The 66,470-nt window shown below is 45.5% G+C and overlaps 1 protein-coding gene across 1 annotated transcript; it reads left to right on the forward strand.

Annotated features, from left to right (window-relative positions):
* The first annotated feature begins 49,706 nt into the window (after nt 1-49,706).
* AUG3 (HAUS augmin-like complex subunit) lies at nt 49,707-59,135 on the forward strand. The gene is made up of 19 exons (XM_048685967.2): nt 49,707-50,065; nt 50,815-50,851; nt 51,308-51,411; nt 52,251-52,446; nt 53,066-53,132; nt 53,231-53,334; nt 53,986-54,070; nt 54,221-54,281; nt 55,106-55,237; nt 55,486-55,555; nt 56,185-56,242; nt 56,326-56,381; nt 56,954-57,106; nt 57,287-57,398; nt 57,479-57,620; nt 57,967-58,042; nt 58,119-58,214; nt 58,490-58,637; nt 58,733-59,135. Exons 1-18 carry the CDS (start codon nt 49,890-49,892, stop codon nt 58,616-58,618), a joined length of 1,854 nt encoding a protein of 617 aa, XP_048541924.1. The 5' UTR covers nt 49,707-49,889; the 3' UTR covers nt 58,619-58,637; nt 58,733-59,135.
* The last annotated feature ends 7,335 nt before the right edge of the window (nt 59,136-66,470 follow it).

Genomic DNA, 66,470 nt, shown 5'->3' on the forward strand with positions numbered 1-66,470 from the left:
ACTCAATCATCTTGAAAGCTTCGATCTTAGTTGGGGTAAGAAGGTTATGATCAAGTTGAAGGATGTCTTTTGTTGCCGGAGCTTGATCCTCCGTGGCCTTCTTGATCCTTTCATCCTTGTTGACCCTCGTGGGTTCTTCCCTCTTCAGATCTATCTTCATTAGCCAAGCATCATTGTCACCATTGTTGGAGGAGGGAGACGACATGATGCCTAGCCTGGAAAACCCTGACAGAAAACAGCTCGAAACAAGAACAGAGGAGATTTGCGTGATACGGGAGTCAAAACCTTCGGGAGGTTATATAATGAATTTTTACCGACCAAAATATGTATCGTGCAAGAAAACGGAGTCCGGAAGGCACACGACGTGCTCACGAGGTAGGGTGCGCGCCCAGAGGGGTAGGGCGCGCCCACCACCCTCGTGGGGCCCTCGTGTCCTTCCCGGACTGCTACTTATTTTTCAATTTTTCTAAATATTCTAAGACGGAGAAATATTGCCTTAAAATTGTTTTGGAGTCGGTTTACTTACCGTACCACATACCTATTCCTTTTCGGAGTCTGAAATGTTCCGGAAAGTGTCCCTTATGTATTCCTCCGGGGTTACGGTTTCAATAATATTGGTTTCAACATTTATGGGATTACCTGAGATATAATGTTTGATTCTTTGACCGTTTACCACCTTCGGATTTGTGCCTTCGAAGTTGTTGATCTTTATGGCACCGGAACGATAGACCTCTTCGATAACATAGGGGCCTTCCCATTTAGAGAGAAGTTTTCCTGCAAAAAATCTTAAACGAGAGTTGTATAGCAATACATAATCACCTACATTAAACTCACGCTTTTATATCCTTTTGTCATGCCATCTTTTAACTTTTTCTTTAAACAACTTGGCATTTTCATAAGCTTGGGTTCTCCATTCATCAAGTGAGCTAATATCAAATAACCTCTTCTCACCGGCAAGTTTAAAATCATAGTTGAGCTCTTTAATGGCCCAATATGCCTTATGTTCTAGTTCGACAGGTAAGTGACATGCTTTTCCATAAACCATTTTATACGGAGACATACCCAGAGGATTTTTGTATGCAGTTCTATAAGCCCATAATGCATCATCAAGTTTCTTGGACCAATTCTTTCTAGACCTATTAACAGTCTTTTGCAAAATTAATTTGAGCTCTCTATTGCTCAACTCTACTTGACCACTAGACTGTGGGTGATAAGGAGATGCAATTCTATGATTAACATCATACTTAGCAAGCATTTTATGGAAAGCACCATGAATAAAGTGTGAACCACCATCAGTCATTAAATATCTAGGGACTCCAAACCTCGGAAAAATAACTTCCTTAAGCATTTTAATAGAAGTGTTATGATCAGCACTACTAGTTGGAATAGCTTCTACCCACTTAGTAACGTAATCAACAGCAACTAAAATATGTGTGTATCCATTAGAGGCAGGAAAAGGTCCCATATAATCAAAGCCCCAAACATCAAACGGTTCAATAACAAGAGAATAATTCATAGGCATTTCTTGACGTCTACTAATATTACCAATTCTTTGACATTCATCACAAGATAAGACAAACTTACGGGCATCCTTGAAGAGAGTAGGCCAATAAAAACCAGATTGCAATACCTTATGTGCAGTTCTATCTCCAGCGTGGTGTCCTCCATAAGCCTCGGAATGACACTTGCGTAGGATCTGTTCATGTTCATGCTCAGGTACACAACGTCTAATAACACCATCTACTCCTTTATAAAGATGTGGGTCATCCCAAAAGTAATGTCTCAAGTCATAGAAAAACTTTTTCTTTTGCTGGTATGTGAAGCTAGGTGGTATAAACTTAGCAACAATATAATTAGCATAATCAGCATACCATGGAGTACTACGAGAAGTACTTATAACATTTAATTGTTCATCAGCAAAGCTATCATTAATAGGTAGTGGGTCATCAAGAACATTCTCTAACCTAGACAAGTTGTCTGCAACGGGGTTCTCAGCTCCCTTTCTATCAGCAATATGCAAATCAAATTCTTGTAGCAAGATAACCCATCTAATAAGTCTAGGTTTAGCATCTTTCTTTTCCATAAGGTATTTAATAGCAGCATGATCAATGTGAATAGTTACTTTAGAATCAACAATATAAGCTCTGAACTTATCACAAGCCAATACAACTGCTAAAAGCTCTTTTTCAGTAGTAGCATAATTTCTTTGAGCATTGTCTAGAGTCTTACTAGCATAATGAATAACATTTAATTTCTTATCAACTCTATAACGCCCTCGATGCGCTATATCTCCCACGTGTCGAAGCACGACTTAGAGGCATAACCGCATTGAACAGGAACATTTTTCTAGACTCAATAACGCCAACAATTCGATCAAGCAGGGGGCTCCTAAGGTCGGGGAAGGCTCTGATACCAACTTGTAACGCCCTTGATGCGGCTATATCTCCCACGTGTCGAAGCACGACTTAGAGGCATAACCGCATTGAAAGCAATGTCGGAAGTGAGGTAATCTTCACACAACCCGTGTAATACATAAGGGAAAGAGATACGTAGATGGCTTACAATCGCCACTTCACACAATACATGAATAAAGCAATACAACATCCAAATACAATCAAGGTCCGACTATGGAACCAAAATAAAGAAGACTACCCCAAATGCTACACAGATCCCCGATCGACCCAACCGGGCTCCACTACTGATCAACTAGAATGAAACAACACAAAGGACAAGATCTTCAACGAGCTCCTCCTTGAGCATTGTTTGCGTCACCTGCTCGGTAACATCGGCACCTGTAAACTGGTTTTTGAAGTATCTGTGAGTCACGGGGACTCAGCAATCTCACACCCTCGCGATCAAGACTATTTAAGCTTATAGGAAGGGTAAAAGGTATGAGGTGGAGCTGCAGCAAGCGACTAGCATATATGGTGGCTAACATACGCAAATGAGAGCGAGAAGAGAAGGCAAAAGCACGGTCGAACAACTATGATCAAGAAGTGATCCTAGAACAACCTACGTCAAACATAACTCCAACACCGTGTTCACTTCCCGGACTCCGCCGGAAAGAGACCATCACGGTTACACACGCGGTTGATGTATTTTAATTAAGGTCAACTTCAGGTCTTCTACAACCGGACATTAACAAATTCCCATCAGCCCATAACCGCGGGCACGGCTTCGAAAGTTCAAATCCCTGCAGGGGTGTCCCAACTTAGCCCATCACAAGCTCTCACGGTCAACGAAGGATATTCCTTCTAGCGGGAAGACCCGATCAGACTCGGAATCCCGGTTACAAGACATTTCGACAATGTAAAACACATCCAGCAACACCGCCCGAATGTGCCGACAAATCCCGATAGGAGCTGCACATATCTCGTTCTCAGGGCACACTCAGATGAGCTCTCCATACAACTAAAACCAAACCTCGAGTTTCCCCGAGGGGGCGCTGCACAGGGCTCTAGTTTGGACCAACACTCAGAGGAGCACTGGCCCCGGGGGTAAAATAATGATGACCCTCAGGAGCACGACTCCCAAGGGAAAAGAAAAGGCTAGGTGGTGAATGGTAAAACCAATGTTGGGCATTGCTGGAGGATTTTTATTCAAGGCGAACTGTCAAGGGGTTCCCATTATAACCCAACCGCGTAAGGAACACAAAATCCGGGAACATAACACCGATATGATGGAAACTAGGGCGGCAAGAGTGGAACAAAACACCAGGCATAAGGCCGAGCCTTCCACCCTTTACCAAGTATATAGATGCATTAATTAAATAAGAGATATTGTGATATCCCAACAAAATATCCATGTTCCAACATGGAACAAACTCCAATCTTCACCTGCAACTAACAACGCTATAAGAGGGGCTGAGCAAAGCGGTAACATAGCCAAACAACGGTTTGCTAGGACAAGGTGGGTTAGAGGCTTGGCTCAACAATATAGGAGGCATGATAAGCAAGTGGTAGGCATCATAGCATAGGCATAGCAAAAGAGCGAGCAACTAGCAAGCAAAGATAGAAGTGATTTCGAGGGTATGGTAAACAAACCACACAACATAGTAAACAAACCACACACGAACATTGTGTGATATGCGGGATGCGGTATGTGATGCATATGCATGATTTGGAAAGGAATGATTGAACCTGGCCTCAACTTGGAAATCCAAGAGTTCCACTAGAAAGGTGAGGTGATTTCAGTTGAAATCGATATAAAGATCACCGGAATCGGATGCACGGTTTGGAAATGGCAAGCAAAACAAATATGGCACCGGTCAACGATAAGCAAGTAGCCATCTAAATGCATCAAGTTAAATATGCTACAGCACTCAAACATGGTAACAAAATACATAGCAGGAGTCCACTAAAGATGATTGACAAAAGATGAACACTGAGCTACGGCTAATTCATTCATTAACAGGGTCAAACAAGCATGGCAAAAGTGCAAATGATAACAGGTTTCAGACTTAGTGAAATTAACACAAGTCTGGAATTTATCATCAGGAAGCACACTTTAGAGAATGAAAACTACATGCTACAGGAAAATATCATGGCAAAGAAAGGCATGGAATGAAGCTACTCAAAGCACTTAACAAAAATCCCTTAGTGACCTTGAGCCAAAAGGGATGAGAAAATACAATTGCAAGCATGTGAACATGGCAAAAATATAAACAGATTCAGACTTAGTGAAAAAACTGGAGCATGCAAAACAGTTAACGAGTAGGCATGTTTATTAGCTCGATGCACTCACTACAGAGCATGGCATGACAAACTAAGCATACACCCATCAAGAATACATGGCATAGAAGCTAGACATGGCAAGAACAACATCATAGCATGCACGGATCAATAGCAACATCCTCGGCAAAATCGCTAAACATGTCAACAATCTGCCAGGATCACTTTATAGCAAAAGTAGAGCTCGATTAACTCAAGCTAGGGTGCTCCCTAAATGCAAACAAAGACATGGATGTATAGAGCACCACAATGTTAACAAAACATCCTTACTAATCATCCTCAAAAGAGGCACAGATCACTAGGAAACAACATGAACATATGGCATAAAGACAAAAACAGGACAAGGACTTAGTGAAATTCTAAGTCCCTAAAATCAGCATTACCGAGTACGCTACTTTGCAAGCTTGTGCTAGTCACCAAAAATATCACAAAAATACATGGCAAGCACCTCTGTAAAGATGGCATGGCATATAACAAAACTAGGGGTGGAAACGGATCGGATGCGGATCGGATAGTGCTCTTACCACTTCCATTTTCATATTTTCAAAACGAATACGAATCCGAATACGGATGTTATCGAATACGGATGCGACTCGAATATTATTCGAATACGGATACGTATCGGATATTTTCTTGATTCGAAACAGATACGAATAATATCAACATATTGCTTAAGTAGATTAGTCGATTTCTATGTGACCTAAAATAATCAACTTGTGACATACAATAAGTCAATGATAAATAGGTTTATGAATAAATACTATTGTAATGCATAATAATTTATAAGTTTAATCATATAAAGAGTAAAATTTGACCACTTATTTGGCTTTTATGTTGGATAATTGGAATATTGAGCTTAGGATTTTAAAAATTACCTCCCATAATCTTATTCGGATACGGATATATCCACTTCCATATCCATATTTGTGTCAAAATCTCCAACCATATTTTATTTTTTATTTGTTTAATAAATTCGAATATGGATAATTTCCATTTCCATTTTGATTCGGATGCGGATGTTTCGGATACGAATAGGCATTTTCTCGAATACGAATATCGGATATTTCGGATTATCCGCTACCACTTTCCACCCCTAAACAAAACACATGTAGAGCTCAGGATCATATCATGCACACATTAAACATGGCAAAAATGACAAAATGCCATTTGCTGAAACAGATCTGACAAATTCATCACATAGCCCTCTTCCAATAGCATTTCGGGCATCAAGATGAGCTCAAAAGAAAATGATGCAATGAGATGAAATGATGTACTCGTCGAGACGAACATTTTGACATGCTACACGCTCAAAATGGAGCCATGGATGATGAGTTACGACATGATGAAGATGGCATGAAAAGTATGCAGATCTGGGACTTAGAGATATTTTGACATCACGGAAGTTGGACGGGGAGATCCCGGGACGAAGTGGATCGGGACGAGGGGAGCCGTTTGGTTGGCGGGCCGGGTGGATCTGATGCCACCTGGATGGATCTGGGACATGGCGGCGACCGGCGGCGCCGAGGTCGCCGGAGGGCGCCGGCGCGGCGCACGGGAGCCGGGGCGGCGATGGGCGGCGATGGAGCTCGGCCGGGGCGGCGGGAATCGCCGGAGGCGGCGGGCGAGGTCGGAGGAGGCGGCGATGGGACGAAGGACGAGGGGACGGCGCGAGTCCGGGCGGCGGGCGCGCTCGTCGGCCGCGATCGTCGGCGGGGAGATGGCGCGGCGAGGCGACGAAGAAGCAGCGGGGAAGGAGGCGAGCGCGGGCGGCGGCGATGGGCAGCTGCGCGCGGGGGCGGCGATGGGCGGCTGCGCGGGCCTCGGCGGTCTGCGGCGGCGGGGAGGAGGCCAGGTGGCCAGGTGGCACGCCGCGAGTGGAGAGGAGCGGCGGCGTAGCTGATGTGGCACACTCCGATTCGACAGAGTGAGGTGGCGGCGGGGAGCGGACATGTCCGGCGCGGGAAGAAATGTCCGGCGGCGTGGAGGGAGTGGATCTAGGGTTTCATCTGCGCGAGAATTTTGGAGGAGAGCACATATTTATAGGTAGAGGGAGCTAGGAAGCTCCAAATGAGGTGCGGTTTTTGGCCACGCGATCGTGATCGAACGACCGAGATGATGGAGGAGGTTTAGGTGGGTTTTGGGCCACTTTAGAAGGGTGTTGGGCTGCAACACACACGAGGCCTTTTCGGTCCCTCGGTTAACCGTTGGAGTATCAAACGAAGTCCAAATGGCACGAAACTTGACACGCGGTCTACCGGTAGTAAACCAAGGCCGCATGGCAAGTCTCGATCCAATCCGGAAATGTTTAACACCCGCACACGAAAAGAGGTAGAAAGGGACACCGGGTGACATAGGAGCGCCGGATTGCAAAACGGACAACGGGGAAAAGCTCGGATGCATTAGACGAACATGTATGCAAATGAAATGCACATGATGACATGATATGCAATGCATGACACGCAAGCAATGACAAGGCAACAACAGCGAATAGCTGGAGGACACCTGGCACATTGGTCTTGGGGCGTTACAACACTCCACCACTACGAGAGGATCTCGTCCCGAGATCTAGAATGGCACCGGAGGGGAAAACGGAAGAGAAGAGAATAGGTAAAACTAAGTTGCTCCTTTGACAAATGAGTGAAACCAAAGAACCTTGAAAAAGGTTAAACCATTTCGAGAAAAGAATACAACGGAGATAAATGAAGTTGAAAACACTCTGTTAGCAAAGAGGAACAAGGAAGAACAACTTTGGGCGGCACTCCGGTTGAGAAGAGATGCAAGGCTTGATAAGGCGAAAAGAACTTGAGCAAAAAGGACAGAACACTCCGGTTAAATGGATAAGCACGAAAAGAACACGATCCAAGATGATGAGAGAAAAGAGCAACATCACAATGGCTACGGAACAAAATAATAGAAGATAGATAATTGAAATAAAAGAATGGAGAAGAAAATGCCATCTTATGCCACAAAAGAGCTTGAGAAGGCATCCTTAGGAGACGGGTCGAGCGGAGTTGTTGGAACACCAACAACGAAAAGAATATGCTTGATATGGTCTTATGGAATACATCTCAAATTATGAGGTGACAACTTGCCACTCACGGGAAAAATAATTGGATTGGTATGAACAAGGAGACGAGAAAATATTTCACCGGGAGGATAAAGAAGAACTTGGGTCCTTTATAAGCACCATAGATAGCAACAACCCTTAGGAGAAGCTTTTAGGTGAAAATATAACCCAAGATAACTCCAACGGAGAGGTTGATGGATTTAATATATCTCATTCTTAACAACAAGTGAATCATGAAGCATGACTCAAAATATCAAGAATGACATAATACCACCTCCAATGATACGGAAGGAAGAATTGCACTCCGGATTGCAAGATGAAGAATGCTTGAGCTCCTTAGAAAAGAATCTCGATGAACACTTCGAGAAGGAAATATAAATCCTTGATGAACCATCATGTAGAACCTTCATGAAGAACTCCGGTAAACAAAAAGAATAACAAAAATAAAGAGAAGTTGGAAACACAAGGTGAAACCTTGTAATGATTTAGATGGATCCCCGTGATAATTAGAGCTTGGAACTCCGGGAAAGAAAGACGAGCACTTGAAACCAAGAATTTAATCATCGTAAACAAACTCCAGAAGAAAAGATTAACATATGGATGAAACAAGAATAAGAATTACATTATGCTTATCCTTCACCAATTAAATTGATGACAATCAACGGATTTGGCACACTACTTATTCTCGTAGAAAGGATTAAGATAGATATCGCGCTAACTAGAGAAGGTCTTCAACGATACACCGGTAGGATTGGAACATCGAATAAATTGATAAGATAAGAAGGAAGAGAAATCTTGAACGAACCACTGTAAGAATTAAAAATGAACGAAGGGAAGATAAGGAAACACCGGGTAAAATTTTCAAATGGACGAAGATGCTTGAGAGAATTTAGATACAAAAGAATGAAGAGATCATGAACTGATTGGAGGATATTTGAATGATGCACCGGTAAGTTTTAGACAGAGCTGAAAGCTGAGAATGAATAAATCTGAGATGATGGCCTTTGGATGAAACAAACTGAAGAGACTCCTGAATTACTTCCGGATGGGTGAAAAGAATACTGACAAATGAATACAATGGTGAGAGAATGGCAATAAGCTAGAACCATGAGTCTTGAAGAGAATGGAGCAAGATTAAAGAGAAACTCTTCTTCGGTCTTCAAAATCCGAGAATGACGACGAGAACACCACCATGAATTATTTAGACACTCCGGAAGAATCAAAACAAAGAGGTTGAGCCAACGATGAAAAGATTTTTACAGATCTTGGAAAATACATTTGACTGATGATAAATCACTTACGTCAAACTTCGAAAAGAATTTGAGAATACCTCCGGGAAAATAAGAAGAGTCGGGTAAGATCCTGGGTAAAGACCTGTGGGTTAGGGCCCACTGAAAAGAAACACCGTTGAACGATTGCTTTAAGAGGGTATTGCACCGGTTGAGTTAAATAGCTTGTAAGATATAGCATCCTCGAAAGAGCTTGAATGGAAGGAGAGTGGAAACACGAATCTTCGAGATATCTTGAGCACTCCAGAACAATTAAATAGCGAGAAGTGAAAGAATATGAGGTGCACCGGCATGAGAAGGTATTTGAAACGAGGAAAAAGGATATGATCAACATCAAAGCTTGAATTGAATCCATCGGAGAAGGAAAAGAATGAAAAATGATGAACTTGAGGTTCCGTTAGGATCTTCATGAGAATCACCGGATAAGAATATTGATGGAAAAGAATGGAGAGACTTCATAACCAATAAGATGGATACTTGATTAAGAAATCTGGTTCCTTGAAGAAAAGGGTGGGAGGGAGGGAAAACAAAGGCAATTTGGGACGAATGAAATGAACACCGTTGAAAAGAACTGATACTTGATCTTGCGGATGTTGAAATGATCGGATCCACTGGAAGAGAAGCACGCCGGTTGAAAAAGGATTGACATGACAATCTTGATGATCAAGAAGGATTGGTATTCACATCGGAGTATGCATGAGAACACCATTTAGGAAAGGTATGGAATCAACATTTGACTTCGAAGCAACTAAAATACCACAACTCAAAACAAAACAAAGGATTGGCTTGCAACATAAGCCAGAACAAACATATGATAGAGATTTTGTCCGAAGTTTTCGTGGTGGGGCCTACACGGGCTCGATCATACAGCACCATCATGTACAAGGCAGTGCACATGACATACGAAGCGTCCCCGAGTCAGCATAGCCAAGGACTCTTTAAGACACAACGAGACCACTGTAAAACCAACCGTGAATAGGTAGACCACTAGACGTCGAACCCCAATTTCATATCATACATCTGTCGGAAAGATATCCTAAGAGCTACTTGAATTCCCACTTATAAACTCCCGAAATTTTCCAATTATGCAATCAGGTGTTGGGGATACAGGGGAAGCATAATATCTCACCCAAAACTAGCAAATCCTACATCCAACTATATACATCCTTCAACACATAACCAAGAAACCTTCGGAAATCATTTACCTCAACCTTCGAAAAGCATCTATTATACAAGTTATGGCAATACTCCCGAACTCCCACCCTAGTACTGGGTGGTGTCGAGGTTATCTCACCAACAACTGCATAAAAGAGATTTTCAATGTCGGCGAAACTAAACTGAGGTATTCCAGAACTGCAACGATAAAATTGTGACGACAACACCTCGGAGCTCAACTCCCCGGGACACTGCCACAACCCCTAAATGACAGGAGGCACCAAGAACAATGTTCTCGTCACAAAACCATCGGAACGATTCCAAGATACCCGCGTGATCCTAAAAAAAATTTAGTGAAATTTGAGAAGAGAAGAGTCAAAACTCTACGTCAGGATGCCTCACCAGAGCGACAAAGGGACTGGGGAGTAAAAACAATTCCTAAACTCTCCGATATATAATTCCTAAATGACTCAAAACATTTTTCTAGACTCAATAACGCCAACAATTCGATCAAGCAGGGGGCTCCTAAGGTCGGGGAAGGCTCTGATACCAACTTGTAACGCCCTTGATGCGGCTATATCTCCCACGTGTCGAAGCACGACTTAGAGGCATAACCGCATTGAAAGCAATGTCGGAAGTGAGGTAATCTTCACACAACCCGTGTAATACATAAGGGAAAGAGATACATAGATGGCTTACAATCGCCACTTCACACAATACATGAATAAAGCAATACAACATCCAAATACAATCAAGGTCTGACTACGGAACCAAAATAAAGAAGACTACCCCAAATGCTACACAGATCCCCGATCGACCCAACCGGGCTCCACTACTGATCGACTAGAATGAAACAACACAAAGGACAAGATCTTCAACGAGCTCCTCCTTGAGCATTGGTTGCGTCACCTGCTCGGTAACATCGGCACCTGTAAACTGGTTTTTGAAGTATCTGTGAGTCACGGGGACTCAGCAATCTCACACCCTCGCGATCAAGACTGTTTAAGCTTATAGGAAGGGTAAAAGGTATGAGGTGGAGCTGCAGCAAGCGACTAGCATATATGGTGGCTAACATACGCAAATGAGAGCGAGAAGAGAAGGCAAAAGCACGGTCGAACAACTATGATCAAGAAGTGATCCTAGAACAACCTACGTCAAACATAACTCCAACACTGTGTTCACTTCCCGGACTCCGCCAGAAAGAGACCATCACGGTTACACATGCGGTTGATGTATTTTAATTAAGGTCAACTTCAGGTCTTCTACAACCGGACATTAACAAATTCCCATCTGCCCATAACCGCGAGCACGGCTTCGAAAGTTCAAATCCCTGCAGGGGTGTCCCAACTTAGCCCATCACAAGCTCTCACGGTCAACGAAGGATATTCCTTCTAGCGGGAAGACCCGATCAGACTCGGAATCCCGGTTACAAGACATTTCGACAATGTAAAACACATCCAGCAACACCGCCCGAATGTGCCGACAAATCCCGATAGGAGCTGCACATATCTCGTTCTCAGGGCACACTCAGATGAGCTCTCCATACAACTAAAACCAAACCTCGAGTTTCCCCGAGGGGGCGCTGCACAGGGCTCTAGTTTGGACCAACACTCAGAGGAGCACTGGCCCCGGTGGTAAAATAATGATGACCCTCAGGAGCACGACTCCCAAGGGAAAAGAAAAGGCTAGGTGGTGAATGGTAAAACCAATGTTGGGCATTGCTGGAGGATTTTTATTCAAGGCGAACTATCAAGGGGTTCCCATTATAACCCAACCGCGTAAGGAACGCAAAATCCGGGAACATAACACTGATATGACGGAAACTAGGGCGGCAAGAGTGGAACAAAACACCAGGCATAAGGCCGAGCCTTCCACCCTTTATCAAGTATATAGATGCATTAATTAAATAAGATATATTGTGATATCCCAACAAAATATCCATGTTCCAACATGGAACAAACTCCAATCTTCACCTGCAACTAACAACGCTATAAGAGGGGCTGAGCAAAGCGGTAACATAGCCAAACAACGGTTTGCTAGGACAAGGTGGGTTAGAGGCTTGGCTCAACAATATAGGAGGCATGATAAGCAAGTGGTAGGCATCATAGCATAGGCATAGCAAAAGAGCGAGCAACTAGCAAGCAAAGATAGAAGTGATTTCGAGGGTATGGTTATCTTGCCTGAAATCCGCATGGAAGAAGAGCGAGTCCATGAAGAAGACAAACGGACGTAGACGAACGGGTCCTCACAAACATGAAGTTATCGGAACCAACCCGGAGAAGCAACACCGGAAAGAAGCACACAACATAGTAAACAAACCACACACGAACATGGCATGATATGCGGGATGCGGTATGTGATGCATATGCATGATTTGGAAAGGAATGATTGAACCTGGCCTAAACTTGGAAATCCACGAGTGACACTGGAAAGGTGAGGTGATTTCGGTTGAAATCGATATAAAGATCACCAGAATCGGATGCACGGTTTGGAAATGGCAAGCAAAACAAATATGGCATCGGTTTGCGATAAACAACAAGTAGCCATCTAAATGCATCAAGTTAAATATTCTACAGCACTCAAACATGGTAACAAAATACATGGCAGGAGTCCACTAAAGATGATTGACAAAAGATGAACACTGAGCTACGGCTAATTCATTCATTAACAGGGTCAAACAAGCATGGCAAAAGTGCAAATGATAACAGGTTTCAGACTTAGTGAAATTAACACAAGTCTGGAATTTATCATCAGGAAGAACAATTTAGAGCATGAAAACTACATGCTACAGGAACATATCATGGCAAAGAAAGGCATGGCATGAAGCTACTCAAAGCACTTAACAAAAATCCCTTAGTGACCTTGAGCCAAAAGGGATCAGAAAATACAATTGCAAGCATGTGAACATGGCAAAAACATAAACAGATTTAGACTTAGTGAAAAAACTGGAGCATGCAAAACAGTTAACGAGTAGGCATGTTTACAAGCTCGATGCACTCACTACAGAGCATGGCATGACAAACTAAGCATGCACCCATCAAGAATACATGGCATAGAAGCTAGACATGGCAAGAACAACATCATAGCATGCACGGATCAATAGCAACATCCTCGGCAAAATCGCTAAACATGTCAACAATCTGCCAGGATCACTTTATAGCAAAAGTAGAGCTCGATTGACTCAAGCTAGGGTTCTCCCTAAATGCAAACAAAGACATGGATGTATAGAGCACCACAATGTTAACAAAACATCCTTACTGATCATCCTCGAAAGAGGCACGGATCACTAGGAAACAACATAAACATATGGCATAAAGACAAAAACAGGACAAGGACTTAGTGAAATTCTAAGTCCCTGAAATCAGCATTACCGAGTACGCTACTTTGCAAGCTTGTGCTAGTCACCAAAAATATCACAAAAATACATGGCAAGCACCTCTGTAAAGATGGCATGGCATATAACAAAAGTACAAAACACATGTAGAGCTCAGGATCATATCATGCACACATTAAACATGGCAAAAATGACAAAATGGCATTTGCTGAAACAGATCTAACAAATTCATCACATAGCCCTCTTCCAACAGCATTTCAGGCATCAAGATGAGCTCAAAAGAAAATGATACAATGAGATGAAATGATGTACTCGTCGAGACGAACATTTTGACATGCTACACGCTCAAAACGGAGCCATGGATGATGAGTTACGACATGATGAAGATGGCATGAAAAGTATGCAGATCTGGGACTTAGAGATATTTTGACCTCACGGAAGTTGGACGGGGAGATCCCGGGATGGAGCGGATCAGGACGAGGGGAGCCGTTTGGTTGGCGGGCCGGGTGGATCTAATCCCACCTGGCCGGATCTGGGACATGGCGGCGACCGGCGGTGGCGAGGTCGCCGGAGGGCGCCGGCGCAGCGCACGGGAGCCGGGGTGGCGATGGAGCTCGGCCTGGGCGGCGGGAATCGCCGGAGGCGGCGGGCGAGGTCGGAGGAGGCGGCGATGGGACGAAGGATGAGGGGACGGCGCGAGTCCGGGCGGCGGGCGTGCTCGCTGGCGGCGATCGTCGGCGGGGAGACGGCGCGGCGGGGCGACGAAGAAGCGGCGGGGAAGGAGGCGAGCGCGGGCGGCGGCGATGGGCAGCTGCGCTCGGGGGCGGCGATGGGCGGCCGCGCGGGCCTCGGCGGGCCGTGCCTGGGCCCGGCGGGCCGCGGCGGCGGGGAGGAGGCCAGGTGGCCAGGTGGCGCGCCACGAGTGGAGAGGAGCAGCGGCGTAGCTGATGTGGCACACTCCGATTGGATGGAGTGAGGTGGCGGCGGGGAGCGGACATGTCCGGCGCGGGAAGAAATGTCCGGCGGCGCGGAGGGAGTGGATCTAGGGTTTCATCTGCGCGAGAATTTCGGAGGAGAACACATATTTATACGTGGAGGGAGCTAGGAAGCTCCAAATGAGGTGCGGTTTTCGGCCACGCGATCGTGATCGAACGACCGAGATGATGGAGGAGGTTTAGGTGGGTTTTGGGCCACTTTGGAAGGGTGTTGGGCTGCAACACACACGAGGCCTTTTCGGTCCCTCGGTTAACCGTTGGAGTATCAAACGAAGTCCAAATGGCACGAAACTTGACAGGCTGTCTACCGGTAGTAAACCAAGGCCGCATGGCAAGTCTCGGTCCAATCCGGAAACGTTTAACACCCGCACACTAAAAGAGGTAGAAAGGGACACCGGGTGACATAGGAGCGTCGGATTGCAAAACGGACAACGGGGAAAAGCTCGGATGCATGAGATCCAACATGTATGCGAATGAAATGCACATGATGACATGATATGCAATGCATGACACGCAAGCAATGACAAGGCAACAACAGCGAATAACTGGAGGACACCTGGCACATCGGTCTCGGGGCGTTACAAACTCTTTGCCCTAGAACAGCACCTACAGCATAATCACTAGCATCACACATAATTTCAAAGGGTAAATTCCAATCAGGTGGCTGAACAACAGGTGCAGAGACTAATGCTTTCTTAAATATTTCAAATGCTTCTACACAATCATCATCAAAGACAAATGGTATATCTTTTTGCAATAAATTAGTCAGAGGCCGAGAAATTTTTGAGAAGTCCTTAATGAACCTCCTGTAAAATCCGGTGTGACCAAGGAAACTTATTATACCTTTGATGTCCTCGGGACATGGCATCTTTTCAATCGCATCAACCTTGGCTTTATCAACTTCAATACCTCTTTCAGAAACTTTATGCTCGAAGACAATACCTTCATTAACCATAAAGTGGCATTTTTCCCAATTCAAGACAATATTAGTTTCTTCACATCTCTGCAAAACTCGATCAAGATTGCTCAAGCAATCATCAAAAGAGGAACCACAGACGAAAAAATCGTCCATGAAAACCTCACAAATCTTTTCACAAAAGTCATAGAATATAGCCATCATGCATCTTTGAAAGGTAGCAGGTGCATTACATAAACCAAAAGGCATACGTCTATAAGCAAAAGTACCAAAAGGGCATGTAAAAGTAGTCTTTGATTGATCTCTAGCCGACACAGGTATTTGAGAGAAACCATAATAACCATCTAGAAAGCAATAGTGTGTATGTTTGCATAATCTTTCTAGCATTTGATCAATAAAAGGTAAAGGGGTAATGATCTTTCTTAGTAGCTTTATTTAATTTACGAAAATCAATTACCATCCTATAACCTGTAATAATTCTTTGTGGAATCAATTCATCTTTATCATTAGGAACAACAGTAATACCTCCCTTCTTAGGGACACAATGGACAGGACTTACCCACTGACTATCAGCAACGGGATAAATTATACCTGCCTCCAGAAGCTTGAGTATTTCTTTTCTTACCACTTCTTTCATTTTAGGATTCAGACGTCGTTGAGGATCATGAACTGGTTTGGCATCCGCTTCCAAATTTATTTTATGTTGACATAGAGTGGGACTAATGCCCTTAAGATCATCAAGAGTATAACCAATAGCAGCACGATGCTTCTTCAGAGTTTTCAATAATCTTTCTTAGATTAGCACTAATAATAATAGGATATATGTTCTTTTCATCAAGATAAGCATATTTAAGATTATCAGGCAACGGTTTAAGCTCAAACACGGGATCACCCTTGGGTGGAGGAGGATCCCCTAAAATTTCAACAGGCAAGTTGTGTTGCAGAATAGGTTCCTGTTTAAAGAATACTTCATCTATTTCCCTTCTTTCATTCATGAACATATCATTTTCATGGTCTAGCAAATAGTGTTCTAAAGGATCACTAGGAGGTACGGCAATAGAAGCAAGACCAATAATTTCATACTTACTAGGCAATTCTTCCTCATGATGTTGTTTACTAAATTTAGAGAAATTAAACTCATGAATCATATCATCCAAGCCAATAGTAACAACATTCTTTTCGCAATCTATCCTAGCATTAACAGTGTTCAAGAAGGGTCTACCAAATATAATGGGACAAAAACTATCTTGCGGAGAAGTAAGAACAAGAAAATCAGCAGGATATTTAGTTTTCCCACACAAGACTTCAGCATCTCTAACAATTCCCATCGCTGAAATAGTATCTCTATTGGCAACTTTAATTGTGACATCAATATCTTCTAATTCAGCAGGTGCAATTTCATGCTTGCTTTCTTTATACAAGTCATAAGTTATAACACTAGCACTAGCACCCATATCACATAAGCCATGATAACAATGATCTCCTATTTTAACAGAAATAACAGGCACGCCTACCACAGGTCTATGTTTATCTTTAGCACAAGGTTTAGCAATTCTAGCAGTTTCACCTTCGAACTGAATAACATGCCCATCAATATTATCAGACAAGAGATCTTTAACAATAGCAATATTAGGTTCTACTTTAACTTGCTCAGGAGGTGTATAAGTTCTAATATTGCTTTTACGAACAACAGTTGAAGCTTTAGCATGATCCTTTACTCTAACAGGGAAAGGTGGTTTCTCAACATAAGAAGTAGGAACAATAGGATCATTATAAGTGACAGTCTTTTCTTCAACTTTAATAGGTGCAGCTACTTTTACTTCTATGGGAGGATGATATTTAAACCACTTCTCCTTAGGGAGATCAACATAAGTAGCAAAAGATTCACAGAAAGAAGCTACTATCTCAGAGTCAAGTCCATATTTACTGCTAAACTTACGGAAAATATCGGTGTCCATAAAAGATTTAACACAATCAAACTTAGGTGTCATACCTGACTCTTTACCTTCGTCGAGGTCCCAATCTTCAGAGTTGCGTTTAATTCTATCCAATAAATTCCATCTGGATTCAATAGTCTTCATCATAAAAGAGCCAGCACAAGAAGTATCGAGCAAGGTTTGATTATTATGAGAAAACTGAGCATAAAAACTTTGCATAATTATTTCTCTCAACAGCTCATGATTGGGGCATGAATATAACATTGATTTAAGCCTCCCTCAAGCTTGAGCGATGCTTTCTCCTTCGCGAGGCTAGAAATTATATATATAATTGCGATCAAGATGAACAAGATGCATAGGGTAATACTTTTGATGAAATTCCAACTTCAATCTTTTATAGTTCCATGATCTCATATCATCACATAGCCTATACCATATCAATGCGTCTCCCTTCAAAGATAAAGGGAAGACCTTCTTCTTAGCAACACCATCGGGTATACCTGCAAGCTTAAATAATCCACAAACTTCATCCACATATATTAAGTGCTCATCAGGATGCTTTGTTCCATCTCCTGTAAAAGGGTTAGCTAGCAGTTTTTCCATCATACCCGAAGGAAATTCAAAAGGAGTTTCATTTTCAATAGGTTCAGTAGGTTGAGGAGCAACTCTTTGCTCTACAGGATGGGGTGAAGATACCCCAAACAAGCCCCTCAGAGAATTACTTTCCATAGTAGCAAGTGACAGTAAATTTCAGCACATTATATAAATTTTTCCTTACCAAATTCCACCTACCAAAGGCGCTAGACTCCCCGGCAACGGCGCCAGAAAAGAGTCTTGATGACCCACAAGTATAGGGGATCTATCGTAGTCCTTTCGATAAGTAAGAGTGTCGAACCGAACGAGGAGCAGAAGGAAATGATAAGCGGTTTTCAGCAAGGTATTCTCTGCAAGTACTGAAATAAGTGGTAACAGATAGTTTTGTGATAAGGTAAATTGTAACGAGCAACAAGTAACAAAAGTAAATAAAGTGCAGCAAGGTGGCCCAATCCTTTTTGTAGCAAAGGACAAGCCGGAACAAACTCTTATAATAGGAAAAGCCCTCCCGAGGACACATGGGAATATCGTCAAGCTAGTTTTCATCACGTTCATATGATTCGCGTTCGATACTTTGATAATTTGATATGTGGGTGGACCGGTGCTTGGGTGCTGTTCTTACTTGAACAAGCATCCCACTTATGATTAACCTCTATTGCAAGCATCCGCAACTACAACAAAAGTATTAAGGTAAACCTAACCATAGCATGAAACATGTGGATCCAAATTAGCCCCTTACGAAGCAACGCATAAACTAGGGTTTAAGCTTCTGTCACTCTAGCAACCCATCATCTACTTATTACTTCCCAATGCCTTCCTCTAGGCCCAAATAATGGTGAAGTGTTATGTAGTCGACGTTCACATAACACCACTAGAGGCTAGACAACATACATCTTATCAAAATATCAAACGAATACCAAATTCACATGACTACTGATAGCAAGACTTCTCCCTTGTCCTCAGGAACAAACGTAATTACTCACAAAGCATATTCATGTTCATAATCAGAGGGGTAATAATATGCATATAGGATCTGAACATATGATCTTCCACCAAATAAACCAACTAGCATCCACTACAAGGAGTAATCAACACTACTAGCAACCTAGTAGCACCAATCCCGGACTTTGAGACAAGAATTGGATACAAGAGATGAACTAGGGTTTGGAGATGAGATGGTGCTGGTGAAGATGTTGATGGAGATTGCTCTCTCCCGATGAGAGGAGCGTTGGTGATGACGATGGTGATGATTTCCCCCTCCCGGAGGGAAGTATCCCCGGCAGAACAGCTCTGCCAGAGCTCTAGATTGGTTCCACCAAGGTTCCGCCTCGTGGCGGCGGAGTCTCGTCCCGAAAAGTTCCTTCTGATTTTTTTCTCACCGAAAGACTTCATACAGCAGAAGATGGACGTCGGAGACCCACCAGGGGCCCACGAGGTAGGGGGCGCGCCCCCCACCCCCGTGAGCAGGGTGTGGGCCCCCTGGCCTTCATCTTTGGCGAGGATTTTTCTTTATTTATTTTAAGATGTTCCGTGGAGTTTCAGGACTTTTGGAGTTGCGCAGAATAGGTCTATAATATTTGCTCCTTTTTCAGCCCAGAATTCCAGCTGCCGGCATTCTCCCTCCTTATGTAAACCTTGTAAAATAAGAGAGAATAGCCATAAGTATTGTGACATAAAGTGAAATAACAGTCCATAATGCAATAAATATCGATATAAAAGCATGATGCAAAATGGACGTATCAGTAGCACACAAAGTGTTCCTTTGGTAAACGGGAGTTGCATAATCTCATAGTCATAGGAACATGTATAAGTCATGAAGAAAGCAATAGCAACATACTAAACGATCAAGTGCTAAGCTAACGGAATGGGTCAAGTCAATCACATCATTCTCCAAATGATGTGATCCCGTTAATCAAATGACGACTCATGTCTATGGCAAGGAAACATAACCATCTTTGATCAACGAGCTAGTCAAGTAGAGGCATACTAGTGACATTCTGTTTGTCTATGTATTCAGACATGTACTAAGTTTCCGATTAATGCAATTCTAGCATGAATAATAAACATTTATCATGATATAAGGAAATAAATAATAACTTTATTATTGCCTCTAGGGCATATTTCCTTCACAACAGGGAGGCACTGACGAAATTCTGCATCGGATCTGGAGCAGAGCATATGGGAAAACGAACCCAAATCTACACATACTCGGGCTGTCCATGGATAACATTGGACAATTCGAAAGAATCACAATTATAAATATGCAAATGCATGCATATTTATAGATGTAACCCTTTCAAACGGGAGACGCATAGTGGTTACGCATACTAATGATTGACACCTATAGCTAGCAAGTTTCATTGGGAGATGTCATTTGTGCTCACCAACGAACGCAGGGGCGGAGCTCGTCGAACACTAGACCCTCGCAGCGGCGAAATAACTGCACATTTAAATCCAAAGATGAGTAACATAGCAATTTTGTTTCTTCTGTCGACCTAACTAAATATTGACAATAGGACGAGTGGGTTAGGGGGTCCTTGGCGTCGATGGAACCCTAAATAGCAAGTATCATCGATGCGAGATACATGTGGCGCTCGGCGTTGAACACTAGATCCACATTCCACAAGTGAAGCCGGCGCCCGGCGTCCCGCAATAATAGTTCTGGTGGCCGATGATGGTTGAACACCATCGCGAATTTGTCTAGAAGCCTCTGCGATGAGGATTAAAGCCAAGTTTTGAAATTTCAAACAACCAAACCGACTTGAGTCAGTTTGGGTGTTTCAAGTTTCAACACTTGCCTTTTAATCATCATCGCAGAGGCTGCCAGACAAATTCGTGATGGTGTTCGACCACCATCGACGCCGAGAATAGTTTCTTTGGGACGCCGGACGTCGGTGTCACTTGTGGGACATGGATGTAGTGTTCGACACTGACAGCCACATGTATCTCGCACCGACGGTATACTTGCTATTTAGGGTTCCATCGACACCGAGGAACCCCCTAATTAACCCGCTCGTCCCCGGGCGCCCCTTTTCCTACTTCTTTTTTTCATCTTCAACTTCTACTACTTATTGTTCTTTCTTCCTCTTCTTCTTCTTCCTCTTCTTCTTTTTCTTTTTCTTTCATCTTTCTTGATTATTCTTAAAAACAGTAAAAAAAACCTCAACAAAACTATAAACTAAATGTAACCTAAAATAAACTAAATTAACCTAAACTAACCTAAATAACCTAAACTAACCTAAACTAAACTAACCTAATTAACCTATACTGAACAAACATAAACTAAATCTTAAAAAATAGAAGAAAAAAACGCACCACGATGAGGGGCCGGGCGGCGGCGGCTCGGGATGGGGGCGGGGCAGTGTGGGGCGGCCGGCGACTCGGGACGGGGGCGGCGCGGGCGGCGGCGGCGGCTCGGCTGGGAGGGCGGGGCGGGCGGCGGCGCGACCGGGCGGCGACGGCTAGGGACGGGGACGGGGTCGGGGCGGTGCGGGGCGGCCCGCGACGGGGGTGGCGCAGGGCGGCGGCGGCTCAGGCACGGGGTCGGGGCGGGGCGGTGCGGGGTGGCCGGCGACGGGGTGGCGCGGGGTGGCCGGCGATGGGGGTGGAGGCGCGGGTTAGGGGCGACGGCAGGGGTGAGGGGTGGCGGCGGCTCGGGTAGGGGACGGACAGATCAGAGAGGGGGCACGGGCGCGGGCGTGGCCCCTTTTCTGCTAGTAGGTCACAACTCTTTGCCGTCAGCTAGCATATGGCAAAGAGCATACCTAGTGGGGTGGGGCCGGGGGAAAACAGACAACCTAACGGCCATTTTCTTTGCCGTCTGCTGGCTGACGGCAAAGAAGTTTTGTTGTCCGCCAGCAGACGGCAAAGAAAATGGCCGTTAGGTCGTCCTTGTAAGCCCACCACCCATCCTCTTTGCCGTCAGCTAGCAGATGGCAAAGCACCTTTGCCATCCGCTAGCGGACGATAAAGATATGCTGATGGCAAAGCCTTCCGTTGTCGTCCGCTGCCTCTTTGCCGTCCATTTTCCAGTGGCTGATGGCAAAGCCTTTCTTTGTCGTCCGCTAGCTGACGGCAAAGTGTCAGCAGACGACAAATCTGCTGATTCCAGTAGTGTATGGTTTTATACAGACTTGCAGTGAAGCTTGTATTTACAAGAAAGTGAGCGGGAGCACTACAACATTTCTGATAAGTATATGTGAATGACATATTGTTGATCGGAAATAATGTAGAATTTTCTGGAAAGCATAAAGGAGTGTTTGAAAAGAGTTTTTCAAAGAAAGACCTCGATGAAGCTGCTTACACATTGAGCATCAAGATATATAGAGATAGATCAAGACGCTTGATAAGTTTTTTCAATGAGTACATAACCTGACAAGATTTTGAAATAGTTCAAAATGGAACAGTCAAAGAAGGAGTTCTTGCCTGTGTTGCAAGGTGTGAAGTTGAGTAAAGACTCAAAACCCGACCACGGTAGAAAATAGAAAGAGAATGAAAAGTCATTCCCTATGCCTCAGTCATAGGTTCTATAAAGTATGCTATGCTGTTTACCAGTCCTATTGTATACCTTAGCATGATTCTGGCAAGGGAGTACAATAGTGATCTAGGAGTAGATCACTGGACAACGGTCAAAATTATCCTAAGAGGACTAAGGAAATATTTGTCGGTTATGGAGGTGATAAAATGAGTTCGTCGTAAAGAGTTACGTCAATGCAAGCTTTTTACATTGATCTAGATGACTCTAAGTCTCAATCTAGATACATATTGAAAGTGGGAGCAATTAGCTAGAATAACTACGTGTTGAGCATTGTAGATATAGAAATTTGTGAAATACATACAAAACTGAATGTTGCAGACCGTAGACTAAACTTCTCTCACAAGCAAAACATGATCACTCTCTGGGTGTTAATCACATAGCGATGTGAACTAGATTACTGACTCTAGTAAACCCTTTGGGTATTAGTCACATGGAGATGTGAACTAATCACATAAAGATGTGAACTAGATTATTGACTCTAGTGCAAGTGGGAGACTGAAGGAAATATGCCCTAGAGGCAATAATAAGATTATTATTTATTTCCTTGTATCATGATAAATGTTTATTATTCATGCTAGAATTGTATTAACCAGAAACTTAGTACATGTGTGAATACATAGACAAACAGAGTGTCACTAGTTTTCCTCTACTTGACTAGCTCGTTGAATCAATGATGGTTATATTTCCTAACCATAGACATGAGTTGTCATTTGATTAATGGGATCACATCATTGGAGAATGATGTGATTGACTTGACCCATTCCGTTAGCTTAGCACTTGATCGTTTTAGTTTACTGCTATTGCTTTCTTCATGACTTATACATGTTCCTATGACTATGAGATTATGCAACTCCCGATTACCAGAAGAACACTTTGTGTGCTACCAAACGTCACAACGTAACTGGGTGATTATAAAGGTGCTCTACAGGTGTCTCCGATGGTACTTGTTGAGTTGGCATAGATCGAGATTAGGATTTGTCACTCCGATTGTCGGAGAGGTATCTCTGGGCCCTCTCGGTAATGCACATCACTATAAGCCTTGCAAGCAATGCAACTAATGAGTTAGTTGTGGGATAGTGCATTACGGAACGAGTAAAGAGACTTGCCGGTAATGAGATTGAACTAGGTATTGAGATACCGACGATCGAATCTCGGGCAAGTAACATACCGATAACAAAGGGAACAACGTATGTTGTTATGTGGTTTGACCGATAAAGATCTTCGTATAATATGTAGGAGCCAATATGAACATCCAGGTTCCGCTATTGGTTATTGACTGGAGACATGTCTCGGTCATGTCTACATAATTCTCGAACCCGTAGGGTCCGCACGCTTAAATTCTATGACGATCAGTATTATGAGTTTATATGTTTTGATGTACCGAAGGTAGTTCGGAGTCCCGGATATGATCACAGACATGACGAGGAGTCTCGAAATGGTCGAGACATAAAGATTGATATATTGGAAGCCTACATTTGGACATCAGAAGAGTTCCGGGTGAAATCGGGATTTTACCGGAGTGCCGGAGGGGTTACCGGAACCCCCCGGGGTTAATGGGCCTTATTGGGCCCTAGTGGAGAGAGAGAGGGGCCGGCCAGGGTAGGCCGCACGCCCCCTCCCCCTCTGGTCTGAATTGGACTAGGAGAGGGGGCGCCCCCCTTTCCTTCTCCTTCTCCCCCTTCCTTTCCCCCTCTTAGTAGGAGTAGGGAAGAGGGGAATCCTACTCCTACTAGGAGGAGGATTCCTCCTCCTGGCGCGCCCTCTAGGGCCGGCCGGCCTCCCCCTTGCTCTTTTATATACGGGGGCAGGGGGCACCTCTAGACACACAAGTTGATCATTGATCTCTCCCAGCCGTGTGCAGTGCCCCCCTCCACCATAATCCACCTCGGTCATACTGTAGCGGTGCTTAGGCTAAGCCCTGCAACGGTAGCTTCATCAACATCGTCACCACGCCGTCATGCTGACGAAACTCTTCCCCAAGCTCTACTGGATCGTGAGTTTGCGGGACGTCACCGAGCTGAACGTGTGCTGAACGCGGAGGTGCCATACATTCGGTACTGAGGATCGGTCGATCGTGAAGATGTACGACTACATCAACCGCGTTGTCATAACGCTTCCGCTTAACGGTCTACGAGGGTACATGGACGACACTCTCCCTCTTGTTGCTATGCATCACCATGATCTTGCATCTGTGTAGGAAAATTTTGAAATTACTACGTTCCCCAACAAGTCTAACACCAAGGGAAACCCTGAGGAATCAGCCTCGGTGGATTCCACTCGATGTAATCATCAAGGTGAACATAAGAGGAACCGCCCTCGAGGTTCACACTTGAGGGGTTGCACGACAGAGTCGTATCAGAAGTGGTTAAGGAGGAAATCACCCTCGATGACCACGACCGAATAGCTACACTACAGAGATCTCATAAGGAGTGATGTATGAGGTGTCACCCTCGGCACTCGATAGTAACTCCGCAGAGTCGTACAACTAGGGGGGTGATGTGCGGTGTTGGGGCCTAGACGTCAATCACGGTGATTGAGTCATCGAACATAAAGCGGGGCAACAAGGACAAGGTGGGTGTCACTGATGGATCACTAACCAACCTATACTAAGCAGTTTAGGATAAGCAGGTAGGTAACAATAAGCAGGTAACAAAAACAAGCTATGCATCAGAGTAGGATCATACCGAAAGCAGTAGCAGTTCTAATGCAATCATGAGAGGAAAAGAAATAGGCGATATCGGAATGCTCAAGGGGGGTTTGCTTGCCTGGAAGCTCTGCTGAAAAGGAAGAAGTGTCGTCGACGTAGTCGATCACAGGGGCGGCATCGGTCTCAGGGTCTACTGGAGAGAAGACGGGGAATAAACAATAAATATAAAACAAACAAAGCATCACAAAGTATAACATGGCAATATGTTGTGTCGGCTATGACCTAACATATGGCTACACGATATAGGTAAAGGGGGAATTCAACCGGGAATGTTTTCCCAGTTTCGGACCTGTGTCAGACAGATGACCGGAGGGGAAAAGTTCCATGTTCAGATAGTTAGAGGCATCTGACAAGTATGTGGGTAGCGTATTCGGGTTCGTCTCGTTTTTCTGAGCAACTTTCATGTAGAAAACATTTTCATCCGAGTTACGGATTAATTTCTATGATTTTCTAAAGATTTAATCATTTTCTGGAATTATCTAAATTAACTGAAATGGAATTATGACGTCAACATTGCATCAGCATTCGGCTGACCTGCTGACTGGTCAAACTGACAGGTGAGGCCCACATGTCAGCCTCTCTGGGTTAAACAGTGGGTTAAACTAATCTAATAGACTAATTAAAGGGGTGGGCCCCAAGTGTAAGTGACTAACTAACTACTGATTAATTAACAGATTTTAACTAGGAGTTTTATTTATTTATAAAAACATTTAAGCTAGTAGGGCCCGCATGTCAGTGGGTCAGAGTGCCCAATCAGCAGTTGACCCGGTCAACAGGGTCAACTGGGCCCGTGGGGCCTGCTGGCAGTGACCCTGGGGTGGCCCCAGGCCAACCATGTCGGCGGGCCAGCGGCTGGACACCGGTGAGCACGAAAGTGCGGCGAAGGGCACTCGGCCTCGTCGGGATTCGTCTACAGGGGGTCTCCGGGGCTGGGGCTAGGCACGTTCGAATGGGGAGTGAGCAGCGCAGTTGCTGGTGGTGGTGGTTTCGCCGGAATCGACGCTGGCGACGAGCGGAGGCGGCGGTGTTCTCGGGCGCTCGTCGAGCTAGGTGCTTAGTGATGAAGCTATGTACCTAGGGTAGGGGCATGGACCTGTCCTAAGTACCCTACCCAAGGACATCCCTAGAAGAAGTCACCTTTCAATCGACTTGGAGGTATCCCACTCGACGGATTCAAGACACTCAACCACGAAGCAATCACTCGACCAAGATCCAACCACTCGACTGCCAGGAGATCTAAAGTCACCCTGCACGCAAACGGTCGGTCATTAAGTAGCTTTTATGGTCATCATAGCACTTTATTAGGGGCGTTACCAGTAACCCCTAGTCTTAATGTACTTTAAACCTTGCATTACTGAGGGCTGGAGGGGCCTGGCGAACTCTATATAAGCCACCCCCCTCCTCAGTATCAAGGGTTGGCACCCCTGTTATTCATACACACATAATTCAGTCGACCGCTTCCGGGCACCGAGACGTAGGGCTGTTACTTCCTCCGAGAAGGGCCTGAACTCGTAATCCTCGTGTGCTTACAACTCCTCCATAGCTAAGATCTAGCCTCTCCATACATACCCCCCTACATCACTGTCAGAGTTAGAACCACGACAGTTGGCGCCCACCTTGGGGCTAGGAGTCTTAGCACCTAGTTTGAGAAGTTGCGATTTTTTCCGATCTCCTTGATCATGGTTTCGAGCGGAGCTTTGGTGGAGGGCCGCGAGATCCGTCTCGGCGCGCTCACGTTCATCGCCGATGACTCCGCTTGGCTTCAGGAGGCTCCACTCGACGTCGACGCGCTCCCCGTCCGCGGGGCGACGCACTTTCGTGCATGCGTCCGTGGTGTCCTCCTGCGGCAGCCGTCGACCCAGTATCGGTCGGCTCCCGTGGCATCTCCCCGCCCTGTTTCTCGCCGGTGCAAGCGCTCCGGTCGGTCGAGGCTTCAGAGGTGGGTGAGGCATGCGGTGGCCCGCCAGTCGGCCACCCCACAAGTCGCAGCAATCGAGCCCGACGAATCCCTCTACGGCCTGTTCGACCTGTCGACTGGCTCCGCAGAGACCGCATCCGAATGCGACAGCAGTGACCCAGCTGCAGAGGTTCTGGTGATCGATGGGCCACACAGTCCTCCCGGTTTCCCCCGCGCTGACGGAGGCGCGGATGGGGGCGACCCGTCGCGTCCTCATGAGGAGTATCTCCCCGAGCCTCTCATGTCGTTGCAGCGGGAGGAACTTCGCCGCCGGAACATGGATGCACTCCACACTCCTATCGTTGGAGAAACCCCCGAGGCCCGAGCCTTGGAGGACGCACGCTTGGCTAACTTGGTCGAGCGCACTCGACTAGAGAATCTCCAGCGAATACTCGACGGGCAAGCGTGTCAACGGGCTCCAGAATCCAGTCGACGTCAACTCTTTCTGCCCCCGCAGGTATATCGTACTCCGATTCAGAATTTGGCGGCTGCGGCCCGTATAGCAGAGTCGATTCAGCCCTCCCAGTCAGAGGCTGGCAGAGGCTTGTTGCAAATCAGAGCGTTGCTCCGGGCAGCGGGAGACCAGAATTCCGCTGTTTCTCAGTCGCGGAACAGGATCCACAGTCGATCCGTTGCAGCGGATACAGTCCAGTCGGCTCATAGCCCAAGATCGCCTCCGAGGCGTGAGGGACGTGGAGACCGGCGTGATCAGTACAGAAGGAATGAGCAGTATGATCATCGATTCGATCGTGATGATCGACGTCGAGTGCCAACCCCTCCCCGAGGAGTGGATCATATATGCCTCGACAGCAGGTGGACAGACGCCCTCATAGTGTTGGGCGGAGAATTCCAGTCGACCCCAGGGAACCAGGCTTTGATGCGAGATCCATTCTCGTTCAAGGTTTGGTCGACAGGAATAGAGCTCACCGAGAAGGCCACGACAAAGATGCGCCTACCAGTAGCAGAGTACATGTTTCAGGGTCGGAGTGTTTCAGTCGAGCCATCAGAGCCGCTGTAATTCCTCCCAACTTCAGGTTGGCGACTAGAGTTAGTAAGTTCACCGGTGAGTCCAAGCCCAATACTTGGCTCGAAGATTACCGAGTGGCTGTCCAGATTGGCGGTGGGAACGATGAGGTAGCCATGAAGCACCTGCCTCTCATGTTAGAAGGCTCGGCCAGAGCGTGGCTGAATCAGTTAGCACCCAGCAGCATTTACACTTGGGAGGATCTCTCCCGAGTGTTTGTCACCACATTTGAAGGAACATGCAAGTGACCTGCAGGCCTTACGGAATTGCGGTCTTGCGTGTAGAAACCGAATGAAACTCTGAGGGATTACATCCAGAGGTGGATCACATTGCATCACACAGTTGAAAATGTACCAGATCATCAAGCAGTTTGTGCCTTTAAAGAAGGCGTTAAGTACAGAGAATTGAATCTGAAGTTCGGTCGAACCGGAGAGATGTCTCTGAATCGGATGATGGAGATTGCCACCAAATACGCTAATGGTGAAGATGAGGATCGACTCCGGAGTGGCAAGCATAAAGCAGTCGCCCAGGAAACCGGAGGAAATTCCAGTCGGAAACAGAAGCGGAAAGCCGAGCCAGCCGCTCCTGGGGAGGCCCTGGCCATAACCCAGGGAAAATTTAAGGGAAAACCCAAAGGACCTTGGAACCCCAAGAAAGTTAAAGACCAAGATGGAAATGATGTTTTGGATCTACCGTGTCACATCCGCACCAAGAAAGATGAAGAGGGTAAACTCATTTACCCAAAGCATACCACTCGACAGTGTCGGCTTCTGATCCAGCAGTTTCAGGGCAAGCAGTCCAAAGATAAGGAAAAGGAGTCGGACAAAGTTGAGGACAAGGAAGATAGTGACGATGGGTACCCCCAGGTCAATTCCACCCTGATGATTTTTGCTGATGTTGAGAGCAAAAGTCGATTGAAGGTTATTAACCGTGAAGTAAATATGGTTGCTCCGGCAACACCCAATTATCTGAAGTGGTCCCAGACTGCCATCACATTCGACCAGTCTGATCACCCTACGCACGTTGCCACCCCTGGGAGGAAAGCTCTGGTGGTCAACCCAGTTGTCGAAGGCACTCGACTGACCAAAGTCCTGATGGATGGAGGTAGCGGTTTGAACATACTATATGCAGAAACATTGAAAGGGATGGGCATTCCGATGTCCAGGCTCAGCACCAGTAACATGAGTTTCCATGGAGTCATTCCTGGGAAGAAAGCCGAGTCACTCGGCCAAATTGCTCTTGATGTGGTTTTCGGTGATTCCAAGAATTACCGCAAGGAAAAGCTAACATTCGAAGTTGTGGATTTCCAAAGTGCTTATCACGCTATTTTGGGCAGGCCAGCTTATGCACGCTTCATGGCTCGACCATGTTATGTGTATCTCAAACTAAAGATGCCTGGTCCCGAAGGTGTGATCACTGTTACAGGCAATCGGAAGAAAGCAGAAGAGTGTTTTCAGAAAGGCTCAAAGATTGCTGACGCTCAGATGGCGGTGGTCGAGCTGCAAGAGTATCAGAAGACTGCAGATCCGAGTGAGTTGGTACGAGCTAAGAAGCCTGCTTCAGAATCAGCTTTTCAGTCGTCCGGTGAAACGAAGGCAGTTCACATTCACCCGACCGATCCAAACGCTGCTCCGACTCACATCTCAACGACGGTCGACTCCAAATAGGAAGAAGCGCTCATCCAGTTCCTCCGTGAGAACTGGGACATCTTCGCATGGAAGCCTGCTGACATGCCTGGAGTTCCCAGGGGGCTGGCTGAGGACCGTCTATGAGTCGACCCAAAATTTAAACCTGTGAAAGAACATCTTTGATGGTCCGCCGTCCAGAAGAGGAAGGCCATTGGCGAGGAGGTGGCTCGGCTCTTAGCAGCGGAGTTCATCCGAGAAATTTACCACTCCGAGTGGCTCGCCAATGTTGTCATGGTCCCCAAGAAGGACAAGTCACTTCGCATGTGCATTGATTTCAAGCTCGTCGATCGGGCCTGCCTGAAAGATCATTTTCCTCTCCCCCGCATCGACCAGATAGTCGACTCGACTGCGGGATGTGAGCGTTTGTCTTTCCTAGACGCCTATTCTGGGTACCATCAGATCCGTCTGTACGGGCCCGACGAGATCAAAACAGCTTTCATCACTCCATTCGGGTGCTTCTGTTATGTCACCATGCCGTTCGGCCTCAAGAATGCCGGAGCCATGTTCATGAGGATGATTCAAAAGTGTTTGCTCACTCAAATCAGTCGGAATGTGGAGGCATACATGGATGATATTGTGGTCAAGTCACGGAAGGGTTCCGACCTGCTGACTGACCTTGCTGAAACCTTTGCCAACCTCAGGAGGTATGATATCAAGCTCAATCCATCAAAGTGCACGTTCGGAGTTCCAGGTGGGAAGTTACTCGGTTTTCTCGTTTCCGAACGGGGAATCGATGCCAATCCTGAAAAAATTGGTACTATACTCCGGATGAAACGTCCTGTGCGTGTGCATGACGTCCAGAAGCTTACAGGATGCTTGGCCGCTTTAAGTCGATTCATCTCTCGCCTCGGTGAAAAGGCATTGCCTCTTTACCGACTGATGAAGAAGTCCGACAAGTTCGAGTGGACTCCAGAAGCTGATGCAGCGTTTACAGAGCTCAAAGCTCTGCTCTCCACCCAGCCGGTGCTTGCTGCCCCAATCAGCAAGGAGCCTTTGCTGATTTACATTGCAGCCACAGGACAAGTTGTCAGTACAGTACTTATGGTCGAGCGGGAAGAAGAAGGAAAGGCCTTCAAAGTTCAGCGCCCAGTATATTATGTTTCTGAAGTTTTGACTCCTTCAAAGTAAAGATATCCTCATTACCAGAAGCTTGTATATGGGATTTATATGACCACGAAGAAGGTTGCACATTACTTCTCTGATCATTCCATTACAGTCATCAGTGACGCTCCACTATCAGAGATTTTGCACAACAGAGATGCAACTGGTCGAGTGGCCAAATGGGTGATTGAACTTCTTCCCCTAGATATCAAGTTTGAGGCAAAGAAAGCTATCAAGTCCCAAGCAATTGCAGATTTCGTCGCCGAGTGGATCGAATAGCAACTTCCGACTCAAGTTCACTCGGAGCACTGGACCATGTTCTTCGATGGATCTAAGATGCTGAATGGTTCCGGTGCTGGGGTAGTATTGGTTTCCCCCCGAGGAGATAAGCTCAGATATGTTCTCCAGATTCACTTCGATTCCTCCAATAACGAAGCAGAATATGAAGCACTTTTGTATGGATTGCACATGGCCATTTCACTCGGCGTCCGTCGCCTCATGGTCTATGGCGACTCATATTTGGTGGTTAATCAGGTGATGAAAGAATGGGACGTCAGAATTCTAGCTATGACCGGTTATTGCAATGCAGTGAGAAAGTTAGAGAAGAAATTCGAGGGGTTAGAGCTTCATCACATCCCCCGACTGAAAAATCAAGCGGCTGATGATTTGGCAAAGATAGGCTCCAAGAGAGAAGCCATCCCCAGCGATGTGTTTTTGGAACACATCCACTCGCCATCAGTCCAAGAAGATCCTTTTACAGATGAAGCCCCGCAGCCAAAGAGTGCCACAGATCCAACTAAAGTTGAAATTCCGGCAGTGGTCGACCTAATCATGGAAGTTTTGGCAATCACCCCTCACTGGACGATACCGTACATCGCGTATATCCTGAGAAAGGAACTCCCGGAGGACGAAGAAGAGGCTCGACAGATCGTCCGTCGATCCAAGGCCTTTACAGTCATAAAGGGACAGTTGTATAGAGAAAGCGCGACTGGAGTCGGTCAGAAGTGTATAACACCAGAAGAAGGTCAGATAATCCTTGATGATATCCACTCGGGGACCTGTGGTCATCATGCGTCCTCTCGGACCATTGTGGCTAAAGCATACCGAGCGGGATTTTACTGGCCAAGAGCGAATGAAATGGCAAAAGAGATAGTCGACAAGTGTGAAGGGTGCCAGTTCTACTCCAACATGTCGCACAAGCCTGCATCAGCCCTGAAGACCATTCCACTCGTCTGGCCCTTTGCTGTTTGGGGACTGGACATGGTTGGCCCATTGAGAACAGGCAGGAGCGGTTTCACACATGTGCTTGTGGCAGTCGACAAGTTTACCAAATGGATTGAAGCTAAGCCTATCAAGAATCTTGATGCTTGCACTGCTATCAGTTTCGTCAGAGAGTTAACATTCAGATATGGAGTCCCACATAGCATCATCACCGACAATGAGTCAAACTTTGATTCAGACAAGTTCAGAGCTTTTTGCGCCTCTCAAGGCACACGAGTCGACTACGCATCGGTCGCCCACCCCCAGTCGAATGGACAAGCAGAAAGGGCAAATGTCTGATTCTCAGAGGACTAAAGCCTCGGCTGATGCGTGATCTCAAGCACGCAGCAGGCGCTTGGGTCGACGAGCTTCCATCGGTTCTATGGGGATTGAGGACTACCCCGAATCGGTCGACTGGAAGAACTCCGTTCTTTCTGGTTTACGGAGCGGAAGCAGTCCTGCCGAGTGATCTACTTCACAATGCACCCCGAGTCGAGCTTTATACCGAAGATGAAGCAGAACAAGCCCGGCAAGACGCAGTCGACCTCCTGGAAGAAGAAAGAGAAATGGCTATGATCCGATCGACCATTTATCAGCAAGACTTACGTCGATTCCATGCCAGAAATGTGAAGAGTCGAGCCTTCCAAGAAGGAGATTTGGTCCTCCGAGTGGATCAACAGAAACCACACAAGCTCGCTCCTACTTGGGAAGGTCCCTTCATCGTCACCAGAGTCCTCCACAATGGGGCGTATCACCTTTACAATGTCGATCGCCAGATCAATGAGCCACGAGCTTGGAATGCAGAACTGCTCCGCCCCTTTCACACTTGAATTCTCACTCGGATGAGATGTAATAAGAAAAACTTCTGTAGTCTATTTATCAAAGACAAGAGTGTTACAAATTTTCCTATAATTGTTGTTGCTTTTGTTTGCGTGTGAAATCCCCCAGTGGGTGGCTTAGCTGCGAATCCGTTTCGCCTAAGTTTGTAAAGAAAATCCTACCGAGTGGCGAGCCAGACTCCCACTCGGAGGCTTAGCTGCAGCTCAGTGCTCACCTAAGTGTTTAAAAATCCTACCGAGTGGCGAGCCAGACTCCCACTCGGAGGCTTAGCTGCAGCTCAGTGCTCGCCTAAGTGTTTAAAAATCCTACCGAGTGGCGAGCCAGACTCCCACTCGGAGGCTTAGCTGCAGCCCAGTGCTTGCCTAAGTGTTTAAAAATCCTACCAAGTAGCGAGCCAGACTCCCACTCAGAGGCTTAGCTGCAGCCCAGTGCTCGCCTAAGTGTTTAAAAATCCTACCGAGTGGTGAGCCAGCCTCCCACTCGGAGGCTTACCTGCAGCCCAGTGCTCGCCTAAGTGTTTAAAAATCCTACCGAGTGGTGAGCCAGACTCCCACTCAGAGGCTTAGCTGCAGCCCAGTGCTCGCATAAGTTTCAAAAAAATCCTACCGAGTGGATAGCAGACCTCCCACTCGGGGGCTTAGCTGCAGTCCAGTACTCGCCTAAGTTTGAAAAAATCCTACCGAGTGGAGAGCAGACCTCCCACTCGGGGGCTTAGCTGCAGTCCAGTGCTTGCCTAAGTGTTTAAAAATCCTACCGAGTGGAGAGCAGACCTCCCACTCGGGGGCTTAGCTGCAGTCCAGTACTCACCTAAGTTTCAAAAAATCCTACCGAGTGGATAGCAGACCTCCCACTCGGGGTCTTAGCTGCAGTCCAGTACTCGCCTAAGTTTGAAAAAATCCTACCGAGTGGAGAGCAGACCTCCCACTCGGGGGCTTAGCTGCAGTCCAGTACTCGCCTAAGTTTCAAAAAATCCTACCGAGTGGATAGCAGACCTCCCACTCGGGGGCTTAGCTGCAGTCCAGTACTCGCCTAAGTTTGAAAAAATCCTACCGAGTGGAGAGCAGACCTCCCACTCGGGGGCTTAGCTGCAGTCCAGTGCTCGCCTAAGTTTGAAAAAATCCTACCGAGTGGAGAGCAGACCTCCCACTCGGGGGCTTAGCTGCAGTCCAGTACTCGCCTAAGTTTTAAAAAATCCTACCGAGTGGATAGCAAACCTCCCACTCGAGGGCTTAGCTGCAGTCCAGTACTCGCCTAAGTTTGAAAAAATCCTACCGAGTGGAGAGCAGACCTCCCACTCGGGGGCTTAGCTGAAGTCCAGTACTCGCCTAAGTTTCTAAAATCCTACCGGGTGGAGAGCAGACCTTCCACTCGGAGGCTTAGCTGCAGCCCAGTGCTCGCCTAAGTACGGAACACATCCCAATCCGCAAGGACGACGAGGTGCAAATCGACTGCTACCTTCTCCTTCGGAGTTGCACCACAAATACAAAGTTATTTCGAGTGAAGAACAAGTTCCACTCGACAGATAATTCATGAAGATATTCAACGATAAATCAAGTTCAGATAAGATCCAAAGGTTCTAGACCGCAGATCAAAGTACTCGAGCCTCCAGCTCAATAGAGTTTAACGGTTACAAAATCCACTCGGCATTCCGAGGCAAATTTAGAGTGGAGCATAAAAGTTTTTATTCCTCATGCGGAGGACTGGAAGGGGCGACGAACTCGTCCAAGTCGATCCCGTCTGTAATGCGAGTGGCAGCAGCAATGAAAATCTCCATGAAGTCTTGAAAGTTGTGCTTCCTGGTATTGGCAACTTGGATGGTGGCCAACTTTTCTTCTCGCGCCTCCTTGCAGTGGACGCGGACCAGAGACAGAGCGACGTCAGTGCCACATCTAGCAGAAGATTTCTTCCATTCTGCCACTCGACCTGGGACTTCATTCAGTCGGGTCATCAGGGACTCGAGGTCATTCTGAAGCGTCGTCCTAGGCCAGAGCGACGTGTCGATCCGTGACATCGCAACCTTCAACCGAGCAAGATAGTCAACAACGCCGGCAACACGAGATTCCAGTCGGAGCACGTTCGTAGCATCCTCGTCCTTCACTGGAGAATTGATGGGGTCCAAGTCTGTCTCCACTCAACTGGTCTCCTCTTCGAAGTTCTGGCAGAACTCTGTAAACACAATTCAAGGATAAGTCAGTGGCTCTATGCAGGTTTGGTAACTGCAAGTCAGTCGGGTCGGAATAATTACACTCGAGCATGACGAACAGCTTCTTGGCGAGTCCACCGAGATAAGCCTCCAGATCGTTCCTCTTCCCCGCCAGTTCACTTGCCTTGTCACTCAGAGCTATATTGCCATTCTTCAGACGGCTGACCTCTCGATTAGCCGCATCGAGAGCAGTTTTTAGCCTGGAGTTTTCCTTTTCAAGAGTACCGACTGAAGCCAGTTTTTCTTCAGCAAGCTTCGTTTTGTTCAGGGCCTCCTTTTGCGCTTCGACAAGGTCTTGATCCTTCTTCTTCAGAGCCTCCTCCATTTTGTCTGTGAAACAGCAAGTGAGATCAACATCGAGGACGGCCAGAAAGAAAAGACAGTCGACAAAAGCTCACCAGCCATACCTTTTGCTTCGTCCCCCGCCTTCTGCAAGTTCTCCTGAGCAAGCTTCAAGTCGAGGTTCAGCTGGATCTGTTTGTTCTCCAACTCAGTGAAGCGAGCCACAAGTTCGCAGGATTTCTGCAAAAAATCAGTCGACAGACATCCAAGATAAGTTGCTTCCGAGTAACCTAGAGACAATGATGGCGTTTCTAAGACTACAACTGAATCAAAAAACATTCGATAGTAGTCTCGGGGACTACACCCAGTGGGTGCACTTAGCGTGCCCCCACTGGTTCGACCAAAAAAATCGACTGCCCGCAGTCAACCGTGTACAGTTCCATTCGACATGGCCTGACCAGCCGAGTGAAGAAGTTCAGCTAAAGCAACACAATATAGAGACTACAGTCGACTGCCAGCAGTCCACCGTAGTCTCGGGGACTACACCCAGTGGGTGCACTTAGCGTGCCCCCACTCGTCAAAAAGATTAATAGACACACCCAGTGGGTGTACAGATATAAAGATCTTCGGAAAAGAGATTCTTCAGATAGCATATCCTAACAGAACAAGCGGTGAATCGACTGACCTGGACGTTGCTCTGAAGAGCTGAGCTCGCGTCATAAGCTGCTTGGCTGGCTTCCCGAACCACCTTCACTTGCTCCATCATGATCCCCGCCTGGCGTATAGCCTCTTTAGCGGCACCCACTTGGTCCTCAGGGACGTGGTGTGTGGCAAAAAGCGAAGGCGGATTTGCAGTCGACGTCGAAGGCCGGACACTCGTCAGAGGTTCAGCGAAGGTCACAGAAACCCGAGTGGTATCACCACCCTCCCGGACTGCGGCCTCAGGCGCCGGAGTAGTTTGTGGGGTCTTGCCAGCCGGCGCCCTCCTGTTCCTTCGCGCCATCAGCGGCGCTTCGTCGTCATCATCGGGGAGGTCAATGACATGAGGAGGAGCTACAAGAAAATTCCAATCAACCGGAATTATAAGAAATCGTCAGTCGACTAAAAGCAGAGCATCAGTAATCGTACCGGGGTTGGAGGTAACAGCGTCTTCCATCTCTTGATCATCGTCCTTGGCGGAGATCTTCGAGGTGGCAGCACTGCAAATTTTGAAAGTCAGTCAGCTTATTCAATGAGTCGACCAAGAGTCCGTCACGTTCGACAAAGGAAAACAAATTCTACTATTACCCAGAAATGGTGGGGACAGTCATCCTCATCTTGGGCAGAGCCTTGGGCGGCTTAGACGGCGTCACGCGTGGGTGCTTGGGAGCTTTTTCTGTCGGCGCTGGAGATGAGGTCCGAGGGTGCTTCGACGACTGCCCAACAGGGACAGTCGCCTTACCACGTTCTCGCACAGGGTCGTGTGTAAGCTTGGATCGCCGTTCCGAGCGGGGAGGTTCGACTTCTTCCTCCTCCTCTTCACTGGAGTCGTCGTCGTCATCCCCCTCTCCTTCGCCGTCAGATTCCCACTCTTCTCCCCCGTCTCCACTTTCGCCTCCACTCGCCTCTCCTTCCTCGGCCTGCTCCTGTGCTCCATTGGGCGTCGAGTACATCTCAGTAGTGGCCTAGAGGACAACAAACAAGACAAAAGTCAATCGACTGATCCAAAAAGAACAAATAAAGAAAGCAAAGATCACAGTCGGAAACGCAAGGTCAGACCTTGTCCACTTCGTATGTTTGATCGAGTGGAGGAATCCTCCTGGCTCCTTGGGGGTTGTCCTTGTTCCCTGTGATACTCGACAGCCACCCTTCCAGCATCTTGTCAGTGACCTCCTCTAGGTGAATCTGAGTGGTGTCTTTGAGACCCGAGTACAGCCACATCGGGTGGTCACGAGCCTGAAGCGGTTGGATGCGCCTCCGAAGGAAGACTTCCAACAAGTCCATGCCAGTCACACCCTCGCAGACAAGCTAAACCACTCGACCGACCAGCACCTTGACTTGCGCCTTTTCCTCCGGCGTCACTTTCAGAGAGGCAGGTTTTTGTGCCCGATTCAGAGAAAAAGGGGGAAGCCCAATCGACTGTCCTGGGGTCGCCTGGTCTTTACAGTAAAACCAAGTCGACTGCCACCCACGGACTGACTCGGGAAAAGTGATAGACGGAAAGGAACTTTTTCCCCTCATCTGGATCGCCAGACCCCCGCACAGCTGGATCACCTGCGTCCGTTCATCACTCGACTTGGCCTTCTTGACCGACTAAGAGCGGCAAGTGAACATGTGCTTGAAGAGTCCCCAATGGGGGCGGCAACCCAAGAAGTTTTCACACAAGAAAACGAAAGCAGCAAGATACACAATAGAATTGGGAGTAAAGTGATGAAGCTGCACTCCGAAGAAGTTCAAGAAGCTCCGGAAAAAAAGATGAGGAGGTAGAGAGAATCCACGATCGATATGGGTGGCGAGGAGGACGCACTCACCATCAAGAGGCTGGGGTTCGACTTCTTTCCCCGGGAGGCGCGCAGATTCGTGGGGAATGAATCCTCCCTCGACCAGATCATCGAGATCATCCTGCCGAATCACCGACGGCATCCAGTCGCCCTGGATCCAATCCTTGGGCAGAGCAGTCCTCGAGGAAGATCTGCCTTGAGCGGACTTCTTCCCCTTCCCCTGCACCACCGCCTTCTTCGCGCGCTCCAGAGCCGACGTCTTCTCCTTCACCATCGTCGCCGGCGAAGCTCGAACAGACCTACGGCACCAAGGTGGGAGCAGAGATGGTCTTGTGAAGGAAGGGGGAAAAGTGAAGGCACACTGTTCGGGGGTCCCGAGCCGGCAGCTTATAAGAGGTCGCTTCTGAGTGGCTGACTGGTAGGCCCAGGCAATCCCGTCAAATCCCGCAATGGGCGCGCGTGCGGTACGTGGCGAAAAAGGTGGCACGAGGATCGAGGAGCTTCCGCCCTATCCCATCCGATTACTGTGGCCGCCCCCGTCCCGTGCGCTTCCTGAAATTCAAATCCCGTAAAATCCGCGGGCCGTAGAACAACTCGTCAAACAGAAGATCCCTTTCACACCGTCACTCGGAACTTCACAAGTAAAGAAATTCACTCGACAAGAGGCCAAGAATGGATCAAGGCGACTGAAAGAAGTTGACGACGTCATCCGTGACAATTGATCCAAAACAAGACGTTCATATAACATGAAGAACCAGTCGGAAAGATCCCCAACTCCTTCCCCACTCGAACCTCGATCCATTCGGGGGCTAATGATGAAGTTATGTACCTAGGGTAGGGGCATGGACCTGTCCTAAGTACCCTACCCAAGGACATCCCTAGAAGAAGTCACCTTTCAATCGACTTGGAGGTATCCCACTCGACGGATTCAAGACACTCGACCACGAAGCGATCACTCGACCAAGATCAAACCACTCGACTGCCAGGAGATCTAAAGTCACCCTGCACGCAAACGGTCGGTCATTAAGTAGATTTTATGGTCATCATAGCACTTTATTAGGGGCGTTACCAGTAACCCCCAGTCTTAATGTACTTTAAACCTTGCATTACTGAGGGCTGGAGGGGCCTGGCGAACTCTATATAAGCCACCCCCTCCTCAGTATCAAGGGTTGGCACCCCTGTTATTCATACACACATAATTCAGTCGACCGCCTCCGGGCACCGAGACGTAGGGCTGTTACTTCCTCCAAGAAGGGCCTGAACTCGTAATCCTCGTGTGCTTACAACTCCTCCATAGCTAAGATCTAGCCTCTCCATACATACCCCCCTACATCACTGTCAGAGTTAGAACCACGACACTTAGGGGGCACGGGAAGGCGCGTGCGTGTTGGTCTCCTGGGAACCCCAGGAGAACAACGGTGAGCTCGGGCAAGCGTGTCAACGGCCATAACGACGGCAACGAGCTCGTAGACGGCGACGCATGCGGGTGCTAGCGGAGCGGCGGCTACGGGCGGCGAAAAGCTTCGCGGAAAGAGGGAAAAGGGGGAGAGGCTCACCGAGAAGGTGCAAGGAGGCCCATTGATAGATTAGTAGCAGCAGTGGTGCCGGAATCGGAGAGGTTCGCCAACGGCAGGGACGAAAGGGGGTAGAGGAGAGCGGCCTCTACAGAGCCCCTCAGCTCCTGCTCAAGGTCGAAGGAGCGGGGGATGGCATAGCTCATGGACGTGCAGGCTAAGCTCGGGGTCGACGGTGGCCACGGTGATGACGGAGGCTGGCGGCGGGCGCGCTCGGGCACTGGGGAACGAGGGGGAGAGCGAGGAGGAGAGAGCGGCCGAGATGGAGAGGCGGAGTGGGCAAAGGGAAGTGGGAGAGGGGATTGAGGAGGCGGGGAGGCGTGGGGGCCATATCTGCCGTCGTCGCCGATGAGGTGGTTCGGCGGCGACCGCACCCGCGGTCGCTCGAACAAGAAGGCGACCGGGGAGGGGGAGTGGGCTGGTTGGGCCGGCCTGTTAAGCCAAGGCCCAGCAGGGGTAACAGGGGAGGTTTTTTTTTCTTTTAAGACTTTTCTGTTTTCTTATTTCTTTTTCAAAACAAAATAGTTTAATAAAATATAAGACTTGTAATTAATTTAGCTTAATAAATTTAGGCCACTACCACATTAGGTTTTAGCACTTGAATAAAATAGTTAGAATTTTTATAAATTAAAAAGCATTTAATTAATTGTATAAACCACTATTTTAAATAGTTTAGGCCACTTAGACACTTTGCAAAAATGTTGGTTCACCACCAATATTAGTTATGGATTATTTGGCACATGATGAGCATTATTTAGCAATTTTGAATTTCACTCAACATTTGAAACTGAAATCAACTGGAATTTGAAAGAGATAGGAGACAATGATGATCAAACACTTATTTAGCAAAATGATTAACTTAACCCCAGGGGTTACTATAGCATCATTACACCGGGGTGTTACAACTCTCCTCCTCTAAAAGAAATTCTCGTCCTGAGAATTAAGAGGTAGAAGGGAAAAGATCAGGGTATTCAGCACGAAGGTTATCCTCGTGTTCCCAAGTGGCTTCAGCTTTAGAATGATTCAAGCATTGCACCTTGAGGAACTTGGTAACCTTATGGCGGGTTTGACGTTCAGCTTCTTCAAGAATGCAGATTGGATGCTCTTTATATGTGAGATCATCTTGAACTTCAATCAGTTCCGGATCCACTTCACATTCCGGATCCTTGAAGCAACGACGAAGTTGCGACACGTGGAAGACGTCATGGACGTGAGAGAACTGAGGTGGCAACTCCAGTTGATAAGCCACCAGTCCACGATGGGCGAGAATGCGGAAGGGACCAATGTAGCGCGGAGCTAGCTTGCCCTTGACTCCGAACCGATGAGTGCCTCTCAAAGGAGTGACACGCATATAAGCTTGTTCACCAGGTTGATAAGTTGATCCCCAGTGTTTCCGGTCATAGTTGCTCTTCTGGCGGTACTGGGCCACCTTGAGATTATCCCGGACAATGCAAACCCGCTCTTCAGCTTGTTGAATAATGTCCGGACCAATGAGCGTCCGTTCCCTAGTTTCTGACCAATTCAGAGGGGTTCGGCACTTACGTCCATAGAGCACTTCAAAGGGTGCCATCTTCAAGATGGCTTGATAACTATTGTTATAAGAGAACTCCGCATAAGGGAGAGAGAGATTCTTCCCACTTCTTGCTGAAAGAAATAACACAAGCCCGAAGCATGTCTTCAAGAATTTGATTGACTCGCTCGACTTGGCCTTGGGATTGGGGATGATAAGCAGTGCTCCATGTAATATGAGTTCCCATTGCCTCTTGGAAATTATCCCAGAACTTCGAAGTGAAAATACTGCCGCGGTCTGAACTGATCTCCTTTGGAATGTCGTGGAGTGACACAATTCTAGAGATATATAAGTTTGCTAATTGACTAGCAGTGATAGTCTCCTTGACTGCCAGAAAGTGCGCGACTTTTGAGAATTGGTCGATGACGACAAAGTTAGCATCGTTACCTTTCTGAGACTTGGGAAGGCCAGTGACAAAGTCCATCTGCATCTTATCCCATTTCCATTCAGGAATAGGGAGAGGTTGTAGAAGTCCAGCTGGTTTCTAATGTTCTGCTTTGACGCGACGACAAACGTCACATTCTTCGATTTATCAAGCAATATCTTGCTTCGTCTTGGACCACCAATACTTCTGACGGATGTCTAGATACATTTTAGTACTTCCCAGATGAATAGAGAGAGGGGTGTCATGTGCTTCTTTCATTACCTTCTCTGTCATAAGCTCGAACAGGGGTACTACAATACGATCTCTGAAGTATAAGGTTCCATCTTCACCAAGTGAGAAATCTCTGGATTTCTCTAAGCCAAGATCCTTTTTCATCAGATCAACATGAGCATCTTTGGCTTGAGCAGACTTGATTGCTTTCAGAAGAGTTGGTTCCAAGACAAGGTTATTCAAAGAACCAGTTGAAGGTTCAGCTTGCATAGCTCTTCATAAAGGCGGGGTTGAGCTTTGTAGACCATGTGATTATTGCAATAAGACTTACGGCTCAAGGCATCGGCCATTACATTAGCCTTACCAGGGGTATAGGATATACCACAGTTGTAGTCAGCAATAGCTTCCATCCATCGCTGCTGACGGAGGTTCAGATCTGGCTGAGTAAACAAATACTTCATACTCTGATGATCAGTGAAGATCTAGCAATGATTACTAAGAAGGTACTGTCGCCATAGCTTTAGTGCATAGATAACCGCAGCAAGCTTGAGGTCGTGAACTGGTTAGTTCTCTTCATGAGGATGCACTTGACGGGAGGCATAAGCAATCACTCTGCGCTCTTGCATTAGGACACAGCCTAATCCTTGTCGTGAAGCGTCGCAATAGATGACGAAGTCCTTGCGAGAATCAGGGGGAGCAAGCACTGGGGCAGATGTCAGCTTATCCTTGAGTGCCTGGAAACTTTCCTGACATTTTTCAGTCCAATCGAACTTAATGCCCTTGTGAAGCAGATTAGTCAGGTGCTTGGCAATCTTGGAGAAGTTCTCGATGAAACGCCGGCAATAATTGGCAAGTCCGAGAAAGCTTCTGACTTGCTTGACAGTCTTCGGAGGGGTCCAGTCAAGAATAGCCTGAACGCGCTCTGGGTTGACGGCAATACCATCCTTGGAGATGACATGCCCAAGGTAGGTTACTTTGGGAAGCCAGAATTCGCACTTGGAATACTTGGCATAAAGTTGATGTTCTCGAAGCTTCTCTAGAACAAGACGAAGATGTTCGGCATGTTCTTCTTTGTTCTTCGAATATACCAGAATATCATCCAGATAGACTACGATGAACTTGTCGAGGTAATCCATGAATATGTAGTTCATCGGTCGAGAGAATGTGGCTGGAGCATTGGTCAAGCCAAAAGACATGACGGTGTACTCGTAAGAACCATAACGAGTGACGAATGCGGTCTTAGGAATATCCTCTTCACGAACACGGATCTGGTGGTAACCCAACCTCAAGTCGAGTTTAGAGAATATCGATGAACCAGCCAGTTGATCATACAGATCATTGATCCGAGGAAGGGGATATTTGTTCTGAATTGTAGCTTGGTTGATAGGACGGTAGTCTTGGACCAAACGGTTCGTTCCGTCCTTCTTCTTGACGAAGAGAGAAGGTGCTCCCCAAGCAGAGGAACTTGGACGAATGAAACCCTTGCGAAGTGATTTGTTGATTTCCTCCTTAAGTTCAAGGAGCTCATGAGGCGGCATCTTGTAGGGTCTTTTGGCGATCGGAACAGTGCCTGGTTTCAAGTCAATGACGAACTCGACAGCTCGAGTAGGAGGTATTCATGGAAGTTCTTCTGGAAAGACATCTAGAAAGTCGTGAACAACTGGAATCTTTTCAATTCCCTCAAGAGGTGCTGCGTTCAACGCATTCAAGACATACAGTCGTGCTTCAACATTTTGAACAAGCTGAGCATGGTAGCTTACTATCTCATCAGAAGGATGTAGGAGGTGAACGACCTTGGTGGCGCAAACGATAGAGGCAGTATGTGCTTTCAATCATTCCATTCCCAGAATGAGGTCAATGTTGGAAGACTCCAGAATAATGGGAGAAACATGAAATTCCAACCCTTCGATTTCAATGGGGACGTCGCGACCAATCATGGTAGTTCGACACTGACCCGCAGGGGTGCGTACCACAATCAGAGTGTTCATGGGCTCGCATCGAATGTCGTGTGCATATGCAAAATTTTCTAACATGAATGAATGCTATGCTCCTGAATCGAATAAAACATAAGCCGATACTGAGTTAACGAGAAGAGTACCCATCACAGTAGAAGGTTGGTCTTGAGCTTCATTCAGATCAACATGATTAGCCTGGCCACGACCATAAGGTCGAGCATTGTTGTTGTGGGGCTGATTGTTTCCACGACCAGCAGCAGGAAGAGCCAGTGATTCTGATTCTGAGGACAATTCCTGGAACAGTGACCTGGAAGGCCACACTTGAAACACAGACCATCATTGGGATTGTGAGTAGGAGCTTGGGGTGGTGCAATTCGAAGAGGCTGCCTCGTTGGTGGAGGAGGCAGACGCGGAGCAGCATAGGACTGTCTTTGTGTAGGTGCAGTTGGACGATACATGCTGTGGGGAATCCATATCCGACGCTTATGCGCTGACGGGCCCGAAAATGAGCCACCGTCACGATTGCGTCTGAGAGATCCCTGATGCTCCTGAAAACCAGTCTCAACATGAATAGCCTTGTTCACCAAGGTGGCGAAGTCGGCAAAGTCAAGAACGAGCAATGCTAGCTTGATATCAGGGTGAAGTCCATCACGAAACTTCTCTTGCTTACGAGCATCAGTTGCAATGTCTCCTTCAGCATAACGTGACAAGTCCAGAAATTCCCGCTGATAAGCATCTACAGTCTTGTTGCCTTGGGTGAGGTTGCGGAAATCTCGCTTCTTCTTGTCCATGATTCCCTGAGGAATGAAGCGGGCATGGAAAGCGACTTGGAAATCCGGCCAAGTGATGACCGTTCCAGCGGGTAGGGTACGCCTGTGGCTGTCCCACCATTGAGCAGAGGGACCCTTTAGAAAGAAAGATGCAAAGGTGACGTAGCTAGTAGGGGCCACACTAGCAGACTCCATTCATATGTGATGTCGCGGAGCCAGTCATCAGCATCAAGGGGTTGAGTTGAGCTGCGGTAGATAGTTGGGTTGAGGCGCATGAAGTCCTGCAGAGTTACTGGGGTTGGCTTTTGATTCATGTTCGGACGAGGAAACTGAGCCATCATTCCTTCCATGAATTGGCGATTCAGCTCAAACTGTTGCATCATTCCGGCCATGAATTCAGGCGGTGGTGGAGCGTTTCCACCACGGCCACGACTAGCGGGTCTAACCATCCTGCTAACATGTAACAGGGGGGTATTTCAGCATCGAGCATTTGTAAATACAAAGGATCATTCATGATGAAACAAGCATAATGAAAGGGGTACGATGGATACCACATAGTAGTCAACACGACAGAGTGTGTACTATTCAGAATACTATTTTTAAGGAATAACTATGGCTTATCCAACTTTAGGGTGAATGTAGTCACGGGATCCTAATGTTAGGGTTAGTAAATTCGTTTAACCCGAATGGAAGAGAGATCAGAATCCCAGAGTATAGACGAGGAGTAAAAGATCCTAATACCACCCAATGGCGATGTGGGACCATAAGACACACAACCATGTTAGTAAATCAGGTTTTCAACGACTAGACTCAACTTCGGCCAAGGAGTTGGAAAGGGGGATCCTACAGGTAGTCGGTTCTGATACCAACTTGTGACGCCCTCGATTCAATCGTACACTAATCATACACGCAAATGTGTACGATCAAGATAAAGGACTCATGGGAAGATATCACAACACAACTCTAGACACAAAATAAATAATACAAGCTTTATATTACAAGCCATGGGCCTCGAGGGCTCAAATACATAAGCTCGAATACACAAGAGTCAGCGGAAGCAACAATATCTGAGTACAGACATAAGTTAGACAAGTTTGCCTTAAGAAGGCTAGCACAGAAGCACATCGATCGAAAAGGCAAGGCCTCCTGCCTGGGAGCCTCCTAACTAATCCAGGTCGTCAGCGGCCGTCATGTAGTAGTGGGCACCCTCAGGGTAGTAGTAGTAGTCATCGGTGGGGTCGTCTGGCTCTTGGGATCCGTCATCTGGTCGCAACAATCGGGTATGGGAGAAAAAGAGGTAGCAAAGCAACTATGAGTACTCATCCAAAGTACTCGCAAGACTTACATCAGATCTAAACTAAGTATGCATCTGTATCAAAGGAATGGGTTGTATCTGTGGACTAAACTGCAGAATGCCACAAGAGAAGGGGAAAGCCTAGCCTATCGAAGACTAGCATCTTCAAGCGTCTTGCAGCATCAGAAGAGATAAGAGTGGCATAAAGTAAAGTAGTAGCAATGTGATCAACCTCGGCCAGAGATCCTTTCTCTACTCCCTACGAGAAAGCAATCCCAGAGCCATACTATCCAGTTATCACCTCAAGTATCCAGTTCTAGTTGAATCGATCGGGATACAAGTCCAAGTGTCCGTTACCGTAGGACAGGCTATCGATAGATGTTTTCTTCCCTGCAGGGGTGCACCAACTTACCCACCACGCTCGATTAACTCCGATCGGACACACTTTTCTGGGTCATGCCCGGCCTCGTCCAAACAATACGCCGCAACCCGACCTAGGCTTAATAGAAAGGTCAGCACGCGGGACTAAACCTATGCCCTCAGGGGTCTTGGGCCATCACCCCGAGAACTCCTGAATGTTGCGTGGGCGGCCGGTGAGTAGACGGAGCTACCTCCTTAAAAAGGCAGGTGCTTACGCAGTCCAACCTGGCGCGTGCCACTCAGTCGCATGACGTCTATTAAGCTTCGGCTGATGCATACAATGCAGAACGCCCATACTATGCCCACGTGATGGCTAGTGCTATCAGGCCAGAGGCCCCTCAGATCAAATATCCAAACCGTTAGTGTGTTGGTAGTGGGGTCACGAGTAGAGACTCACGAAAGATGTGACCCGTCGCCTCGTCCTGAGTACTTGCGGCAAGGGCTAAGAATGCCCGGCCACGCCTCATAAGTATCTCGCGGGCACCTTCCAGGTCAACCCGACTCCACATCACTCGCAATTAAGCTCGCGCGGGTACCCCTCAGGGCCGACCCATCTTTAGTAACATGGTTCAGTGTGAAGTCATAGTAACCATAGTAACTGTGAGTCTAACACCAAGGGAAACCCTGAGGAACCACCCTCGGTGGATTCCACTCGATGTAATAATCAAGGTGAACATAAGAGGAACCACCCTCGAGGTTCACACTTGAGGGGTTGCACGACAGAGTCGTATCGGAAGTGGTTAAGGAGGAAATCACCCTCGATGACCACGACCGAATAGCTACACTACAGAGATCTCATCAGGAGTGATGTATGAGGTGTCACCCTCGGCACTCGATAGTAACTCTGCAGAGTCGTACAACTAGGGGGGTCATGTGCGGTGTCGGGGCCTGGACGTCAATCACGTTGATCGAGTCATCAAACATAAAGCGGGGCAACAAGGACAAGGTGGGGGTCATTGATGGATCACTAACCAAACTATACTATGCAGTTTAGGATAAGCAGGTAGGTAACAATAAGCAAGTAACAAAAACAAGCTATGCATCAGAGTAGGATCATACCGAAAGCAGTAGCAGTTCTAATGCAATCATGAGAGGGAAAGAAATGGGCGATATCGGAATGCTCAAGGGGGGTTTGCTTGCCTGGAAGCTCTGCTGAAAAGGAAGAAGTGTCGTCGACGTAGTCGATCACAGGGGCGGCATCGGTCTCGGGGTCTACCGGAGAGAAGAGGGGGAAGAAACAATAAATATAAAACAAACAAAGCATCACAAAGCATAACATGGCAATATGTTGTGCCGGGTGTGACCTAACGTATGGCTACACGATATAGGTAAAGGGGGAATTCAACTGGGAATGTTTTCCCGGGTCCGGACCTGTGTAGAAAACATTTTCATCCGAGTTAAGGATTAATTTATGTGATTTTCTGAAGATTTAATCAGTTTCTGGAATTATCTAAATTAACTGAAATGGAATTATGACATCAGCATTATGTCAGCATTCGGCTGACCTGCTGACTGGTCAAACTGACAGGTGAGGCCCACCTGTCAGCCTCTCTGGGTTAAACAGTGGGTTAAACTAATCTAATAGACTAATTAGAGGGATGGGCCCCAAGTGTCAGTGACTAACTAACTACTAATTAATTAACAGATTTTAACTAGCAGTTTTATTTATTTATAAAAACGTTTAAGCTAGTGGGGCCCGCATGTCAATGGGTTAGAGTGCCAAGTCAGTAGTTGACCCAGTCAACAGGGTCAACTGGGGCCCGTGGGGCCTGCTGGCAGTAACCCTGGGGTGGCCCCAGGCCAGCCACGTTGGCGGGCCGATGGCTGAACGCCGGTGAGCACGAAAACGTGGCGGAGGGCACTCGGCCTCGTCGGGATTCGTCTACAGGGGGTCTCCAAGGCTGGGGCTAGGCACGTTCGAACAGGGAGTGAGCGGCGCAGTTGCTGGTGGTGGTGGTTTCGCCGGAATCGGCGCTGGCGACGAGCGGAGGCGGCGGCGTTCTCGGGAGCTCGTCAAGCTAGGTGCTTAGGGGGCACGGGAAGGCGCATGCGCGTTGGTCTCCTGGGATCCCCAGGAGCACAACGGTGAGCTCGGGCGAGCGTGTCAACGGCCACAACGACGACAACGAGCTCGTCGGTGGTGACGCATGCGGGTGCTAGCGGAGCGGCGGCTACGGGTGACGAAAAGCTTCGCCGAGAGAGGGAAAAGGGGGAGAGGCTCACCGAGAAGGCGTAAGGAGCCATGTTGATGGATTAGTAGCAGCAGCGGCGCGGGAATCGGAGAGGTTCGCCGGTGGTAGGGACGAAATGGGGCAGAGGAGAGCGGTGTCTACAGAGCCCCTCAGCTCCTGCTTGAGGTCGAGGTCGAAGGAGCGGAGGATGGCGGAGCTCGTGGACGTGCAGGCTAAGCTTGGGGTCGACGGTGGCCACGGTGACGACGGAGGACGGCGGCGGGCGCGCTCGGGCAGTGGGGAACGAGGGAGAGAGCGAGGAGGAGAGAGCGGCCGAGATGGAGAGGTGGAGTGGGCGAGGGGAAGTGGGAGAGAGGATCGAGGAGGCGGGGAGGCGTGGGGGCCTTATCTGCCGTCGTCGGCGGCGACCGCGCCCGCGGTCGCTCGAACAGGAAGGTGATCGAGGAGGGGGAGTGGGCTGGCTGGGCCGGCCTATTAGGCCAAGGCCCAGTGGGGGGAATAGGGGAGGGTTTTTTAAGACTTTTCTGTTTTCTTATTTCTTTTTCAAAACAAAAAATTTTAATAAAATATAAGACTTGTAATTAATTTAGCTTAATAAATTTAGGCCAACCGGATTAGGTTTTAGCACTTGAATAAAATAGTTAGAATTTTTATAAATTAAAAAACATTTAATTAATTGTTTAAACCACTATTTTAAATAGTTTAGGCCACTTAAACACTTTGCAAAAATGTTGGTTCATCACCAATATTAGTTATGAATTATTTGGCACATGATGACATTTTAGTTTTCATGTTTGAGCAATTTTGAATTTCACTTAGAATTTGAAATTGAAATCAACTGAAATTTGAAATAGATAGGAGACAATGATGATCAAACACTTGTTTAGCAAAATGATTAACTTAACCCTAGAGGTTACTGTAGCATCATTACACTGGGGTGTTACAACGATGATTCGTCATTCTTTTCTATGGTGGTTGCTGTAGTGGTGCCGGAAACAGATGACGGGCGTTGACGTCAAGCTCAGAGATGTTCTACTATCTTTTCAGTTTTGTGCTATGGGTTCTTATGTGACTTGTATTTTGTTTTTTATGATATGGATGAAATGCGTATTACCATGAAAAAATAAAGTACATGGTCCGTGGACGGCCCGGCGAATAGTTGGGCCTTTCTGGACCTTCATCAGGCCCAACCATCTGGGCCTTCAACGGCAGCTCGAGAGAATTGGGAGGGACGCGCCGGCCGGCAGGCAGATCTCACCATTTGGTTGTTGTTTCGAACGCACTCCACTCCTCCTCTACCGGCTTCCGCTGCCGGCCGCGGCCGTCCCCACCCACCACCACCACCACCGCAACCAGCACTGCGGAGCGCAACAACCTCGGGGCCTCCGGCGGGCACAGACGCCCGGAGGAGGGGGAAGCGAGGATGAGCGGGGCGGCGCTGTGCGCGGCGCTGACGGAGCTGGGGTTCGACGGGGAGGACCCGCTGGACGCGGACGCGCTCGAGTGGCCCTTCCAGTACGAGGAGGCGCGCCCGCTGCTCGCCTGGATCTGCTCCTGCCTCCGCCCCTCCAACGTCCTCTCCCCGTCCCACCTCTCGCAGTGAGTCCCAAATCCCCTCCGCCCCCCTCTCCTCCCCCCAGCCTGCTTCTTTCCTCTCTCTACTACCGCAACGACTTTCTTGGTTTCATTTGGTTTCTGCTGCTGGCGAGGGCGATTGCGCTGCTGACACTAGAGCGCGCTTTTTCGGATTGTGATTCTACTACTCGAGCTGCGGTTTGATGCTTGGGATTGCAGAGTCTTGGTGGACTCGGCGCCCGTGAGATTCGGGGAGCTTGGGTGCTGATCTGCACCCGAATTTCTGCGGTTTGCTCGGGGAGCTACGGTGCATTAGGGTTCTAGTGGCGGCTTCGTGTCGTGTACCTCTCAGGGTGAATTTTGGAGATTAGCTGCCTGGAAATGCCAGAATTTTCTGATCCCCGCGAGGGACTGCTCTACAGTTCTGACCGCAATTTGACTAAGCATGGGTCATGTGTCATAGGCTTTCTTGTGGTTTGATAATCGCACTTCAGTAATTGACCTTTAACCACTCAACAATGGGCTTCTTACAAATTAATTAAGGGAAGTTGTGTTAACTATATGCCGGTCTTCTGTAAGTTTTTTGCTGTATCATACCTGGGGGCATTTGGGTGCCTCAAAATTTATGATTTTGTTCGCACTTTGTGGTTATAAATAGCCGGATGTGTTTATAATGTTCAGTTACCAAATAGAATTACACTTGCATTGATGGATTTTTGGCCTTGCTCTCGCCTGAATTATATGTGCATGACAACATCTTTAATGACTGACAGGTATGAGCAACTCGTGGAAGAGGGAAGACTGCTAGAGGTACATCCACCAACTGGGGCATTTTTGTGCTGCCTACTTTTAGTATTTCTGTAATCTCTAAGAATATAGGATGTGCTGCGACCTTAGGAGTGAGTTCAAGATGCCAGATGGCGCAGTATAACGAGTCTTTAATCAAATAAAGTAGTAAAAGAACTTTTACTATTTCTTGGAAATAAACTAGGCAAAGGTCAATTCTCAGCGTTTGTTGGAAAATACAAACCATCGATGAATTTATCCCATCCATGATCTGAAACCCTGCTCGCAAACATTTGAGCTAAAAACATTAATTAAATTCTTGCAAATCTTTGGAGTTTGCACCCATATATCATGTAAGTGAGTCGTTAGCAGTCTCCTGAAATATTGTCTAAACGCAACAGCTCTTCTATGCATTGTAAACACCTATTTCTCCATTGGTCAAACATTTAACTCTTGCAATGCCCTGTATTATTTGCTCAGGGTGAGGATTTGGACTCTGCTTTTGATAGTATTTCAGCCTTTTCAAGCAAGAAAGACAATCAAGAGGCTGTCTTTGAAGCAGAAGAAACTATTCTTGACATTCGGTATGCTCCAACTTTCAGTTTTTATAAACTAATAGTGATTAGTGAAAGCCATGCCATGCTTGAATTGTTGCTGCATTTATTTTGATGCACTTATACTTGTAGGAATGTTCCACACCAAATTCTAGTGGGAAACTGACTCCTGAGAATCCAGGCCAGGACTATGAGGGTGACAAGTGGATCACTAACATATACTATTAAACATGAAGCTTAATAGGACACTTGGATTGGGTGGGGGTGAGGACCTAGGGTAGTGCACAAGCCCTTGACTGATTGAAAAAGAGGCTTGCTTAGGCTTTTGATGCCTGATTGAAAAAGAGGCAACGATACTATTTATTCTATTCAAAGATTAATCTTTCTATCTGCCTGCTGTCCTGATACACAAGGAACACAAGGGACACATCCTTGTAAAGGACTAACCAAACAACTCAAAGAACTAAGAAATGTTCTTATCCCTAACAATTAGGACTGGCCAAATCTTTTATGACTGAAAGGGCAAGTAATTGCTTCCTTCCTAATGCCGAAGGGTGCTGACTGCCTCATGTCATATGTGTCTGCTGCATTTAGGCCCTCAGCCATAAGCCATAACATCTGTTTATAACCACATCAGAACATCAGTCCTATCTGCTTTTGAACCTTCCTCTGCTGTGTCAAGTTGCTGTCAAATACTCCCTCCGTCCGGAATTACTTGACGCTCAAACGGTTGTACAACCGTTTGAGCGTCAAGTAATTCCGGACGGAGGAAGTACTAGTTAGGTGGAACTACTGATTGCAGAATAAAATATTTCTTCCTACTCTTATGTGCTTTTACTGACAGGGTTATTTTGTTTGCTTACTTGCAGAGAAGCAAAACTAGCATATAGAGCTGAAGTTTTTGAGTTGCAGAGGCAGCTTGCACGGCAGCAAGCACAATTTGATATGCTTGCAGGGCAAGCATCTTCGCTTATTCAAGGCAGACGAGCACGTGTATCAGCTATGTCTGCAGTTAGCGTGCAACTTATATCACTAGATGAGATACTTTCATCCAGAAACTTGGAGGTAATTTTCATTGTCTTGCGTCCTTAACGATTTTATTCATGTTTTTACTTTTGATTGAATTGGTATGCAACAAAAGGATAAAAGGCATGTTGTCTTCTTCCTTGTTATTTACTCTTGATCATGCTTCTTTCACCTTGGCTTCTGGTGTAGAACTTCTTTTTGATTCTGATGGTAGGAACTTCGTTTCATTGTTATGTTCGTACAACAACACCCTTCCAAGTGGACACCGAGAGGATAAACACCCAAAACACACCGCACCTTCAAAACTGAGTGTTATTCCATGATAAGGCTTAACTAATAACATGCATACATAGCATGTTTCCTAAAGTGCCATGAAAATGTATCTCCTCTTTTTAAACACACCATGATTAATCTCGTACACCTTCCGTAGCGTAAGGAGAATCTGTTTCAAAAGAACTGTCTGTTGAAGAAATCAAGAGTGTGGTTATAGTTCTATTTCCAATGTGTGCCCTTGCCTAAATGTTTTGAAACGGAGCTAGGTAGTTGATGTGTGCCCTTTATTTGGTTCGTATAAATAACTTTAATTTGCTGCTGTGGATCTCTATCCTGTTATATAATTTTCCAACAATTTTGATTTGATGTTTTTGCTAACTTTCAGATGAATGCAGTTCTTGGAAGAATTACTGCTACAACCCAAGAATTGGCACATTATCATTCGGGAGATGGTATACACTCAAACTTGTGCATACTGCATACAATTATACATAACATTGTATCGAGTAGTTCTTTATAGTTTGATTAATATTCTGATATGCATATGCAGAGGACAGTATATACTTGGCATATTCAGACTTCCATCCGTATGTTATTGGGGATTTGGCTTGTACAAAGGAGCTAAACCGGTGGTTCTCGAAGCAATTTGAGAAGGTACATTCTTTGTGGTTGTCATTGTTTGCAACAAACGAGATAACTTCTGTTTGTTCCAGAGTGGGCAAGCAGTGAGCCATGTTCATCACTAATTATCTCACTTTTCAAACTCCTACTATCTTGCTGCCTCTTGCAAATCCAACATAGGTAAATAATACAAGACAGTTAAAAAAGATCTGGTGTACACTTTTACCTATACTCAGTTTTATTTAGTACTCCCTCCGTCCGAAAATACTTGTCATCAAAATGGATAAAAAGAGATGTATCTAAAACTAATATATGTCTAGATACATCCCCTTTTATTCATTTTGATGACAAGTATTTCCGGACGGAGGGAGTATTTTACAAGGTACTATCTTTTATTTTAGCCTTTTAGGTGCAAAAATATCATATTCATTATAAAAAAATACAGCATGTGCCTGTGAAGTTGGATATTTCCCTGTTTTCAATGTTGCATGAAGCTTTTTATGCTGAATAATATGTTTGCACTCCTTATGCATAATTTTCATCACCAGATTTTGGGGACTTATCTATTATCTTCTTATGCATAATTGTGCATCTCTGTTCCAGCCATACCTTATGTCTTGCTTTAGTACCACGTAACCACTTCAAACTGTTTAGTTGTTTAGTTTTGTTCTGTCCTGTTGCCAGGGGCCATTTCGACTTGTTGCGGAGGAGGGAAAATCGAAATGTTCCTGGGTGAGTCTTGATGACATCACAAATGGCCTGACAAGAGGTAAGAACCTTCTGCAGTAAATTGTTTGTAGTTGATCTCCCATAAAGGCATTACTCGAACTTCTGTAAAGGTCATAGATACTGTAATACTGTAACAACATGATTGTGCTGAGAGATGAACAGCTTATAACAGCCATGTTCTTGTATGCAGGAGATTCTGAAAAATCTCATCATCACCAACGTGTGGCTGAGTTGCAACGACTCCGTTCGATGTAAGTGTCTTTCGCTTCATAACTTTTCTTAATCTTTCTGTTAGCACCATGATATCAAGTGAAAACTCATGTTTAGGTGGAAAAATCTCTATCTTGATGTATGATTCCTATAATCTCATGATGTATGAAGTGAAAACTTTTCTTTAGGTGCAAACATGTGTGCTTTGATGTGTATTGTTGTATGAGCGATGGATTGAGAAGATCCATGAAATTTTGTGGTCATATTGATGTGAAATTTGTGAATGGCCCGTGGAAACGTTTACCAGAGCTCTCACCACCTCATGGTCCACTAAATCTCTTACATCCATCATTTGTCCAATGGTGCATGTAATTGCTTTCACGTTTGCACCTGATACCTCCCCTTCAGGCCAAATGTCCAAAACTGATGCGGGAAAACAATTGCTGATAATCGTATTGAAGTTTAAAATTCTAATTTTCTTTGGTAACTACTACGATCTATTCTTCTGTTATCTAGAAACTCTCCACTGAAAAGCAGGTACCCAAACAAGGTAACATTCGTTGGTGTCTCTACCAGACCAGATTTCATGACCAATTGCAATGGGTAGGCATTAGTCGTATCTTGAGATCCAACAAATAAAAAGCTGCAATTTCTCCATTTGTATGCTGCATTTTGTATTTGCTATCGGTTCGTTGGTATATGTGTGTTTGTGGAATTGCATTGCCATGTGTTTGTGGAATTGCATTGCCATTGTGTGTTCTTCAGTGTTAAGCTCGTCAATGCTTAAAAGTGTCCATTTCGGGCTTTGATTTATTTTCAGCAGTCGTTTGATGTGGCCTGTGGGCTTACTCTAATTTATCAACAGATTTGCTACAAGTGAACGACAATGGATTGAAGCACAAGTTGAGAATGCTAAACAACAGGCCATACTCCAAATTTTAAAATCTCAAGTGTCCTCCGACGAGGCTCACATACATCGGGATATACATTCTCTTAGGTATATGTTATGTTACTCATCTTGATTGTGATTCTATCTGTTTTTCAGATGTGTTCCTTTTACTCCCTCCGTTCGGAATTACTTGTCGCAGAAATGGATGTATCTAGACATATTTTAGTTCTAGATACATCCATATTCGAGACAAGTAATTCCGAACGGAGGGAGTATTTAACTGTGACATAATATCTGAAGAATAAGAAGGATCTTTCTGATCTCGGTTACCTCTTATCATCGCCTTTCTTCTTCAGGAGAAAAAGTTCTGAGCTTGCTGGAGAACTCTCAACACTTACTCAAAAGGTGCAGCCTTTCATATCTGAGGTATGTGAACAAACACAGTTCCATCTTTAGAAATGCATTTTGTTACTAAGTTAAGTTTAAGTCTTGATCTGATAAACTGAAATTCTGAACCTTTAATGCTACACCCATGCAGAATATTTTGTTCCTTAGAGGAATAGCACAAATTTAACAGCAGTATGTATAGGTTTGTTTGTTGAATATCAACATGTATTGGAGTTCAACTAAGTGTCCGACAACAGACTGGTTTTGTAGTGGTTTCAAACCCAGACTGACAACTGGTGGTATTTTTGCAATTTTCCCAAATCCGTGTACAGAGTTGAGTTACCTCTTGCAGGACTAGAAACTACAAAATGTATTCTAACTTCCGTTCCAAAGACATATGGTGGTATTGTGAAATTGACTATTCCCTTGGAGTAATCTATGTGCTCATCGCTACCTACTGTTGTTTAGGAAATATGTTGGAGTGTGAATGTGCGATTAGTTCTTATCCAGAGCACCATCCCACCAAAATACATTTTTAGCATTTTAGAGGGCATTGACAATAAGAATTCTTACTGCAGTGCATCGACCATGCCCCAATTCTTCTCTTAGCATATGATAAATCTTTCATGGCATAAGCCTGTTTTGATCTATCTACTTCTCTCCTCCAGACCATACCATGCCTTTGTTCGGAACTTGCTCAACTTCAAGGCACATATATTTTGCAAGGTTTGCACAAAGTATTTCTATTTTTATTGTTGTTTTGTATGATTTTTTTTCTCTAACATGCTTCTGAACACCCAAATATTTAGGTGATTACGATTTAAAGGTCATGCGCCAGGAATACTATATCAACAGGCAGAAAACTGTAAGCACGTCCTCACAATATATGCCATTTCTACAATCTTTGATGTGTCCTGTTTTTGTATGTTCTTATTGGTGGTATACCCTCTATTGTCATGAAACTAAGATGTGACTTAGATTTTTATTCAGGAGTATGATTTCACTCAAGCTGTGTAAAAATTACTTTGCTTTTGGTTATAAACTCTGGAGTGATTCGAAAGCAATTGCATGAAATAAAACGATGGAGCGGCAATCACGCAATATTTTGATGCTTTCTTTTAGATTTAATTGGTGGTGTGCATTGGAAAAACTGGTTTTGTACTACTGTTGGGTTTTTCATTGCATTTAGAAGGTGGTCTACTGGTCAATGAAATGCCAGTGTGTTTGATTGTTTGGTGCTGTGCACCGATAGATGCCAATCACCTTCAGCAGATGGTGTTTTACAGCCAGTAGAAGTAGTGATGTTTACTTGTTTACTGAATTTTGGTCTTCAACAAACTATTTTTTATACGTTCTTGTGTTGGCTAGACTTCCTATTACATTTATACTCTCCCACACTTCTCTTCTCATAGTCTTGGCATTTTATTTATTTTACAGTTCATCAATCACTTGGTTAATCAGCTTGCTAGACACCAATTTCTGAAGATTGCTTGCCAACTTGAAAGGAAGCACATAGCCAGTGCCCACGCATTGCTTAGAGTCATAGAATCTGAGCTACATAGCTACCTATCGGCAGTCAACACCCGTCTGGTAAGTAATCTCTGATGTTGCTGACTTCTGTGTAATTGCTTCTTCAGTGTTTATTCATGTCTTCACTTATTTTGTGTGTATTCATGTCCTCACTTCGTTAGTGTTTATTCATGTTTCTTCATTCTTATTGTCTTCATAGAGAATTCTGAAAAAAAAAATCATGTTTACTTTATCTTTTAGGGCCATTGCAATTCATTAATTCAAGCTGCGTCTGAGGTACGTGAACAAGGAGCAATTGATGATCGTGACACTTTCCTCCATGCAGTGCGAGATCTACTATGTATTCACTCAAGTAAGCAGATAACTCCAATCAGTATGCAGTTACATTTTTTTTATTCTCCTATCCTTCATGTTGCCTACTCTTTTCTACAGATTCCCAAGCAGCAGTACCAACATACATGTCAGCACATGCTTTAGTTCAGCAGATATCGGCACTTCAATCTGACTTGCTTTCTCTTCAGTCTGAACTTGAAAATACTCTTCCAGCTGACAGGAAAAGATGTATCAATGAGCTGTAAGTTACCACAAAGGCACTACCTTATTTCATGTCTGAAATATGATTGCTTTTAGACTTTTAGTGCTCCTTGTATGAACCGACACATTCTTAATTTGGCGTATCCTGTACAGTAAACAATAAGGCTGACCTCCAAAAAGATCAAACAAACCACTGGCTTCGATGCTATTTTCCTTGCATGAAGCCAAGCTGGCAATGAGCATGGTGCTTGGTGTGCCGGCTTGACTTATTTTATGCAAGATTTGTGATATGCAAAGTTATTCAATCTGTTGTATCCTGCATATTCACTTTTTAGTGTGCCAATACGTGTCCAATTGGAGTCATTTCACACGTCTCAATTCTGCAGATGCACTCTGATTCAAACAGTTGAACAGCTTCTATTTGCATCGTCAACAACTGCAGAACCAGTATTGACGCCCTGGGTACACTCTTTGAGCCATCAGATTGTGTTATTTATTGTGTATCCTGTATTTCATCACATCCGTTTTCTTGTTGCAGCCACTGATGCGAGCACTTGATGATATGGAAAATGCAAATGCTCAAGTTGAAGTTGCTGTTGAAGAAGTAACCAAGGCTCGCACTCAAAAGATAAAGGTAGTAGACTCGCTGTCATCCTTAAGATTATTGGAATCAACATGTGTTGCTTGTTATATACTGGAATCATTATGTGTGCTGTTATCTTCTGTAAATCTTGAAGCTTCTTCAAGTTGAGTAAGACAAATGGGGAAATTCTCTGTTTTCATCCAGTATTACTTTAGCAGAAGAGAGGACTTAAAAAAACACTAGTATAAAGAGCTTTGAATAATAGTATTATTTGTCTCTCCTGTGCATATGTACCTGTAGACCTGATGTTACAAACAAATTTGCAGATCTTTGAAAATCGCGCACATGAGGTGGGGAGGGAAAGGCAGGTGTTTGTTGATTTTTTCAGCAACCACGAGCGTCTCAAGAATCAAGTCAGAGAGCTGACCTCCCGCGTGAAAGCTCTCCAGGAATGAAGCCGTTTTCTCCCGGGCGGTAAGCACAGGATACTTAACTTATCTTGCCCACAACTTACTTCCGATCACATTGCTTCTCAGAACTGCACTCTCAGTTCTAACCTCTCGTGCCAGGTCTTAAGAAAAATCAGAAGCAATGGCCCAAAGCTCACATCTCCTGTGTGGCAATTCTATTTCTTGTAGAGAGCTCCAGTGCAAAATTCGGCATGTGTGTGGTGCCGGTATGCAACATCGAGTGATTTAGATGGATATTCAGGACATAGGAGTATATGCCAGTGGCCACCTGAATGGTTGGCGTCATTGTTGTATTTATGCTTCTTTGTATGTTGTAAACTATGCTAGAGATCACGAGCAATCTTGGACTAGGTTGTGGGGGTGGTGTGTAAAATACAATTGAGTTAGTTTGTATTAGGTGGTTGATTTAGTTTTTTTAGTTTGGTGGCTGGTCTAGTTGAGCTAACATCTCATGTGTCAAATATTGAAAGTTACTTTAAATTCAGAATCACTATAAACCTAACTGGGGCTGAAACTACGCCGATCAGCTCAAAATTACCAGCGTGTCTTCCTACGTCAGCCCTATTAAAAATCTAAGGCACTACATTCATGTACACAGCAACCTGTACTAGAGGAGGGGGGGGGGGGGGGGCTAGATTAGACCTGTATCCACAAGATGGCCTGCCCCTGGCCGCGAGGGCAACATCTCCATTGGGAGAAAACATGACCATCTGGGGAAGCACAACTGTGAACATGATCTTTGCATTGTGTGTGAATAAGTGTACTTGAACTGTATTCCCAATTTGATGCATAATAAAGCAACATCATTATGAAATTTTGCACACTACCATATTAACTAGAAACATATATGACATGACTCCAAGGAGCCATATGGAATTGATGATACTACATGATGCCTTGTATGTTATCACATGTTTGGTTTTACTGGATGTGTCAGTGGATAGAAAAATGTTTATAGTAACATGTTTTGATGTTTCAACCACCAATCTAGCCTACGTGACATCAAAATTCGGCACATATGAAGTCACATGTATGTTCGGAGATGTTGTCAAGCCTTTGCTAGCCCTTATATATTGCGTGCACCATGAAAAAATGGTACATATTGTTGGTGAGACAATAAAGTCGAAAGCACTACATCCATGTATACAACAACCCAAATACGCATGTTTGATGTAAAAAAACACCAACTCACATGCGCTATCTTTATCTTGGAGAAGAACAACATATGAGATGAAGAAAATTAATTATGAAGTCGAATGGCATCAGACACAACAAAGGTTGTCTAGAAATAGGATGCGTCAAGAAATCAAGTCCTTGGGTTCGAAGGAAAAGTGGCCTCCACCTCGACTCCTTCACCTTCAGACCCCATTGTAGCTACGAAATGTAGAGCAATACCAAACTGATTGGGACAAAGTCGACTCTAGTATTAATTTAAAAAAGGACTTTTGGTGAATAGACCAAAACATTCGTGTTTTGGTTGCCGTGTGTTTGCCTTTAATTGCTACTGAACCAAACATTAAAAACGGAACACATTGGCCTCTTGAGCAAGCACTAGGAATGCTTTGAACTCGCCAATTCACCAATCACATCACCAAAAGCGTCGTTTGGTACCAGTTTTGATATTGAATGTTGCTCTTACTTAGATGGATTGCTAGATATATATCATAGTCATCAACATTTAGCTGTTAGTGCCACAACTCTGGAAAAATAGCACATACGGGAATAATTTGTGCATCCAGAACTCTAAAACAAAATACAAGGAAGGAACTCATGCAACACTAGAAAAAAAAAAATAACAATGCATTCTTCACATTTTTAGGGTTTTACAGAGAAGACTTTTCATAGCCATGTGAGAAAGCATAAATGTGAATATGTCTGTTTAATTTGTGTGCCAATAAGAAAACTTGAATTGCTTCAATTTGATGCATTGTAAAGCAACATTGTTAGCAAATTATACATGTTTCCATATTAACCAGAAGTATAGGCTGCATGATTGCAAGGAGGCATATGGAATTGATGATAGCACATGTTGCCTTCTATGTTGCCATATGCTTGATCTCCACGGAGTTAGAGAAAAGTCCATATTACAACCTTGAACTCTTTCATTTGTCTTAGATTCAATCATGAACTCTAGAACTGTCTAAGAATCAACCCTGGACTATCAAAATTGGCTAGGAATCAACCCCGCTCTCCCCTGAATTCGGTTTTTGCTGAGTAGACCCAGTTTTGACCCATTGACCTGCCAGTTAGCAGACATGTAACCGCAGTCACTTAACCGTTTTTGGTCAAATTCTGTCAAAAAAATCTAAGTGTCTGGAAAAAACTGAAACATATCTATAAAATCAACACCAATATAGTGATCGTTCTAGGGAAGTTTCACATAATTCCTCCGAACAAATTTAAAAATACCCTAAAATTACCACTTCATTCCATTCTGGACAAAATTGTCAAAAATTGGATGTTTCCAGATTTTAAAAAAATTATCAACACTAATATACTGATCATTCGGAGAAAGTTTCACGCTCTTTGGTGGATCATATTGAAAAATAATCTAAAATTACAATTTCAGCACATTTTTTGTTAAATATTGTCCAAAAATTAAATTGTTCAGAAAAGTTTGAAAAAATTATGTACAATTAAAACTATTGTAATGATCACTCTGGGAAAGTTACACACAATTTGGCCTAATAAATTTTAATGTATTATTGTGAACTTTTGTTTAAAATTTGTCAAAAAATGGGTTGTCAAAAATTTCTGGACATTTTTAGTTTTTCGATAAAATGGGTTAAGTGACTAGGTTGGTGTGGCTACTGATTGGGATGTTGACTTGTTGGTCAACAGGTCAAAACCGGGTGTACTCAGCGATAACCGGTTTTCAAGGGAGTGGAGGGTTTATTCCTAGCCGGTTTTGATTGTTTAGGGTGGATTCTTAGACGCCTTGAGATTTCAAGGTTGAATCTTAACAAATGGAATGGTTTGGCACTGTAATATGGACTTCTCTCATAGAGTTATAATGGTCATGTCAGGATAGACAAACAATTATAGCAAAACAAGTTGAACGGACAATAATATGTAGATATAAATAAGAACATTCAAGCATTCACACGTCACACGAGCCTACTAAAGTAAGGACAACTACAACATGTATAAAATCCTATACATATGTTAGACTACGGAATCACATGTATGTTCAGAGATGTTGTGAAGACTTTGTTAGCTCTTATATATGTTATGTTGGTTGCTTGGGCTATAAAATAATTGTATGCTGGTTGGTTGCTTGAGCATAGGCCACTTGACTCATCTAAACCCCAACTTACTTCCGACCACATCGCTTCTAACAACCGTATTCTTAGTTCTAGCTTTCTAATCTCCGAACATACATGAAATATGAATATTTAGCCATCACATGGGTTTTGATGTCCAGAACGCTAATATAGCCTTGTAAAGTCAGGTCAAAATATGGTACATATAAAGTCACATGTATGTTCGGAGATCCCATCAAGAATATAGCTATGAATGCAAACATTCATTCCCATGTATGGGTTAGGACTACAAAATCACATGTATGTTCACAAATGTTGTCAAGCCTTTGCTAGCTCTTATATACGTTGATTGCTCATGCGATAAAATAATTGTACAAGTTGTTGGTGAGACAATAAAGTCTAAGGAACTCCAACCATGTATACAACAACCCATCTATAAATACATCACTTTAGTGTAACAAAGCCACCGATTCACATACACTATTTATCTGCAAGAAGAACAACATAGGAGATTGCGGATGGTTAACTACAAAGTCGAATGAAATCAAATACAACAAGACCAGGGGTGGAGCTACGTTGGGGCAAAACCCGGCCGTGGCCCGCCCAGGGTGGCACCAAATAGTGAAGATTGAGGGGCCCTTAATAGGAAAGTAATTAAGATCAGCTTTAATCTAGCTTGTTTGGCCCACCTAAGGATGTTACCGTAGCTCTGCCACTGAACAAGACCATCTAGAAATAGGATGCACCGAGGAACCAAATTCTAGACTTTGAGGCAAGGGCAGTGTCCACCTCAAATCCCCTTCGCCTTCGATTTCCAGTATGGCTCCAAAATGTAGAGCAATACCAAACAACATGGGACAAAGTCGGCTCCATTTTCAATTTAGAAAGGATTTTCAGTGAATAGACCAACATATCCTTCAATATTTCTGTTGTGTGTTTGGCTTTAGTTGCAACTGAATCAAACTTTGAAACGAAACAACTGGCCTCTTGAGCAAGCTCTAGGAATTCCTTGAAGTTGCCAATTATTCTATCAACCACATCTTCAGGAATGTGCCCTAAAAATGGTAGAAGTAATTCAATTGGCCTAAACTTTGAAAGAAATACAGGAAAGGAATCGTGCAACTCTGAAAACCTAGTTCATTCTTCATAGAATATGATTTTAGGTAGAAGACTTGTCTTAGCCATGAGAGACAGCGTAACTGCGAACATGGCTATTTTATTTGTGTGTGAATAAGAAAACTTGAACCACATCACCAATTTGATGCATAATAAAACAACATTGTTACAAAATTTTGCATGTTTTTCATATTAACCAGAAGTATATACATGGTTACAAGGAGACATATGAAATTGACGATATCACAAGTTGCATTGTATGTCATCACATATGTTTTATCTCAACAGAGTAATCTTGTTCGTGTCCGTGGATATACATATATTTTATAGCAACAAAAGTTGAATGGACAAGAATATGTAAATAGAAATACAAACATTCATATGTTACACATGTTTGATATTTGAATAGCTAATCCAGCTTGCCAAAGTGAGGCCAAATACAACATATATGAAATATGATGCATATGTTAGACTACAAAAACAATGTATGTTTGGACATGTTGTGAAGTCTTTCTAGCTCTTGTATATGTTTATTGCTCGCAGGGTAAAATAATTGTACGGATGGTTGGTGAGACAATAAAATCTTAAGGCACCTCATCCATGTACACAATAACTTATCTATAAATATATGACTTCGGTGTTAACAAAACCGCCAACTCACATACACTATCTATTATTCATGACAACAGCAATGCATGGAATTGAAAGACGATTACAAAGTCGAATGCCATGACACACTCAGTGAGCAACGTAGATGACATCGTTTAGGAATAGGATGCATCAAGAAATCAAATTCTATCTGTTAGACAGGGTGTCGCACATGGAGTATGTTTAATCCAACATGATTGGATTGATATCCTTCACACCTAGTCAAACAATGACGGCGAGCATCGTGCAAGAATCGAGTACTGATTTCTGCATGTACGACCGTAATTTTGGAGTCACGGCGATGCTAACCACTGAGTGCATCACACACTTATAATCGCACGATATATCTATGGACAACTCCCTTCTAAATTCTATGCAATGCGCCCACATCTGTTTGTACTAGTGTATCCAGTATCTGAAAAAACCCTCTCTGAAGTGGCTGCGCTTATTTTTCGCAATACTCCATTTGTTTTTGGACACACGGTGAGTTGTTAAGAGGGTTTTGGGCTGCAAAATTCAGCCGGTGGTACCAAGCGAGGGTTTTTGCCCTTCCCACCCCATCCACGCTCAAAACGCACCGCCAACGGCGGGATCTCGATCCTAGGGTTTCCGCGCCACCACTGCTCACCGGCCATGGCGAGCGGCGGCGCCCCCGCCTCGACCTCTGGCGGCGGCGGCGCTGGCACCAAGACCATGTCCGCCTCGCTGTGGTGGGACCCCTTCGTCGCCCTCTGCGACGACCTCGACCGCGCCGCCGCCGTCTCTGACGCCCTCATAAGCCCCCCGTACCCATTTCCCCAGTCCCGGCCCCCCATCCTCCTCGCCCGCAAACCCTCGAGGCCATAACTAATTCGCTGGCTCCCGTGTTGCAGGCGGAGTGGATCAAGGGCCACCACGCGTGGCTCCGCGGGCGGTCTCGATGTTCGGGAAGCCGAACAGTGCCTCGAGGGCTGCGCTGGACGCCGGCCAGGTCGCCGTTGGGGAGCACCGCCTGGCCGTCAAGTCTGACCTCAAGGAGGTCGCGCTCCGCGCGAGCAAGTCCCTCGACCTGGACGAGGTGCAGTCGTACATCCTGGTGAAACGGTCTTCAGAGAGCGCCCCAACGACCCGTGATGCTGACCCGTAGGAGCCCCTTCGGCGGGTGTCTCTGCAATACTACCTTGAGCGTCAGTGCCTGCTCAAGTGCATTAGGAGAATCTTTGTTCATGCCACATGCACAGATGATGATTCTGATTCAGCCGACGCCATAAAACAAGAGGCCTCACCGTTAGGCAGTTACGAGATGGAACAGAATATGATTTTAGGTAGGATGCTTGTCTTAGCCATGGGAGAAAGCATAACTGCGAACATGGCTCTTTCTATTTGTGTGTGAATAAGAAAACTTGACCCGCATCGCCAATTTGATGCATAGTAAAACAACATTGTTACAAAATTTTGCATGTTTTCGTATTAACCAGAAGTATATACATGGTTACAAGGAGGCATATGGAATTGACGATAGCACAAGTTGCATTGTATGTTATCATATATGTTTTATCTCAACAGAGTAATCTTGTTCGTGTTCGTGGATATACATATATTTTATAGCAACAAAAGTTGAATGGACAAGAATATGAAAATAAAAATACAAACATTGATATGTCACACATGTTGTTTGATGTTTGAATAGCTAATCTAGCTTGCCAAAGTGAGGCCAGATACGACATATATGAAATATGATACATATGTTAGACTACAAAAAAATGTACGTTTGGACATGTTTTGAAGTCTTTCTAGCTCTTGTATATGTTTATTTCTCGCATGGTAAAAAAATTGTATGTATGATTGGTGAGACAATAAAATCTTAAGACACCTCATCCATGCACACAATAACCTATCTATAAATATACGACTTTGGTGTAACAAAACCACCAACTCACACACACTATCTATTATCCATGACAACAACAACACATAGAATTGAAGACGATTGCAAAGTTGAATGCCATGACGCACTCAATGAAGAACGAAGATAGGAATAGGATACATCAAGAAATCAGATTCTATCTGTTATACAGGGTGTCGCGCATGGAGTATGTTTAATCCAACATGATTGCAATGTTATCCTTCACACCTAGTCAAACAACAACGGCAAGCACCGTGCAAGAATCGAATACTGATTTCAGCATGTACAGCCGCAATCTCGAAGTCATGGGGATGCCAACCGTGATGTCCATCACACACTTGTAATTTTACTATGTATTTCTGGACAGCTCTCTCTAAGTTCTACTACTACTCCTATATCTGATTTGTACTACTACGCTGGCACCAAGACCGTGTCCGCCTCGCTGTGGTGGGACACCTTCGTCGCCCTCTGCGACGACCTCGGTCACGCCGCCGCCTCCCCCTCCACTGCCGTCTCCGAGGCCCTTGTAAGCCCCCCGTCGCCATTTCCCCAGTCCCTCCTCGCAAACACTCGTGACCGTAACTAACTCGCTGGCTCCCATCCGTGCTGTAGGCAGAGCGTATCAAGGGCCACCACGCGTGGCTCCGCGGGGCGGTCTCGATGTTTGGGAAGTCAAACGGTGCCTCGAGGGCCGTGCTGGACGCGGGCCAGGTCGCCGTGGGGGAGCACCGCCTGGCCATCAAGCCCGACCTCAAGGAGGCCACGCTTCACGCAAGCAAGTCCCTCGACCTAGACGAGGTACAGTCGTACATCCTCGTGAAACGATCTTCAGAGAGCACCCCAACGACCCGTGATGCTGACCCAAAGAAGCTCCTTCACCCTCATTTCCCACTATGGTTCCAAAATGTAGAGCAATACCGAACTG

Source organism: Triticum urartu, chromosome 7A (genome assembly GCF_056163025.1).
Source record: "Triticum urartu cultivar PI428250 chromosome 7A, HENAU_Tu73, whole genome shotgun sequence".
NCBI classification, from domain to species: Eukaryota; Viridiplantae; Streptophyta; class Magnoliopsida; order Poales; family Poaceae; genus Triticum; species Triticum urartu.

Coding starts and splice junctions, on each gene's coding strand:
- AUG3 (XM_048685967.2), top strand. CDS start 49,890: ATGAGCGGGGCGGCGCTGTGCGCGGCGCTGACGGAGCTGGGGTTCGAC. Junction 53,335..53,985: donor TCTCGAAGCAATTTGAGAAG/GTACATTCTTTG, acceptor TCCTGTTGCCAG/GGGCCATTTCGACTTGTTGC. Junction 55,238..55,485: donor CGGGATATACATTCTCTTAG/GTATATGTTATG, acceptor TTTCTTCTTCAG/GAGAAAAAGTTCTGAGCTTG.